Source organism: Labrus bergylta, chromosome 2 (assembly GCF_963930695.1).
Source record: "Labrus bergylta chromosome 2, fLabBer1.1, whole genome shotgun sequence".
Taxonomy (NCBI): domain Eukaryota; kingdom Metazoa; phylum Chordata; class Actinopteri; order Labriformes; family Labridae; genus Labrus; species Labrus bergylta.
The window spans coordinates 13,797,505-13,869,593 of NC_089196.1; the positions used below are offsets into that span (position 1 = coordinate 13,797,505).

The 72,089-nt window shown below is 38.8% G+C and overlaps 3 protein-coding genes and 2 long non-coding RNA genes across 9 annotated transcripts; 1 reads left to right on the forward strand and 4 right to left on the reverse strand.

Annotated features, from left to right (window-relative positions):
- Nucleotides 1-9,546: 9,546 nt before the first annotated feature.
- si:dkey-245n4.2 (uncharacterized) lies at nt 9,547-17,972 on the reverse strand. 5 transcript variants are annotated; one of them, XM_065965325.1, is made up of 6 exons: nt 17,538-17,972; nt 15,758-16,161; nt 15,418-15,574; nt 12,921-13,037; nt 12,547-12,637; nt 9,547-11,498 (listed from the first exon to the last, which is right to left on the reverse strand). In XM_065965325.1, the coding sequence occupies exons 1-6, from the start codon at nt 17,746-17,748 to the stop codon at nt 11,297-11,299; spliced, it is 1,182 nt and encodes a 393-aa protein (XP_065821397.1). In that variant the 5' UTR covers nt 17,749-17,972; the 3' UTR covers nt 9,547-11,296. The 5 variants fall into 5 exon arrangements, with proteins under 5 accessions (XP_065821397.1, XP_065821407.1, XP_065821417.1 ...); XM_065965335.1 differs by having other exon boundaries at nt 9,547-11,495; nt 12,921-13,040; nt 17,538-17,970; XM_065965345.1 differs by having other exon boundaries at nt 12,921-13,034; nt 17,538-17,969.
- Nucleotides 17,973-20,287: 2,315 nt separating this feature from the next.
- LOC110002089 (arrestin domain-containing protein 3) lies at nt 20,288-24,909 on the reverse strand. The gene is made up of 6 exons (XM_020657736.3): nt 24,360-24,909; nt 23,657-23,714; nt 23,436-23,577; nt 22,253-22,328; nt 21,299-21,555; nt 20,288-21,092 (listed from the first exon to the last, which is right to left on the reverse strand). The coding sequence occupies exons 1-6, from the start codon at nt 24,610-24,612 to the stop codon at nt 20,568-20,570; spliced, it is 1,311 nt and encodes a 436-aa protein (XP_020513392.1). The 5' UTR covers nt 24,613-24,909; the 3' UTR covers nt 20,288-20,567.
- Nucleotides 24,910-25,062: 153 nt separating this feature from the next.
- On the reverse strand, nt 25,063-30,191 carry LOC110002080 (arrestin domain-containing protein 3). The gene is made up of 6 exons (XM_020657724.3): nt 29,766-30,191; nt 29,010-29,067; nt 28,712-28,859; nt 27,596-27,692; nt 27,044-27,300; nt 25,063-26,872 (listed from the first exon to the last, which is right to left on the reverse strand). Exons 1-6 carry the CDS (start codon nt 30,019-30,021, stop codon nt 26,168-26,170), a joined length of 1,521 nt encoding a protein of 506 aa, XP_020513380.1. The 5' UTR covers nt 30,022-30,191; the 3' UTR covers nt 25,063-26,167.
- A 4,091-nt stretch (nt 30,192-34,282) lies between these two features.
- LOC110002451 (uncharacterized) lies at nt 34,283-37,853 on the forward strand. Its single transcript, XR_002278846.3, has 4 exons — nt 34,283-35,023; nt 35,451-35,510; nt 35,602-35,653; nt 37,477-37,853. It is a non-coding gene; the product is annotated as an uncharacterized lncRNA (long non-coding RNA).
- Nucleotides 37,854-38,091: 238 nt separating this feature from the next.
- On the reverse strand, nt 38,092-40,619 carry LOC110002458 (uncharacterized). The gene is made up of 2 exons (XR_010668985.1): nt 39,068-40,619; nt 38,092-38,448 (listed from the first exon to the last, which is right to left on the reverse strand). It is a non-coding gene; the product is annotated as an uncharacterized lncRNA (long non-coding RNA).
- Between the last annotated feature and the right edge of the window lie 31,470 nt (nt 40,620-72,089).

Sequence of the window (72,089 nt, forward strand, 5' to 3'; positions counted from 1 at the left end):
TGGAAAGGATAACTGACTGAGGTTCCCACTGAAAACTCACATGACCTTGTAACAGACAGGATTATATAATATAATCTTTGTAATTTGATGACAAGTGGAGACTTAAAAGTCATTTGTATTGAAACCAAATCAAAGTGCCTTGAAGAGCATTTGTAAACGTGAATTTTAGACATTATGTCAAGAAGTGATCACACAACTTGGCCATAAACAGAGGAATATGTGTACCTTGCGGTTGTTTTTACAAGGAAATTGTAAAGAAATATGACCAAGGTACCTCTTATGCTGTTAAATTGAAAGTTCTTCTAAGCTCTATGGAGCTTAATGTCACCTTTTTTTGGCACACATCTGCCCTGTTTTGATTTACTCTCACTTCTTTCATAAGTGCCATTTTCAGCCTCAGAATGCAGCTGTTTTCAGCTTTCAAACAACTACCAGACACAAACAATAATGAATTTGATATAGTGGGGCATTTATTATGAGAACAGTTCAATCATTTACGCGGGAGTTTGAGACCAAAGTCCAGAGCTTAAAGATGAAGATGGAGTGGATGTTTGACTTGAATTTGCCAGTAAGCAAATACCTTTTTTCCAAATGAATGATTATGGTGCTCTGAATCTGTTGTTTGTTGAAAACTTTGCCAAAAAATATATATTTGTTGACAACTTCTTTTGACTGCCAAGTGGCTCAAAATGACAATCATTGACTGCAGATTTAACCCTCATGCATAATTATGGACATTTTTGTCCATTTGGGCAAATGTTTCCTCTTTATCAGGCCATCATTTTGGCTGTGTTAGTGCATATGGCACACATTTTTGTAAGAAAGTCTATTTTGGAAGACATTTTGGAATGCAATTATTATTTTTTCAATATATCAATAGAACTCTGTGAAACATGTTTACTACCCTCTTAAGTCAATAAGGACATCCAAAAAACTGCTATAAAAATAGAATAGATTGATATTTGTCTACATACATCTCTTCAACAACTTCAGCGCTGCTCAAAACTACCAAACATTCAGTTATTTTTAGGAATTTAACCCTTTAAATGCCAGTTTGATTACTTGATACCACTGTTGTTATCTATGAAAAAAAAAAAATCAGTCTTGGATATGTCAAAGAGTAGCCAAAATATTCACTTTGATGCATTATTAGTTTTTGTGTAGCATCAGATTTAAAATGTAGTACCCTGTTTGGTCATTGGAGTACAAAAATGTCCATTTCCAAAAATGCTATAAAAATAGAACAGATTAATATTTTTTCCTACTTTTTTTGCGTAAATCTCTTAAATAACTCCCGCCCTGCTCAAAACTATCAAATATTGAATAATTATCAGGAATTTAACCCTTTAAATGCCAGAATCATGTATCAAACTGGCAAACTGATGCCTGAGGGATAAGATACATTTCACTGATTTAAGCCAACCTACTGGAATGCAGTGTTAATAATCTAAAATTATTTAAAGAAAGAAAATGGAATGTAAGGAAATATAAGATATTGGGCCTTGTAGGTGTACGTTTGACAGACAGCAGCTGGCAGGCTGCCTTCAAATTAACAAACAAGACACAAGGTAAACATTCTTATGTCGACATTGTTGACAACAATGTCACTGGCAGACAGCATGTTGTTAGTGGTAAGGGAGAGTAAGGACAACAGCTATGGAGGAAGGAAGCTGTAGATATACAGCTGTAGGCTTGTTAAATGAGTTAACATTCTATCTAATGCACCAAAAGTTATCAAATGAAGGTATTCATTGTTTATCTAAATGTGACATATTTCTGTTGGGTATGCTAACATAAAATGATGGTAACAAAATAAAAAAGACTTATTGTCTCCCTAGAATTAAGGGTTTTTATATATCCAAAAATATAGACATACTTTGCAAGCTTATCAGCCTTTATTTAGAGTATACAATTACTGCAGATAATGGAGTGAAAACAAGCATGTTCGAGCCATTTTTACATACGTAAGTGTAGTATATCTTTTGTGTGTTTCTAAGTAGAAGAGGTCAAGTGTGCATTCTTCGCTCAGACAACGGTACCAATTTTGTTGGTGCGGGAGAGAGAGAGAGTTGCGGGAAAAAAGGTGTGAAGTGGATATTTAACACACCTGCTGCATCCCACCACGGAGGTGTTTGGGAACGTCAAATAAGAAAGCTCTAAGTTTCTTGTTAAAACAACAAGTACTGGAAGACGAAAGACTGCATACACTCCTGTGTGAAGCTGTATGCATCGTCAATGACAGGCCTATTACAACAATCTCAAACGACCCAAATGATCTGGAGGCGTTGCCCCCGAACCATTTACTACAGATGAAGACAGAGCCAAACATTCCACCAGGTGTCTTCTCAAAGGATGACCTCTATGTGCGACGCCGCTGGAGACAAATTCAGTGTATGGTGGATTTGTTCTGGCCAAGGTGGACACAGGAGTACCTGCCTCTCCTGCAAGAAAGACACAAATGGAACACAACAAGAAGGAACTTCTGGGTGATTGGTAAAATCGTCATGATAATGCCAGACTCGAAAGGAATAGTCCGCAGCGTCCGTGTCCAGATGAAGACAAACACACTTTAGAGACCCATTACCAAGATATGCCTTTTGGAGGAGGCAGTGTGAAGTTCTACAGAGACTGAATACGATAAGTCATTTATTGTTTAAATAGTTGTAAGGTACATCTTGAACTGTAAGAAAAGTTCATGTTTTGTGTTAAATGAGATAGTGGCTCTTGGTGTTCACGTTTGATAATTGATATGCTGTCAGCCTAGTCAATTAGGGGCAGGCTATGTTAGAGCCATTTATACATACGTAAGTGTAGTAAATCTTTTGTGTGTTGCAGTTTTAAGTAGATCATGCCAGTGCCGCATGCTAAATTGAAGGTAATTAAGGCTCCAGTCAACTCTGGCTGCTGATTGGTTAAAGCTCGCAGCATGCTGCCAGTTTTATTAGAAGCTGTGGAGCTACAGTAGCACACTGGTCTTTGACCGTGCTTTACATTTTGTTTTAGTGTAGTTTTGTATATAAAGCTTTCAGTAAAGTATGGAAACGTAGAACATGGACTGGAGTTTTTTATGAAGCACGCGTCACCCATATGTTTTCCAGCTCTGCAGTTTGTGTACGTATTGTTTTGGAATAAGACAGAGCCACACTAACAAAGCATAACCGGCTCTTTAAAAAAAAAAAACTCCTCCAAGCAGCTCTCGCCAGCCACACATCTGGGCATGTGTTTTCTATCTTGAGCTGCATGGCGAGGGGCAGCATGCTGCCTGAGGCTTCAGTGGATTTCTACTATTAGATCAGGTTTGATGTATTATGGCTCTGTAAGATATTGCTTTGGCAAATTTTTGCCTTTTACATTCCTGAAACATCATTGTTACATAGCCTTTAGAAACAAGCCTTGAGTTATCCTTACGTCTTTTCCACATTTATGGAACTCTATTTAACTGCAAAAAATGTGAGTGTGACTTATGTGCACAAACCGATTATAACAACTACATTTCACTTACATAAATATCTGTAAAGAAATCATACCTATTGTTGCCCAAAAAACTGCCAATAAGACTACTATTACACAGCCACAAAAAACACAAAGAAAACTGCTTGTTTGGTCCTTTGGTCATATGGACGGCTTTACAAAAAGAACAAAGATGTGAAAATTCAGATTAACACATGGGCAAGGCACATTAGCTACTAACAATACAGCTTAAATCTGGAAATGTACCTAGATCCCATGGTTGGTTGCAAAAGAAGGCCTCTTCTTCCCAAAAGCAATGTTTTTTTACATTAAAACTGCGCTATACCTTCAATATAGCATCCCATATATCTTCTTCACAGGATCTTCTATTGAGTATACCTGTAAAATCTCCATTATATCCCCTAAGCCAGGTTACTCATGCCAGAGTCTCTTCAAAGCATGTGCCTCTGGATAGATTTCAGCATTGTATAACACACTTATAACAAACACTTTCAACTGGGGGGGTAAAACAAGCTGCTCTTCAATCTTCAGAAAATTTACATGAATACAAAAGGACTGTTTTTTCACGGAAAGAAAAAGGGAAGGAATGGACAAAAGAAAGAAGGAAAGACATTAAAGTACAAGAGGTGAATTGCCTGAAGTTCAAACAACCTTTGTTTTTTGTAAGGCTATTTAATGTATCTCACAGTGGTATGGGGTGTCTGGTCCAGACAGGAACTTAATGGCCTGTTTTGTTTCGCATAGTATTAAACACCTGAGGGAAGAGTCTGCCACATCTGCAGACCATGTGTGATAGCGTGAGCCGTGTTTACTGTGAAGCTGCAGTGAGTCCAAATCAGCAACAGATTCATCAACAACTTCAGCACCTTCACTTTGAAGGCCATCGTTAAGAACAATTCTTGGATAGAGCAGAGCAACACAAACAGACACATTTCTATAAGCCAAGCCACGAACTGCGAGGCAGGGATTCAATCTTTAATACCAACACGAACAATAACACCACAGATACAGATGTCATCATGATATCATTTTGTAACATTTAAAAAAAAATAAAAAAAAATACCAATAAAGCACACTAAATTTGGTAAGACTAATGAATTAATAAGTGTAACTGTTCTTTAAGCTATATAGAATATGAGCCAATTAGGGGAAAGTAAAACTACATTATTATTGGTGGGTTTCATTTGAATTCAGAAGTTGGAAATTCAGAGTTACCGGTCTGATGCGTCAGGAAACCCGGAGCAACTTCAGTAGTCGGAGTTAAAATCCAACATGGATGCTGCACATCAGTAAAGTTTAAGCTGTAACTATTGTGTGTATTAGAAGCTTAGTCCTCTTTTGGTGTAATTATATCAATCAAACTGAAAGTATTGTGCAAGTTTTATCTCTTGTACACATGTTGTCATGGTATTTTCACGAGCAAACTATCATGTGTTGTTGTCGTAAATGGAGCACACCATAAACCCTTACCAAAGCAGCCTTTTTTCGCTATTGTTCCATTCCCTTGTATTTTGTCTTCTTGTAGCATCAAACAACAGTATCTTGAAATTTAGTTGGAAGTTTTTGGCATGGAAACAGTCAAAATATAAATTTAACACACATAACTTGTCTGCCCATAATTCCTGAACAGTGCAGTGAAGATTCAAACATTTCATGCATTCTTTGAACCAACTAGAAAATATTTTTAACACTTTTCCTTCCAACAGCTCTTATCCAATCAAAATCACCACATTAGGTTAACCTCAACACATTATTTGACCAAGGCACCATCATAAGACGCCAACACTGGCAGCCAAAATTATATAGAACAGGAATGTGTCAACCCCAAGCATTCCTGCTTCTCATTCCTCCATAATGCCGTTCTGTTTTTTTATTTATTCCAAACTTATAAGTTTGATTTTATTTTTACATCCAAAGTGGATTCAGTGACAATTTCCTTTCTCGTGTTCTATCAATGACTGCCATGAAGATGACAAACACATGCTCACAAGATGTCAGCAGGTTTCTTCTTCAATCTTTGAATTTAATTGAAGAGTGGTCACAATGTAATACTGAAAAGGAAATAAGAGGAAGCTTATAAATCCAGAGTCCTTTGAACACATCTGTTTATTCTTCCTTTTCTGTCTTTCCTTTTGTCTTTTCCCTTCCATCCAATTTTTTCATACAGAAATATGTCATCTGCACCGCATCACAATGCTAAGGGGTCTGCTTTGTTTCTTGCTGGTTTGTTGGTATTTATATACTTTTCTGCAATACGGTGTGAAGGTCAAGGCGGCTTTCTGAATTCTTCCTCATCTGGTCATGGTCTCGTGTGATATAACTGTGAAGCTGAGGGATGAGCAGGATGATTGTTTACTTCTGCAGTGTTCAGACTGTCAGCAGAACTAAGTACTGGAGACTGTGCAATTCTTCCATGTCTCAAAACAAAAGACAGCAAGAAACATTTCGAGACAAAAACGTGTTTATGGCAACCTTGGGCTTCCTTTCAATACATTGGGTCAATATAAAAGCTTTTTTGGTGCATTTCACATTTTGTAGTAGTCAAAACATGCTTTCTTTTTTATGGTATGTTTTCATAAATGTTGCTTTTTTGTGACAGTGGGCTGTCTCTATTGGTGGGCTGGTTTTTCAGTTAGGGGATAAGCATTGACAATACATTTCTGTTCTATTCTATAACTAAAGATAACAAATCCCTTCTTGACACTTGACAAGAAAAGAACTGAAACATCATACACACTGCATCAGAACAAATGGACTGATCTGATGATTCCACCGTGGAGCTGAAATCAGACATGTGATCGTCCAGGCCACTCACTGAGAATGCTGAGTCAGTCCTCTCACACTCACACACCTCTTATTCATACAGGTGTCACTCCCACTACCCTCTGCCTCACCTGAACGACGACAGGTCTGGGCACATACAGAGCAGCCTTGTATTCTTTGGAAAGTGACACGTTTACAATTGTTTTATTTTTGCACAATACTCATGCACACTAGAATGAAAGAAAATGATGGCAATGAGCTGAAAGGACTTGCAGCTTTTAGGGTGTGTGAGGGTGTCTACGTGACACTAATGAAATAATCATAATTTAGAGAAGTGCTGGAAAACATTGGTAGGGTGATGGCTACTATTTAACCTCTTTGTATTTAAAAGAGACAACAGAAAACACTTAAAATATGGACAATAACCATTGTGTGTGGCAACTTTACTACAAAATACTGGCTAAAGGTCTTTAAGGTATGATGAAACCAGTGTCTAAATAGAAGTGTCTTATACAGGTTTTCAACAATAAAACAGAAATATCAAATTGCTGTGGGAGATAATTGAGTCTAAAAAAGACGAAAATAAAAAAAATAACATGTCTTTATTTTCATCAGGTGTGAGGATGTGGTCTGGAGGAGTGTGGGACAGCATGTCATTTTAAGGGTGCTGTGTGCTGCTCATTAAACTTTGAGGCCTTTCATTATTCTAAACATGAGCAGCAGGGGAGACAGGGTGTCAGTGCCACACTTGTTTTTTTTTCCCCTCTAGAATTACGTACAAAAAATGCCCATTAAACACTTACATAGAACAGGAGCAGAATGGCTGATGCAGATACACTACAGAGACTCTTTCAGTCTTTTCTTTTGAAAGTGTAATGTTTAAACACATATGTTGGGCCTCAGCCATGTGTGCTGGACAAAGGACTCAGGCCAGTATCACAGTTCTCAAGCCCGACAAGAGTTATTTTGGAGGAAACTAAACAAAGGAGTCTTAGCCCAGCACCCCCCCCAACAGAAACTAACAAATAGGTGTGAAAAGTGGGGGGTGTCTGAATTCTCTATCCTCATTGGAGGAGGCCTGAGGTAAACCCACAGGCAGCTCCAGTCTTTAAAGGTCCCATATTATGCTTTTTCTGGTTTTATATGCCCTTTAGTGTGTTTTCCAAGTGTCCTGTGCATGTTTAGGCACATCTATGTGCAAAAATTCAAAGTCCGCGGAAACGCGGCTTCTCCTACGTCCTCCTGTTAGCTGTAGCATTAGCTGCATGTAAGGCTTGGTTCTAGCCCCCCTCGATAAAAATGTGTCAGTGCGGTGTCTTTGTCAGTGTGAGATCACTGATCTAAGCCCATTGGCTCGTTGTGGCAAGCCCTGCAGCTCATGTTGAAATTTCTGAGAAGCAGAGCAACTGACCAATAACGACAGAGCAGATTGGCAGACAAATTTAGAGTAGACTTGGCCCACATGGGGTCTAACAGTGTGGGCTCAACAGAGCGTAGCTGACAGACTCAGAGCGTAGAGGGAGCAAGGAGGAGCAGTACATGAAAACAGACACTTTTTTCGGACTTTAGCTATTGTGAACGTACAAAAGTAGGTACATACATTAAATATACAAACCCCAAAAAGGGCAGAATATGGGCTCTTTAAAAGCAATTGCCAGGCATTGCTTCCTCCTCTTCAAGTGTTGTCTGCTGACACCCGAGGATAAACTCTCCAACAAGATGGACTCCAGCATTCGAGACAAACCCTTTCCTCCACTTCGCTTACATAGGTTAAACTCCAGAGCTGAGGTTGTTCAGTCTAGGTAGCTTTTCACATGCTGAATTCAAACATCAAAGGATTCAGCTGACTACTACCACGGCATATTTTTAGGAGTTTTGGGCGCAATCAGATGCTATCAGGTTCAAGCAAAAAGAAGAGTTTCTTTCCTTTGATTTTTCGTAAGACGTCATTGAACGCAACTGGACAGGAGCGCTGAAGGAAGCCCACTGATCCCTGAATCCACAAGGACACATAAAGAACTCGGCTCCTGCAACCAGAAGACCCTAGAGCAGTTATCTGGTCGAAGATCTGAATCCCGCTTCCCTCCTCCTACATCTGCCACGAAGGAAACCTGCCTGAATCTGTTGATTTAATATTCAACAGAGTGACGATCAAACCAACTTTGCAATGATCACCAGGAGTTACCCCAAGTAAGAGCTTTGGTCTGGGCAGAAATAGTTTCAGAAAAAGTTATGTTTCTTTTCTAACCACTGATTATTATGCATCATTGTTGACGAGACGTCACATTCTGTTTATTATCTGTTGTAAGCTGCTGCATTTGTTTTATTGTGATGAACCGCTGTGTTCGCCAATGTGTGTAATGCTACGCTAGTTTACCTTCAGTCAACGGCTTTCACAAACAGAAAGACCAGCGTACCCGCCGTTGAATCAAAGTCCGGCCACTGGCTTTCTGGTGTTTAAGTAACAGTTACTGAACTCAGATCAGAGAGCTCAAACTATTTCAAAAGGCAGCCACACGGCTTCCTTTGTTATCCACCATTTTGTCACCATGTGACGAAGCCACGCACGAAGCCAACTACACTTTTACACCTCATTCACAAGTTTTGCTTGATAATGTTTGTTTGCTTAGATTAGTTTATGATAGTAATTTGTTTGATTAAGTTTATTGATTTTGGATTGATGTTGCTTTGTTTAAATAAATTCTGTTATAATTTAAGAGACCAGTTGTTTGTGATTACTGGTGTATTTGCATTGTGATATGAGCTGGGTGCGAGGGCTTTGTGTACGGATTTCACGCCTTCAACTTATTATAGTTATTAATTATTAATATTATTAAATAAGTAACTAATTTGAGACTGATTTTAGTGATATTTTGGTTATATTTCCCTGAGTCCAGGGTGGTGCCCCAAGAGTTGATTAAACATAGTTTAATGATATTGTTATTTATATTGTTAATAATTAGATATAATTATTAAAGAGTATAACCAAAAGTTGCCTAAAGTTAAAATGAAAGGACAGATCAAATTAACCTGCTGAACAACCCAAGGCCTATCCCAAACACAATGCAACACGCTTTGGTTTTCTGTTGTAAACACACTCATCCTGCTTTGAAGTTTCGGCGCCACAGGGAAATGCAATTTCCTCTGGAACCCTCATCAACACAACAAATCTGTAATTAAAGCATTTCTACAGACTGGCTGAAGTCATTACTATAAAAGGTGCTTTTGTCAGCAACATTCTTCTTCCCACTCAGAACAACATACGCTTTATATAATAGATCATGTAGTCATAAGAAAAAGCAGTGCAAGGCGTTATGTAAATCTCTTTTATTAGCTGATTCAATGTGAAAAAAATACTTTTGTTAGGAAACTAAAAAATATACCACATATATGCTCTCTACAAGGTTATCATGCAGATTCAAAGAACAGAAAATGTTAAGCTCTAAGAAGCATCATATGACCTGAATTACAAGTCAGAAAAGTGTTTCTAATAATGGACCCCAGTGGATATTGTTAAGTCAAATTCTATACAAAGGTTGTAAATAAACAGTCAAGTTCAAGTCAGTATTATAACCATGATATTCAACATTCTATACTACAGGGCTTTCACACTTGTAGTAGAAAACTCCAGAAAATCTCCTGATAATTGCAGAAGGAGCTGTATGTGTGAACGCTAAGAATCTAATTTTTCGCTGAGACTTCACCCAGAGTGTCTCCTGACAGACCCCTAGTATTTTACCACAGCAAGTCTGAGTGAGCTGATGTGAGCATGCCGCAGGATATTTTCCAGAGAATTTATCTCGAGCCAATGGGAGCGGGGAGTGACGTTTCTACAGTGACTGCTGCACGGTGCAAAGAGCTTATACACACAACCACTACGATCTCCGTGCACGTCATTAAATGGCTGCGTATTTTTTTCTGTTCATCAGTATGTTGTTCTCCGTTGATATCCCCCCCCCCCGCACCCCCCCGCCTGACAGGGATCGTCTACCACTGTGAGATGCATGTGTGAACAGCCAGGTCAGAAAAATATCCAGAGCGCTCCTCCGGAAATTATCTGGATATTTTCAGGAGTGCATATGTGAAAACGGCTATACTGTCAATATCAAAGCAAAGTGCATTTCAAATGTAATACTGTTAGACTGATAACAAAACATACAAAGCTTGGGAAAGATTTCTTTCTTTAAAAAAATATTAACTAAATAGTTATGATCATGCATGTAGGCATAACAGTAAATTCTGTTAAGAAATAAACTTTCCCCAAGTTCACCTAGTTAATACACACACGTTATTATACATATCCTATTACGAAAGGTGTGCTTCTCTGGGGTCAAGGTGTGACGCTTGTCAATTGTGCTTTTGTTATTAATACAGTATGTAAAGAAAGAAGTACAATGTTTAGTGACCATTCAACAACCTGTTAAGAATTACTATGCCGCCTTTCCAATTCCTCGACATCAAGCAACTTAACCTCATTCAACACCACAGCACAAAGTGTCCGACATGAAGGTAGAACACATCTCAGTTGAGGCCTTGGCAAACAAAGATAAGTTTTCCCAAGTATTTATCCAAGTAAAGGCCTAATATATTGGATGCTTTGTTAAGCCCTTAAATGACACTTTGAGTAAGTCAAACACTTTCTGAATGCTTACCCATAATTTTAGAAACCAACAAGCAATCCCTCGAATCTCCAACAGCAGAAGTCAGGACTCAGTATTATTAAAAAACTGAAAGTCCAGCTTTTGCTCGTCTTTTCTTTTCTGGCAGCTTCATGACAGCTTATATCTTCCTGTGGCAGCTAAGCCTCACTGACACGGTTGCGATACTGATCCATGAAATTTCCATTTAATGAAACAGCTTGGTAACACTGATGAAAAGAGTCTGAAACTAAACAAAACATAACCTTATTTTGCCTTTTGTTTTTCACCTTTTCCACTTCCCCACAGACTCTCATTAAAACACATTCAGGAGCGTTTGTGCATGACCCATACACACATACAAACCTACACAAGAGAGCATGCATGTTTGCACAACTTAAAACACATCTAAATTTACAAAACCTTCAGGCCTCGTACAGTGGAGTTACAGTGCCGTCCTTCCACTGAATCAGGATTTCTCCTCGCTGTAAAGTGGGGGTGGAGTGCGGGAGACACATGGCGTGCTCTGTCAGCGGGGCTCTTTCATTGGGCACAGGGGATCGAGGTACACTCATCTCTGGCCGAGGAGTGTATGACTTCAGAACACACACCACCTTCTTCCTTCTGCTGCAGCAAATCAGGAAAAAAAAACAGTGGTGGAAAGTACAATGGTTCACTTTGTACTGTATTTATTGTTAAGGCCAATATTTCTACTCTTCCCATTTTTCTAGTTTCCAGGGCTTTCCACAAGCAACAGCTGTCGGCCAAACAGCTGACTACTCACTCACCGCAAGACACAGCATCAGGCGCATTACAGACGATACATATTGATAATATTCAGCTGAAGATGAGATACTAAACCCTCCCTGAGGCAGGTCAGATAGATGAAGACTGTAGGTAACAGTTTGTATTAAAGTCAATGCTTCCAAAACTATTTAAACTATCTGGAGAGAGTATTAAAAAATACATTTATTTCAACAGTGTATCTACTTAAAATAACTGCTGGGCTACCTACAGCCCACCTGACATCTTTTATTATCCTGAACTTATTTGACAAAGACGCCTGATTCTCATTTGCAATAATTCACTAACTGATAATAATCTAGTAAGCAAACTTAATAGATATAACATGTTATAATACTAGTTTAAATGATAGAATAGAGTCTTTGAAATGTACCAGAAAACAAAGAATTTGGCCTTTTATAAACGATATCTTTCTCTGGGGCAACAAACACCCAAAGCTGGCTTTTATTTCCTGCTGGCTGACTTCTCCGTATGTCTGTGGAAAGCCCTGAGTTTCTATGATTTAGAATGACCTGTCTCCCAACTATTATTTTCATTTGAGTTTAATCATGTTTGGAATATTTTATATTGTGGTTATTGGATGTTGGCCTTCAACATGCAGAGCTTTAGCAGCCTATACAGCAGATCAGCTGCTGCACAAAACAGATTATGTCAACTTGTTGTGTGTTTTCAGTATGCCATTGTTCTATTTACCAATCTACTAAAGTGTATCCAATTTGCAATGATGTAAAATAAACAAATCCTTTTGGAACTTAGCCGGTTTTACCATTTAAATGATCCACTTATACGAAAAATAATATTTGCTAGTTTAGTCAACTAAGGAATATACCTGTTATCTTTTCTAAAGTAAAGTTTGTGTTTATGCACTCACCTATTGGAGTAAACATTGAGGATAAGAATCACAGCCCCAAGGACCAGAGCCAAAGAGCTGAGTACCAACATGGTTATCTTCCAGCCCATGCCTTAAACAAACGAACACAATACAGACCAAGCAACACATCATTCATTAGATCCTTTGACATTGTGACATTTCTGTAAAGACTCTGTTTGTTCAAATAAAAGCCTATTCAAACTCCTTTACACATGTTTCAACACACCAACGATAAACAATGTTCTAAGATTCTTGGTCATCTATCTCCCCCTAGTGGTGGAAACATTATCAGGTTTATGTTCAATAAGGAAGGTTGTTAAGGCCTAACATCGAGGATCTATTCAGTCTTTAATCTATTACAGTTTATAATTTACCATAGTCCATGCTGAAGAAGATCATGGTGGGATCTGCAGGAGATTTGGTGCTCTGGAAAGAAACAGGGTCCTCTTTTGCAGAATGTGTTTCTGTAACCTCAGTGCCTGTTATACCTTCAACTCAAGGACAAGAAAAAAAAAACAAGGCAAATACAGGTCATCTTAAAATGATGATATAAACTAAAAAACATAGGTTGGATTTAGTTTCACTGACTATAAAACCAGGGGAGATAAAAAGCCACACACGCATATATTTTGTGTTTTAGACAGAGCCATTTTTTGAGGAAGGAAGCATTTATCCTGTTTGTCCATCCTCAGTAGTGAAAAGAAAATCAGATCATGCAGGATCCGCCTTGCATGGAGGCAAATTGAATCAGCACTGCCATGACTTGACATGTCACAGCGATGCTGTTTCATACAGTGGCTGGCTTTCTTTCAAGACCAGAAAAATATTGATCAGGCAAAAGAGCACTTAGCTAAATTAGATCCTCAGGGTGCAGCAGGCATGTGGTAATCTAATCTACAGACCGCAGCACAAAACATCTTGGTACTGATATTTTCTTTGCAGCACAAAATTTTTTGAATCATAAAAAAATGTAGAGCCCGAACGAATAATCGGCCAGGTGATAATACCAGACGTTATTAGTATATCACGTGACTATCAGCATCGGCTAATTCTATCTCAGGAATGCTCCGACATTACATGATTTAGTCACCAGTCACATGGCATTTCATTTGAGTTTTATTGTGTGACACCAGCAGTTCTCTCTCAGGCCTCAGAGTGCCATATTACAACAAGCATCATCACTCTCCAGAGTGTCATGCCATGATGCACATATATGCATAGTTACTTTCCAGTTGAGTGACCATATTGTCTTCATTTCATATCTTTTCCACAAGTTTATGATAACTGTATCCGAGACATCAATGCAATAAATGTGTGTGTATCTATATCTAACTATCTCAAAACATTTTCAAGCAAACAAAGGCACATCTCATTATAATAAGATGGAACCCTGAAAGACTCCTTGATGATGCATTCAAAGAAATCACAAGATTTAAACTTTGAGGAATGGCAGCTGAATAGCGATAAAGGAAAAAGGACCAAAATGTGTTGTCTATATTATGGTGTCCATGTTATCTTATTATGTCTTACCATGTTATCATGTTTTATTCCACAATGTCTTTTTAAATACATAACTTGTAGAAGTGAATAATTTTACCAAAATAATAATTTCAGTTTTCCCACTGGCAATGATAATAATAATAATAATTATATATATATATATATATATATATATATATATATATAAAAAAAATCTTAAATAAAAAAGAATTTAATCCTAAAATATTCCCAAATAACTGAAAATAAACATGAATACTGCATAAGCTGGTTGAACCTGAGGAAGTTATAGATCAAACACGTTGCTCACTCACAGTAAGGTCATTTTCAGTGTGCAGCAGATAATTTCTAGTCTATGAATATTGTACTGGCATGACCTGATGCCAAAAGCAAGCCAGAGTGTGGGAAATACATTTAGTTACTAATAAAAAAAAGTGAAGTATTTATATTTATTTATTTATCTGGCTAGCTGTTTACTATAATTTGGGTGGAATATTCTAAAGGTTAGGTCTGTAACAGTATTATTGTACACATACAATCTTCCCCTTTGCTGTCTCCCAATACATGGCTTTTCTAAACATTCATTTGCAAAGTCTAAGGTCACATATTCACTTATAGCATCGCACTGCTTCACTCTGTGCTCATTCAAACTACTGCAGTGTTAAACCAGCAATGGCTTGTACAATGTTGCCACTTGTTTAAACTCACAAAGCAATGCTATAGTATGTTACTTTTATTGACATTATATGACATTTATTCAATTTCAGGATTTTTAATTTTATAATTTTGTGATACCTGACATCACTTCTCTATGGAGCTAGTTACATTTATGGTATTTATGGTCGGTTATCCTGCAGCCACATGTCTGATGTGTCTATGTTTCAGACACTTAACCCCAAGTCGCTCCCGCTGCTTCGGAGGGGGCCTAAAAATGTGTAGGAATGGGATAAGCTAATACTGATGGCCACTTTACATAGTAGCCTCTGCCTTCAGTGTGTGAGTAGGTGTGACCTGTGGTGTTAAAGCACTTTGAGTAGTCAGAAGACTAGAAAAGCGCTATACAAGCGCAGGGCATGGCATTGAGGTGTCAAACATTAGAAATTCAGAACTGACAAAACATTTTGTCGATACATACCATGTCATACATTATTATGCTTCCATTTTTAATCGTAGTTTTATAAAGGCTTAAAAATGCAACATGTCGTGACGTCTAATGGATGTGCTTTTAAAGCAGTTAGGACATAACGTTCCCAGAATGTGTTTGTAACTAAGGGGCTGGTCCTTTGAGCATTTAAATTTGACTTATAATATTAAATATTGATGGAGGACAGCACTCAGTAAATTACTGATAGGGAGTTACGTACAGGTCCTTACCTGGTTCAGCCTCGTGTTGCATATCAGACACAGCACTTGAAGAAATTCCTGGCGCTGACGATTTCTCTTGATGATGGAGAGTTTGGTGGTGGTTAGGTTTGCTCTCTCTCCCATGGCACAATGTCTGGTTGTCAAGAGTCCGCCATCTGCTGCCCTGCTTGGAAAGGAGGTGAACCAAAAGAACATCAAGCACTAGAATACGTACAAACCTACAATTATTAAGTAAAATTACAATAAACTTAGATTTCTTCCCTGATTTTAAGGTTCTTTTAAGTCATCTTATCAAGCTACTATAGAACATTTAATAGGACTTGTTGTTTGATTTCTAAAATATTCATACCTGCTTATGTTCCCTTGAAAGGAAGACCAAAGTAGATTCTTGTGTGGCACTAAGGTGCAGTCCCCGCCCTGTCAGAGTTATGTGTCCTTTCTTGGAACAGGACCATGATTGGCTCCTTGCCTCTCTGTCCATTTCCACCACTGGCACTTCATCTCCAGTCTCCTGTCTTTCAGCATGAACGATGCAGGACTGCAGATGGACACCTTCGTACTGCTCTGCGGGGGCAGTCAAACACTCCCCAGTGCGGTGACTCCTGAGAGCCTGACTCTCTGGGAGCCACCGCCATTCCTGTACGGCTGAATATGGGCTGCAATCACCCAGAGACACTCTACCTCCAAAGCTTCCTTCTTGCACCTGCAGGCATTTCCCCAGCAGCTTGTTCTGGACTTTAAACCCACATGTTTCTGTGGAGAGGACATTTAATTGTTATAGTATAAGCTTGAATCTTATCTCATAACTATAAACCCCTCTTGCTTGTTGGAAGGAATCTGGATTTGTTTTGTTTTTCTTCATTGTGCAAAAGTGAAACCGTACTGTAAGTGCTAGACGATAAAAACATAACAATGCAAACTAAACATAGTAGGAGGAGACCAAAGACAAGAAATACTGCAAAATACTAAGACATCAAATGGTATCTATAACATTAGTCTATTGACTTCAACAAACAAATACATGACAAAACATTACAAAATAATAATACGAAGGATACAAGAAGGAAAAGAAGAGATAGAGAGAGAGAGAGAGAGAGAGAGAGAGAGAGAGAAGGGAAAGGAGAGATGGTCCTTTTTGTGTGGTGGACTTGAGAGGGAGAAGAGAGATCTGAGAAGGGTGTACAGTATGTGTCTGTGAAAGGTGAGGGTTTGTACAATGTTTTTATGTTATGGGGTAAGGGGCTACAACAGGGCGTGTTAAAGGTCAAAGGTCAACTGTTGGTGATTTAAGGCTTGGGTGGCGGGAGTTGCTGATGGTTACCATTTGCAGGACCCAGCCAGTTTAAGGTGTGCACAACTCTGAAAATACTTCAGTTCTTGTGCGGACAAGTTCATGCAGCATATAATGTCACTGATATTTGGTATGCACACTAAATAACTTTCTTAACAAATAAATGATATCCATAGATTATATCTATAAACTGCTTTGACCAACTTCTAATGAGTCTTCGGTGTGTGTAATGTAATGTAGTCTAATACTGGAGTTCAGATGGCATGAAAACAATAGAAAAGACATAGAAAAGAATAACAAGCCAAAATCCATTCAATGGATGATGTGTTGATATTTAATAGCTACTTGGAAAACACGTGTCACTCATTTTAACGAAAGATTTTTTTAGACTATCTTAATAGTAAGCTCCTATACAGCAGAAAACATCTTCATACTGCAAAACTTAAACTTTTTTCTGCAAATGTAAGAAGAACCTAGCTATCTTGGATAAAATCATTAAGTTTTAGCTGTTAGGTTTTACAACTAATGTAAGCTTTAGCTGAAAAACCCACAATACTTAAAAGCGTGTCAAACTCCATGTTTACTGTTCGCTTAAGTTTGTTTTGCTGCTTCTTCACAGAGGACGAAAGTTATGCTAACGCTAGTTTAACACTAGCTAAAGTTTCTGAACCATTTGATTTCAACGTGAACGACATTTATTGGCGTTTTCCTTCTCTTTCAAGTGGTTGTGTAGTGTCCTAATTGTAGCCTGCATCATCATACCTAATGTAAAGTGCATTTACATTTGCTCGCCGAATAGGCACAATTTAACATATAGCCTACTCAATTGCTGTCTTACCTTTGAAAAGAGCGAATAACAGCAGACAGACACACAGCAGACCTCGTCCCATGGCGGTGACGATGACTGGGACAGATAGTTTAAGGTTTCCCGTGACAATGCAGCTGGTATGAAACCCGCAACAGGAGCAAGTGCAAGTGGGCGGGGAGAAGTTTCTGCTACCTCCCTCTGTGCAGCCATCACTTGGATATATAGAGGGAGGGGGGGTCATGCATTCATGAAGTAGGCTGACTCAGTTTGAAGGGACATTCATTGTCTGAATTCACGTTAAAATGCTCTGTTATTGTGAAGGAAGCGAAGCAATAATGCTGTAGGATCACTTGGTTGTTGTGAATGTTCCCACACAACTGGAGTCATTGTGTGCACACCACAGGCATTTTGTTCTGAAAAACAAATTCAATGTGATCATCTTTGCTGAGGTCATTACTGTTTTACATTATTCTGTTCTGTTTCTTTTTAACCCTCTGGAAAATCTGTGAGCCATAGCCTACATTCCATAACATACCTTGTTTACCGCTAAAACAGGCCAGGAAGAGTGTTTACTACCAATGTGCTACAACTGCATGGACTACCAATTAGATTTTAAGAGCATAAATCTGTTATAAGGAGAAAACAGTGTTCCAAGCTGAATAGGATTTCCCAGTCGTTACTGTGAGGAATGGGACAGCTTTTGGGGCCAGCATGGTCACATGATGTTTTTCTCTTAAATGATGCACCAGATAGTATCTTCAAGGCCTAAGTGTGAAAATAAATTGATTCAGTGAAATATTTAAACATTCATCCTCTATTAAACTATTTTTATTTTAAGAACGTTAAATGTCAGATGGTGTAAATGTGTGAACCAGGAAAAGGTTTAGAATAACTTTCCTTTGCAAACATCTGTTGTTTTCACAATAGTCTTTTTGAAGCTTGCACGTAGAAAATGAATAATGAAGTGGATATGAATAATTGGATAAACATCTGTAATGCACCAGGACAAGTTTTAGCCTAATTTAGTGTTGTTTAGGGCTGGTCTGGCAGGCCGTCAACCAACGATCTCGAGGAGCTTAAGAGAGCTCAGGAGCTCCTAGGAAAACAGGTGGTTAGTGACTGAGATTTACAGATACATGCAGTGATATGATGTACTGTATATGCACAGAGAGAGAGAGAGAGAGAGAGAGAGAGAGAGAGAGAGAGAGAGAGAGAGAGAGAGAGGAGCTCAAGGTGCCAGTTCCCCCCCCCGGTAGTCTAAGCCTATTGCAGCATAACTAGGAGCTGGTCTACACCAGCACCAGCCCCAACTATAAGATTTATCAAAAAGGAAAGTTTTTAAGTCTATTCTTAAAAATACAGACTGTGTCTGCCTCCTGTACCCCAGCTGGAAGATAATTCCAGAGGAGAGGAGCCTGATAACTGAAGGCTTTACCTCCAATAGTACATTTAGAGACTGTAGGTACCACGAGCAGGCCTGCATTCTGGGACCGTAATGTTCTTGAAAGGTAGTACAGCACTAGTAGCCTCTTAAGGTAAGATGGTGCCTGGCCATTTAGAGCTTTGTAAGTGAAAAGAAGGATTTTAAATTCTGTTCTAGATCTTATAGGGAGCCAGTGCAGAGAAGCCAACACAAGAGTAATGTGGTCCCTTTGCCTAGTTCTAGTCAGTACACGAGCTGCAGCGTTCTGGACTAGTTCAAGAGTCTTTAGAGACTTACCAGAGCACCCTGACAAAAGAGAATTACAATAATCCAACCTGGAGGTAAATGCATGAACTAGTTTTTATGCATCATTTTGCGACAGGATATGCCTGATCTTAGATATATTATGAAGGTGAAAATAGGCTGTTCTTGAAATTTGCTTTATGTGAGAGCTAAAGGACATATCTTGATCAAATAGAACTCCTAGATTCCTAACAGTGGTGCTAGATGCCAGGCTGATGTCATTAAGGACAGTCATATCGCTCTGAGGTTTTCAGGGCCTAAGTAGCAAAACATTTCTGGTCATCCAGGTCCTAACGTCCTTAAGGCACATTTCTAGTTTACATAACTGACTGGTGCCATCGGGCTTCATTGATACGTAAAGCTGAGTATCATCTGCATAACAATGAAAATAGCGAAGCTATGTCAGCCCGCACCGGCTACAGGTGGCTGACTAACTACTGCTGCATAGTGCATACTGACTCAGTGGTGTGGAGCCGTCTCTCTAACTCTGACACCCTCGCCTCCAACGCTAAAAATAAACTACATTTCTTACATGTAGGCTACCATTGTCACTAAAGGAGGACGAGGAGTAACTTAACATCTGACACGTAGAGCAGGAGAGTGAGAGACAGAAAGAGAAGCCATTGTAAATAAAGCTAAGCCAGGCTAAGAGTAGGTAGCTAAAATAAACAAAACTGTTTAGCAGGTTTGTCGCTACAGAGAAAGAGTGCTTTTCGATTAATTCTGTTTGTCTGGACATACAGTGTGTTAGAAACAACAGTCATCTTAAGTCGTAAGAAACTAGGCATAATGAACTGAACAACACAGTACAGCGGAGAACAGAACAGGAAATGATGCAGTACGCTCACCCGTAGTACGTAGCACATAAACTATCTAGCTAGGATAACTGCGTTAAGAAATGTTCTGGTTTACAGCCACAGATACCTCCAGCCTACAAAGAAAATATGTTCCCTTTCTCTGTGCTTGATTGTGGTGAGGTTAACTGTTTGCCACTATGATCTAGTTTAGGAGAAAGTTAGTAGAATAGATATAAATGAATGCATAAACATATTAATTAAAAGTACAAAGTGAAGTTTTTACTTATCTCAATCATTCATCCTAACAAAACCCTTGAATGAATGATGAACATAGACAGATCACGATGGTATCACAATAGAACTTAAACACTATAAATCTTCAATATTTCCTGTATATGACCCTAAACTATGCAAATGCAAACAACGGTTTAAGCTCTAGCAATGTTAAACATTTAGTTCATTTTCAGTAGCTCCAATGCCCCCTTCAATAGCAGTGTAACATTCTTTAGGTAGCTCAGTTTTTATCATCTGTGCTTTTTAAGTAGGAGGGGGGAAAAGGGACATATAGGTTGGAGGGGTTTCTCCCTGCTGAAACTGAGGCTGAGCAGCAGGGGCTTGGGGCTGCACTGAAGATGTTGGGAAAGCTGCAGGTGGATAACCATAAGGAGGAAGCTGTTGTGGCCACTGATTATTAAAGCCAATTGTTGTGGGGGCAGGTTGTGCGGGATGTGGTGCTGGATATCCATAAGTGCCTGGGCCTGTGGGTGCAGAATAAGGTCCTGGGGGAGGAAAGTTGCTGTAACCTTGTGCACCGACAGCCCCAGCTGGGTAGGGCCCCAGAGTCTGACCAGGCTGAAGTGGAGCACTTGGACCTACAGGTACAGGATAAGGTCCCACAGGGAAGGCTGGAGGAGGGAAGTCACTGTGACCAGGGGCACCAACAGGCCCAGATAGGTAAGGACCCATAGATTCATCGTGCTTACGGGAAGCACATTTAGCAGGAGCAACAACCACAGGAAGCACTACCTCTGGATCAATGGCAAAACGGATGTCCAAATACACCTAGAAAACAGAAACATGTACATCAAAAATGATTTAGTTTAAGCTCCAATTATTGAGTTATGTTCTCTTATATGTTTAAAAATATTTGTAGCATGTGTTGTGTATGACTGTATGTTGTATATCTGTGCCACAATGACACAAACACCTGCTAACAAAAGAGGTTCATTTGTGAGTTGATGTAACACCTTTATCACATTAATCATTACCTGGACATAATATTCATTTGTGATCAATTCACAATTGTTCATGGTGTATACGGCACCAACAGGAACGGTCAGCTTGCAGGAGACAGTTTCGTTTGAGTTGGATGCAATAGTTTCCCCAACCACTTTGCAATGAGTTCGATAACTGTGTTCAGTGGAGACATGGGCACGGTAGACTATTTTCTGTATCAAGCTAAATTTGGGCTTCATTTTCTTGGAGGAGGAATTGCAGACTTTGGCAACAACAGATAAAGTGTCACCTATAAAACAAAACACAACATCTGATTATACAGTTTATTTCTCTGAATTAATGTCATCCTGACACACAATAACATGAATTTAATTAATGACAAAAGCAAATATTGAAAGTATGAGACTACATGTTTAAACTCGTTTGTCCAAAAACGATTACAAAAAAGCTGTAAACACTTGTAATCATCCAATAGTACACTGCATTTGACTTTCTCTGCTGTTTTGTTTGTGTTACAAGCATAGACTGTATAAAACACAGAAGTAATTTCAGTGACGTCATTAGTTTCTGAAAACGATGGAGGTCACCATATTGAAAATGTTATCTGTGAATGAATAAGGAGCACCGCCAACCTAGTTTTTGGCTGGCACACCCCATGCACAGAGACGGCTCCTTTTCCACTTGTCATTCTGCATTCTCTCTCTCCCTGATTTCCAACTCTATCCACTGCCATGTATCTCCAATAAAGGCATAATATAAATGTATTTTAAAAAGTCAATGCGTTATAACAAAGGTTAAACCCCATGTATTGTGTGTTCTAATAAAGAAATGAGCCACTGATATCAAATTTAGATTTTTGTACCAGACAGTAATCAAGTTTGTATTCTGCTGTAAGAATGGGTTCATTAATATTGGACTGTTTGGCATTTCTGCATTGGCTTCATTTTTTAAACACTGCTTGATTACGAGTAAGCTTTATACATTACCTGGACAGCAAATCCTTTTGTCAACAGTAGCAGACATTTGGACCTTTCCTTTTTCCAATGAAGCAGTGACGGGGCACTAAAACATATCAAGAACATATTTTAAACCAATCAAAGGCTTGTATGCCTGTGAGTCAGCTTACTGTTGAACTTTGGATGAATCCTTCCTTGTTTAGGTAATGTCATGGAAATAATTATGCTGATGTGCTGAAACTGTCTGTGACTTTTACAAAGTAACTTTGTAATAACTATTGCTTTCAAACGGAAACCTAACTAAACCGCATTAACTTCCCTTTTACAAGAAAACCTTTGTATGACCTCCTGCCTTTCTCCGAACTGAGAAACAAACACTGTCTCAACTATGTTTAGCATTAAACTCTTCAATCTACCCCACAACAGAGGGTGCTGATACCCACCCCCTCTTCTTGTTGATTCAACAATAAAAGTGTATTTTCTCCTTTTCTCCTTTGAACTTCACTACAGACTGTTCTTACTGTACATTCTGGAGCCATTGTTCCTTCTCTTTGCAAACAGAATTAAACTCAACAAAGACTACTACTTGACCCAAGATCTCTTATTCAAACAGAAATTTCCAGGACAGTAAACGCCCTTTAAATTAAACTATTTTACCTGTCAATCATATCAGTGTATTTACATTACTCTCATTAGTGCCAGTTGTACTCCTTTCAGCAAACGGCACTCTATTTCCTAGTTGTTGCAACACTCAGTTTGTGGTTTCCTCTCAGTTTGTGGTTTCCTCCATTAGGCTGCTCTTTTTATTCTCAGCTGTACTAACTCAGATTTCTCAAGCTCTTATTGTATGTGTCTGCTCTTTCATACTGAGGCATAATACACCCTAGACCTTTGTCTATGGCAGACTTCATGTTGAGAAACATTCTGAATAGAAAAACAAAAAAAATACTTTTACCTTAACCAATATTTCAGTGTATCATTTAGTACTACTTGCACATAGCTCTCCATTTAAATATTTATTTCCCGTTTATTGCATACAGTACTGTTTACATCAGTTAGTCTGATCAATGTACACGTATATCTCTACTGTATTTATTTATATTTTGTATTTTAACTTTTGTAAATTTTTATTTTAACCTTCGTATTTAAATTGACACTGTACTTTTGGTTTAAATTTGAATTTGATTTGATATGAGTAAATATTATGATTAACCTGGGCAATGTTTGCAAAGGAGTTTGACAGAAATTTGAGCTCCTGTTCTTCCACCAAAGGCATCTTCCAGCTCCTGGACATCCTTGCTATTAGGCTGTAGACAACCTTTCCATGAAGGTCCTTGAAGGATGACGGCAGGTCACTGAAAAACAGGACCAGTAAATTATTTACTAGTAAAAGCATTGTATGGTACAGTAAAATGTACTTAAATTGACCTTTACCCCAGTGGTATGTTGAGACTGAATTTATGGCAATGGTCTCCTTTCGGAAGCACAGTGCCTGCAAAAAAAGTGAGAATGTTAAAAATAAATGTCTGACCCTCTCTCACTGGATTCATATAGCTGTTATAATGTGCTCACTAACATCGTGTGTCATTCCTTTAAGTGATTCATTTAATTTTAACCAGCACAAGTTATATGGATTTTTGTGGGTAGCTATTGAGCAGGAAAAAATTAGAATTTGTTTAAGCTTGTGTGCTGGTGAAGAGCCCTGACTTTACCAATAAACCCACACCCATGCAGTAACAAACAAGGAAACAGAAGTCCAAACACAAAACCGTGCCCCACCCAGGACTCAATTTGCAAACCACTGTCAAACCTGCTTCCCAATTCATGTCTTTCTGGGAGATGTACATGTGCAAATTAATTCAAACAAAACACCTAGCCTACACGCACGCTGTAAGCAAGGGACTTTCATGAAAGATTCATTTTTTTATTTTTTTTTATTTGAAGAAATAATGGATTAACAAACAGTTACATAAAAAGCAGGCTGTGCTAAAACAGTTTAATTTGGGAAGAAATGTAACCATTTCACAAATATGTCACGGCCTGCATATGTCCATCAGCCTACCAGTAGGCCTGTAAGCCAATTATTTCAAAATAAGACATTCGTTTTCCAAGCGTTGCACACATTTCCTTGTCTTACCGTCGGAATTCTTTTCAACAATGGATTGTTTAACTTTCAAGTACTCCTTGGTTAAAGATTTTGTACTCCTTCTATCTCCAGTTCCCTCCGTCCAGTGTACGTGCGCGTACCCTTTGACTTTAACACCGAGACTTTTCACTTTGGTGTCTTCGGTCAAAGTGAAAGTTAGCGTGCCCCTGATGGTATCTCCTGAGGTAAATGTTTGCTCTTCATTCAAAGCTTCAAAAGTCAGCTTAAAATTTTTCGGAGACATTTTTGATATAGGCTATCGACCAATCGTGCACTGCAATTCCAACTGCGGCTTTTAGGTTGTCAAAGTGTTGACTGCGTATGGAAAAAGGCACCTGCTTAGCCCTAAAGCGGCTCCGCCCGTAGAGGGAGGGGCAGTGAAACCTGTAATATTGTCCTAATCCCATCATTACAGTACTTATCAGCAACATTCACAAAGGGCAACAGAGGTATACAAATGTTTTGTTTTTTAAACCACACAGATCTAAACTTCAGAGATGAAATAACATAGCCTATTACTCATACACAAATGAACTGGTGTGGTTTTTATTAAGACGGAAGAGATCCAGTGTGTAAAAGCTGAATGGCCACATGAATGAAATTATTTGCTAAGAGTTGGGCAACCTTGTGGAAGTTAAACATACAGCATGATAAGAAGCCATACAAAGTCTTCATGCTCACACTGAAACATTCACAAGATGGCAGGTCTTTATTTTGATCAACAACTCAGAGAAAACAATGGCAATTTGAGAGTGAAACAGATCAGGTTTGAACAGTATATTGTGATAAGTCTCACAAAATAAAAACACTTTAACTTATAGAACACATCTATAGGCTTTCTAGAAATGTAATATTAAAAAGTTCAATACATTTTTAGTGATATGGTAGGCTTCCTGTTCAGATTCTTTCAGCCAAACTGCAAAACCGAAAAGCGAGGTAGAAAGAGTGGGTAGCCTATATAATAAAGATTATATATACCCTGTAAAAAACATTAGGACACTTGAGTTGAACAAGGCACATAAATTACACAACCTTTATCACACAGAGGTCTGAGTAATTGAAGCATTAGTTATCTTAAGCTAACAGGAACCTGAACTAACCAGAAAAACCACAGTCACATGTAATATGTCTATGTTTGTATATAATTGTTGGCATGCTTACTTTAAATATAGCACACAATGTCTGCTTTAATAACACTAGTTTAGTAGACTCAATGGTACTGTTTGCATAACTAGCAACGTGACCACTTTTAAACATACAAGCATAAGGACAACAAAAAGAGAACAGGTTTAAATGAGAAAAACATTGCAAACCTTTTGGTTACGTTTATATATTGTATTTGATTGTTTCTGTAGGTATTGTTGAATTATTTCTTGATTTGTAAAATAAAACAAAAACAACAGGTTAGTCATCTGATTTTGTTTCAACAGTAACTTGTGTTATTAAGAAAGGGGCAGGTATCATGTTTTCTTCCTCCTGCTCCTGATGTTCATGGACAGTTTATAAATAACATGAGAAAATATTTCATAGTGTGTGTTATTGTTTTGAAATCATACACTGAAATGAGCAAATAAATCAAAAATGAAATGAAATGAAATATGGCTTATTTCAACCCATATAATGTTACATGATGAATCTGAGGTATAACTTTGTCATAAACCAATTACTCAATACACAGGGTAAGCGATAATGCCCGATATATTTCAGTCTTTCAAATCAAGAGCTTATGCCATTTAAAAGTTAGTGGTGAGCTCTGAAACATAAAAGTATACAGATTTAGTCATCCAGGCTATGTTCTATTATCTTGCATCAGACTGTTCGGTAGTAGAAGAGGGGAAAAGGAGTGAATATGCTGGAGGAGCATCATCAGACTGAGACAGGAAGTCTGTGTTCATCACTGGCGCAGAGGGCAGCAGGTTGTATGCAGGAGCAGGTGGTGATATGTTATATTGTGGAGCAGGGGAAGGTTGGAGCTCTGGGGCACTCTGGGGTGGGGGTTGGAGCTCTGGGGCACTCTGGGGTGGGGGTTGGAGCTCTGGGGCACTCTGGGGTGGGGGTTGGAGCTCTGGGGCACTTCGGGTTGGGGGAAATGTTGGGGCAGTAGGTGGAGGATGAAGCGAAGATGATGAAGACGAAAATGGATATCCATATGGAGAATCCTGCCGTGGGGGCGTGTTGTTGTAGCCCCAGCTCACATGAACTGGTTGAGCACAGAAGACACTTGGTGGAGCAGCATTCACTGGTGGGTAATTTGGAGGCACATGTGATGGTGAATAACTTTGGACTCCTGGGTATCCATAACCACCTGATTGTGGAGATTGAGGATATGGACCAAAAGGCACTGCATGGGAAGGGGAGTTGATGTTGCTTGGACCCCCATAGGCCCCTGATGGAGTGGGACCTGCATCCACACCAGGCTGAAGGGCAGAAGCTAAGCTAGGAGAACATATGACCAACGGAAACACAATCTCTGGGTCGAAAGCAAAACTGATGTCCAGGTACACCTGAGAGGGAAAAAAAGACAGACTCATTGGCAAAATGCTTTTATTTTAAAGTCGAATAGAAAGAAAACATCTATCAATACTGATGACTCAGCAGTTACTAAAAAACGCTCTGTCAATGAACTGAACTGACTCTGCTTTAAATTTAAGTTACACAGTTGCAATTGTGCATACCTTCAATTCGTACGCCACTGAAATGATATCACAATTGTGGATGGACTGTCCCATATCCCTTGGGAGCTTCATTTCACACCTAACCTCCTTCTGTGTTTGGGCTTTGATGGAGTTGTCGTGCATTTTCAATATAGTGTTGCTTTCATGTTTGGTACTTCCGTTGGCACGGTACACCACATCCTGGATTAAACGGAATTTGGGAGTCATCTCACTTGAAGAAGAATTGTTGATTTTTGCAACAACCATCAAAGTTTCACCTATGAGGAAAACAACACAGTAAGGTGTAATACAAATAGAAGTGGTTTTAAAATATATTCATTTTGTTTATTTCTGTATTCATTGCATAGACAACTGCATTTGTTTAATATGAATATTTCTTAAATCTTAACCTCCCAATTCCCCAAATGTATTGATAATTTATACTTATTTCCAAATCCCAGAAAACAGTCTTAACTCTTTGAAACTCATTTAAGAATCATTTAAATTATTATTTTGTTCTTAACTGTAACCATCTTGCTCATCATCTTAAAATCTGCGGAGGGGTTGTCCTACCTGCAGTGCAAACCCCTTTGTCAATAGTGGCATCCATGTGCACATTTCCTTTAGAGAAAAGACCCATCTCTTTTTTGATTGAACCAACTTGCTGCAACTGGAGTGCAAAAGAAAAACAAAAGGGGGGGGGGGGGGTTACTCTTGATCCACTTCTATTATTACGAGAATGCAGAGCATGTTATGTGAAGTGTCTCAGGGTAATACCCAGGTCCATAGGAGCAACACTGAATAGCTCAATCTGACAGGGGGTGGTGGTGGTGGTGGTGTCTCAGGAGGCAGGACATAATATAAAAAATGACAATGCAGAAATGGCAGTCAAAGCGACAGAGTCTGATGCTTTGATCACAGTTTGTGCCTTTGTATCAATGCCACGTGTAATTGCACGTACAACAGATAACGAATGTATGGTAGAAACATATAAGCTGTACGAAGCAGCTCCACAACATGCACGATGACTGCACAGGATGCTCACCTGTCGCGTGAAGTAAATGTTGTGTCATCATCCCTGCCTGCTCGCTTGTGGTGAATTTTCCTGAATAGTTCCAGCTGTGTTCACACATCAGCTCACCCTTACTTTACAACGCTTTACTTTGAGGGGGGGGGGGCTGGCAGGAAAACTCTGGGTATAGTCAGGGTGAAAGAAATCCTCATTTTGCTTTTACACATGCAGCTCACCAGAATATTTTGTGGAATTTCAGGAGTTTTGTGCATGTTTGAAAACACTAATTATGAGCCCTTTTCATAAGAACTACTTTATAGAAGAAATAACATGTGAAAACGGACAACAGGAAAGTCTCTAACAATTAAAAAACAGTTTTTTACATTTGTGGCGTGCAAATCTAAATCTAAGCAGCAGTTCCCTTAGATATTTAATAGCAGGACAAGCCCAAGTGGCTCTTATGCCATTAGTGATGGACCCAGTAAATGTGCATGCAAGATACAGTAGTTTTAAAGTGGAGGACAGTAGTTTGTAGGGCTTCCCTCATGTCCTCCTTAAAATTGTTCTTGCTTTTTGTTTTTTTTTCAACCCACATCTCGCTGTAAGTGTATTCCTGCTCATGAAGGCGGGATAGTATCTGTCAAATTGTATTCATTATGTTTCAATGATTTGCCTACCATCAGCGACTGAAGGTTTGGAATGGACTTTGAGACAAAATTGATCTCCTTATCGACTGTACGGTCCATCCTCCAACTCCTGGACAGCTTTGTCTGCAGCATGTAGACAATCTTTCCATGATGGCCGCGGAACGATGACGGAAAGCTTCTGTAGTGGGAAAACATGCATAAATTACACATTATCTGAAAAGGATTACATCTATAAACAGCGTTTAACATTATTGTACAGACTGTACAAGAGTAGTCTACTACTGTCTGTTCAAATCAGATGCATTGTGCCATAACAGTCTTCACTCACCCTGGGGGTATGCGAAAGTTGAATTTATAGACATGGATTCCTTGGGGAAGTAAAGTGTCTGGAAGGAAAAGTTTTTTGGTGTTAATGATGACCTTGATCACTGCCATTCAACTGCTTCTATGATGGCAATGAATGCAGTCAATGAAAAAAGCGAAGTATCTTTACTTAAAAGCTGGTCTTTTAACCTGCTCTTTTGTAATATCAAAAAACAAAGACTAAGGTATTTTACCTGCTTTTTGTAAAAGTCTCGAGATAACACTTGTTATGAGTTGACGCAATACAAATAAAGATTGATTGATTGAAGCTGAAAATATTTATTCTTTGTTTTCCTTTACATGCTCCCCTTTCATAAATAACTTGTTTAAAAATGTACTTTGTTCTATTATAGAATAAAAAAAGCAATATACTTTTGTAAAACATTTACACCAGCTGACCCTCCCACACAATTATCAATTCAAGGCTAACTTTACAGAATTCACAATTTCCACTTCCGTTAGGCTGATAGCCCCCACATTATGCACTTTTCTTAAGTTTTGAATGTGGGATTTAACTTGTTTATTATTTTATGGTGTTCTTGAGTTATCGTTTACAGTACTGTAAAATCGCAGACTTGCCTAGTTATGAAATAAATAGAAAAGGAAAACAGCTCAAAGTAACAGCCAGGACGAGAACAATAAAGAGGGCCTACACACTGTTGTGATAGTTTAATCTCAATGGGTTAAGGCATGCAGAACTAACAAGACATGTACCACCTACCCTTGGTTTGCTCCGGAATTAAAAAGTCCTTCAGTTTGAAATATCTCTTGTTTGCAGAGTATGTGTACGTCTTGTCGCCTTGCTTTCGCGTCCATCGCACATTAGCGTCCCCTTTCGCTTTGACAAACAGGCTTTCTACTTTCGTCTCCTTTATTAAGACCAGAGTTATTTTTCCAGCAATAGTGTCTCCTTCCGAAAACGTCTCGTGCTCATTCAGCGCGTCGATATACATGGTTAAGCTTTGAATTGAAGGCATCGTGGTGCAGTGGCGTGAGTAGGTGATAATCTAGACAGTTAGATAGTTTAGCCTATATAAAAACACAATGTGATCGACCCTACAACTCCTTTTCAGATGGCTCCGTTTTATGGTAGACTTCTTTGAGAAGACCCATGGCGTCTGGACTGCTGAGCAGGACACGCCCTATGGAAGTCTGATAAAACCTCTACTGCCATCCAATGTGCAGAGGACAAACTAGGGGGGCTCGATGTAATCTAAGACCACTCTCTACAGCTGCTCGTAGCTATCATGCAAAAAATAATACTACAACAGAGGTCAAGCACAGGAAAAAATAACGCAAAAGTAAACCCTAAACTCTAATGTATACATCTGAGTGTGACCCCAAGTAACCCTATACATGCACGTGATCCCGGAATCTTTTTTTGTTTCTACTTGAAGAAAGTCTTAGGTGCAAACAAGTGTACATACCACTGTATGCAACAGCCACCAACAACAACCCGAAATAGTAATATGTCAGTTTATTGATAGAGGTTGGATATGTAGCTAGTCTATATTGGAAGGAAATTGAATTAAAAGAAATTAAAAGGGATAACAATTTCCACTATAATTATTATTTGGTTGTGAGTGCGCAACAAGTTTTTTTTTTATTTTTTAAACCTGCAAATGTTACCCACGGAATAAGTAGGCCTAGGCCTACAATTTTAGAACTCGAGAAATGGGACTTGAAGGCAGCATTGTTGAGCAAAAATGACAAAACGGAGCAGATAAGTTTGTCAACTGAGTTCAAACCATAGACTGTAAACAGACTGAACTGCCTATTGAATAACGTTTCTGCTAATGCAAAAACAGCATAGGATATTTAAATATCTTATGCCATTTTGAAATAAATAAAATGCAACTCTAGCCTCACATGTGGGTCATGTTTGATAAAAAAAAACATAAAAACTAAGGTAAACAATTTGTTCCTTTTATTGTGAAGGGATCTGTGTATGTGGTGTAATCAGGGTGTAATCTGTTAGTATTACAATGTGCTCTTATTTTGAAGGACACACGTTCGTAACAGGAAGTTGTTGAGTTAACGAGGAGTCTTCAGGGACTGTCATGTGAAAACGGCAATAAAAGGCACATGAATGCTCCATGAACCCGCATGAACTGTCTGTGGGAATCATTTACACGCAACATGACCGTGTATTCCGGAAGTCTTACTTGAAATTAAAAGAAGAAAAAAACAACCACAATAATTATAAGAATTATAAATATTAATTCATATGGCAGTTGGAGTAGGCTAAATTAAATCCAGTACTTACATCCGTCAGATCTTATACTTGTATAACTTGATTTTCATAAAGTTGCAGTTTATTTTCAGTGGCAAATATGAGCTTATTTCAAAAAGTTCCTTTTGTTACTTACTTCTCAAACCTACTTTAGTGTCTTACTCATTTAGGCAATTGCATCAATTTGAAGTGCCAGAGTTTTTAAGTTCACACATAAAAATACATGATAGCGGTCAGAGAATTTCCCTTTGAGTGTTCAGATGGGGGAAAAACAGATGTTGGTCAACTGACCCCCAACTGCGCATGTCAGGCCACGTTCAATGTGGCGGCCCTTTATTTGCCGCGCTCGTGATAGCTTGTCAACTTACATCCTCTCAGGACTCTTGTAAATCCGTAATACTTGGTTATTTTACAACACATGTAAGTTTTTAGTGTGCAGTAACATACAGCCGCAACATCTATTCATTGGTCTGTCGGACAGACAGTGTTATCTCGCTAAAGTTAAAGGATAAGGTTAGCTTAATCTTTCTATAAAACACTATTCTTCCATGTTGTTAATGTGACCTATGTGATAGTCTTCAGTGAATCTCTGGAGCCGCTCATGTGGGTTATAACAGCCATTTATTACATCTGCATTGTAATAAGACAAACAGAGTAGAAAGATGAATCTTCCACGTTACAGCACATACACCTGCCGAGAAGATGGTAAAATGCTAATGTTAGCTAGCGATCTTTTAGCAAACTTTTAAATGGACAAAACATACAAAAACAGAGCTTTAGCTTATCAAAAACATGGTGAAATTATTGTTGAAACTTATCACAATTAACCAAATATAGCCATTGTTGTCGCCAATTTCATGTGTGTTGTGGTTTGTGTGTGTGGTTGGTTGTGTGGACGTTTTTCTGCTGCAAACGTCACCTGCGCACCTGGGCATAGTTGGTAATTACAGCCACAGGTAGGTAGAAAGGGGAGACACAGGTGAATGGGGATAGGGAATTAGTGGAAGTCACACAGTTTTTCAACCATAGGTGTGTGAAGATTTTAGCGCATTTAGACTTTATTTTTGTTTAGTTTCGTCTGATGCAGAATAGGCCTACACCCGTGTTTTTAAGACTGCTGATAAATAAATACTGCAAACATAATTAACGGCGGACATTCCATTTTTTACTCACCATGAGTTAGAAATGACTTAAAATTCCCTCCAGTGGCACTTTTTGTTGTTAGATTGCCACTACATTTTGTTGAAAAACTTGGTTTCAATGGACAGAGCCTTTCGAAGCTGATGACTGGCAGTGCTGCGCTCTGATCCGCTTCAGCTGTATCTACTCAACAAGACGCCGGCAAGTGACAGCCTGTGCAAAAACACCAAAGATTCACGGTAGGATCGATTTAGAATTGTTACAATCTGTGGAAAAGATTGGCCTTTTCATAGACGGGATACAGGAAAATCCTGCTGCAATTCTTAATAAAACTTCAGCTGTTTACAAGAGTAATCAAAATGAGTGACGCGGAAATGAACGCACCTGTCAATCAAAGTGAAACGGAGAAAAGACCGGTTAAACTTACCGTGAAAGCATTGGAGACAAAAATAATGTCAAATCAAAAGAAAAAAAATTACAAGTTAAAGAAACTTCACAAATTAATAAAGGAAGTAGAACAACTGGTGCTTTCAAACAAAACTGTTTCTGAAGTGGAGGCAAAGTATGAAATGACTTTAAAACTGAGTGTTGTAGCAACAGAGCTGCAGAAATCACTAAAATCATTTATACCTGAGGATGAAATGTCAAAACATAATGACTGGTTTGAAACTCAAATGCACAATAATAAATAAATACTTAAAACATAATTAATGGCGGACATTCCATTTTTTACCCACCATGAGTTGGAAATGACTTAAAATTCCCTCCAGTGGCACTTTTTGTTGTTAGATTGCCACTACAGCCATCTTTACTTGTATGTGCATTAATGTCAATTTACATGTAATTTCTCTGAGGCATTAACAGGCAGTTACCTTGCCACCGCTGAGCTGCAGTTTGTTATTTCTGACAGCAGACATTGTTGCGCAATTTAACTGGATTTAATCCAGACCTTATTAACTATGTTACATTAACATAGGTCCAACGAGCATACTTTGATGTAGAAGACTCAAAGATATATTAGCATACTTTTTAAGAAACTACCGGTGTAGTAAGATAGTTAAAAATTCTAAATGGTCTTTTATAAACGGTATGGGTCAATGAACTTCCCTAGTATGTTAACCTGTAAAACTACATTGTAACTAAAAAGTGTGATGGACTCCCACTCAGATTTTAAATTGGAAATCCTCTTTCAAAATGTCGCCGCTTACATATCCTATCACGACATCTAGGCGTCTGGTGTACAACGCTAAAAGGGAACAGAGGCAGCCAAGCGTTTTGTTTTAAGGCCTTTTAAGAAAGTTTAACATGTTCACATGATGTATTTTTGTTGTCTTATTGATAGACAACACAATTTATTAACTTTTTTTTTTTTTGCTGGAATAAAATACAATTTAAATCGTATGGATGATGCATTTGATTGCATCTTGACAAAAAACCCCAAGAACAACAGAGAATGCCAGGGCATAGCCGAAGGACAACACTACCTAATCTTAATGCTTTTGTTCAACATTTTACTTGTATGAAAACTTGTTGCTTTTGAGATTTAGCTAATTCCACTTTTCCATGGTGCAATTTTGATATTGAAAATAATGCACCCCTTATATGTGGCTTGTTGACATGACATGGCATTTTCATAGGTAAGAATGCATATAATTACTATTCACTAATGCAATAATTGGTGAACCATTACTTTGTTGGACTTGAACCTAGAACATGTCCTATAGTGTGACAGTCACCATCATATGTCAATAGATAAATACTGTAACGGATTAGATTTCATGTTTTGTTAGTTAAGCTAACGACTGTTATGGCAGTTACTGAGTTCTCCTTAAAGTCAGTGAATATGTTAGATTTACAGCAGTTCTGAGAGGTTTCAAGCCTGTTAGTTATTTCAAGTGCCTATGACAGTGTCTATGCAGGTTGTTCAAGTGGGTGATTGGTTAAGAGCTTGAGGAAAGGTGGGACTGCGGTGTGTGTGTGCGTGTGCGTGAGCTTAGCCGACGTCTGTTGTGACTATGAGAGAGGCTATAGGTTTGTTATTTTTGCCGTTGGCTATGGCGTACAGTAGCCTGTTTTAAGTTTGGAAATAAACCCCCATGCAAGCTGAATAATGTCTCCTAACTTCATTGAGTAGAACGCTACAATACTTTTATGAATTGGATAAAAAGGGCAGGAACTCGATACATGTCACCAAAAACTATGTCCTCTTGTGTGACATGATATCTTGATTATAAATTAGCCACATTTTTACTAACAACTTAATTAAAGCCCCAATATGTAACTTTTCAACCTTAAAATCTTTGCTTGTAAGCTCATCTCGTGAGAGGTACGTACTGCTTTACGGCACTAGTTTACAAGTCCCTTTTGAGTTAGCAGAGACTGTAAATATTAGGAGTAAGCTCGTCTCTGTACTGCTTGATGCAGGCTAAGAGGAAAAGTACGTTGACGGATGAAGCTAGGAATAAAATAAAGAACAAAGAGAGAGTGACCGAACAAGAGACTGGACATAAGTAAATACTGGAGAGGCTTTTACACGTTGGATTGAGCTTCGGGGAACGGTGGTGCTGTAAGTCAGATACCGAGCTGGCACTGCTGCTGTTGAACTGGTGAGTACTATGCTCATTATAAACGTTGTTTTATTTCTTTGCATCATAGTTATCAGTTGTTTCAACACAAACCCATTCAGTCTATGTCATATAACGACCAGAATGTCAGAATAACGTTACTGTCCCAGATGATGAATTAGCGACACATGTCAGAGTTATTTGGGCAGACTTTGACTGATGCACCGCGAAAAAAGTTATCGACACATTAGCGGGTGGTTGAAAGCAAAGTCAGTGCATGTCTGCTGAAGTTTAGCCCGTAGCATGATAATATAGACAGCATATTGTCCCGGGTTCAGGTTACGATACCTCGGGCTGCTAATTATTTGAGCAGCGCGTATGCAAAGTTTCTCGTGTTGAAACTAACGTTAACTATGCATACTCTGCACAGTTGTATCAACTAGCATAATGACTTCAAACTTTATTCCAGCTTTCTAAAAAGGCGATCAGTATCATCTCCATCAACAAATGCAACCTACAACCGCGACAGGTATGTTTTCATGGATTAACATTATTGAAAAAAATACTGTCATTGAATGGTAAAATGTAATATTCTACTTGTCTTTTGATTGCTGTCCAAGGTGTTCAGCTACTGAATGAGGAAGAGGAGGAGGCTGATGTCTTGTAATCCAGGTGAATTTGACTTGCATCTCAAACACACGAATATATATTTCGCAGATCACCTTCCAGTCATGCAAATGCTTGTATTTGTAATTATTTCCATACAAACATATTTCCACTTTTTTTCAAATCGACAATGGCTGCATGATGCATCAATGCTATTTAGGACCATTACAAAATGTATTTGAAATGGCACACTGCATTTATATTTTGACTCTTTCTATGTCTCCAGCTGATTTTCAAGCTGAGGACTCTGCTCACCTTTATGTTATTTGGTGCAGTATGAAGTGGAAGTGAGAAGTATGTCACTAACAGAGCAGGTTTTTTTTTCTGTCTGCCTTTTCTACCCAACAAGACAACTTCAGATTTGGATAACTTCCAAAAGCACACCCTTATGTATGCAGAGAAGCAGTTTGGTCACAGCCCACCTGTATACAGAACACTGACCTTGCTTGCAGCTACTGATTATAACCACCAGGGGCCTGTTTCTGAAAGAAGGTTCAACAAACCATCAGTCTAACCCTGAGCTCTGAGTTGGTTTACTCTCAGATGGGAAACTCTGAGTTTTCGATTCCAGATCAGCAGATTTGAATTAGTTAAATCAACTCTTAGTAGGTTCACTCGGTGTTCAGCGCGTGCACCACAACGATAAAAAGCCAACATGAATGGAGCCTCGATTCTACGATTCACCATGGCAACAGGTGACAAAAAAGAGATCCTCCTACTTTAACTATTTTGAAATATAGCCTATCTTCATGTGGACATACGGCGAATATGAACAGGTTTTAAGAAGGAAAAAAAGGAACAGCAGCAAAGGAGAGTGGAGTAGAGAAAACAGCTGCTCGCGTTGGCACGTAAGTCTAAAATTAATATTTAAAAAAGTCTATTAATTTAATATTTAATCAGAATTATAATATTGCAGGTCAAAACTGGTGGAATTGTATTTAACCTACAATTTATTTTCATTAAGATGCAACCCAGCAGAAGAAAAGCGACTTTAAAACAGCACAAAATGAAATATAAGAACATAATAGGCTCATATAGATTTAAAGTTAACTTAATTCAGAGTCTATTTTGTGCATTAACTTTATCTCCAACATAGGCTAATGCTGTATTCACACCTATGATTCACACACATAGCCTAGGCTAAATGTCCTCTCACCTTTATCCTGTTTAGTTTATTAATTAATTAGGCCTAAATGAACATCTCCTGACGTTCGGCTCTAATTCCCTGCGGAGTAATGTAACACCTTTTATGAGGCTCGACTAAAAGACGCCATGTTCGATAAAATTGTTTGTTTTATATGCTGTAGTAATGCCTACCTAACATAGGCTATCATATTAAAACAACCTGGATTTTTATTCAGACAAACTGTGAATCTTCACTAACGCGTGTGATACGGACTGAATGAAAGAATGAGGAAATGAAACGGCGTTTCTGGCTCTGAAAGAGGGAGGAGACCGAGAGAAAACCTGCTCCCGACCAGGTTAGGTTCACAGACTCAGTTACCATAGTAACCGACTCAGAGGTAAAGTTACCTCTCCCTCTGGAACGGGCTGGAGTTACCCCTCTTTCTCGGGTTTTAGTGACCTCCCCCTCTGAAACGGATAACCCAGAGTTTCCCTCATTTCAGGGTTAATTGACTCAGAGTTTGCACAAAACCTTCTTTCAGAAACGGGCCCCAGAACCGCCGAATATCATGCTCGAAACTGTGATGGACACAAGACCTAAGTATTTAGTAGTACAGTTGTCTAACGTACAAATGTATTGTTGCTGTTAACTAAACAGTGAAAATATGAAACCACTCTAATGCAAAATAATATTGTTGTCCAAGGTCCTGAAGTTGCTGCAATAAAAATCAAAGAGCTGGAGTGTGAACGCCTTGAAAGAGACAAGACTACACCCATTGATGCAGAACAATTTGAAGATGAACGGGCCTTCCTACTAAACAGAGTCTAGTGCTGATGATCCACAGGCACCACCCACAGCTGAACTTTCCTCACATTTCACTGGAAGAAACTGCTCCTAAACTTTCTGCCTGTCTGTATCTTCAGCTGTGCATCATCAGAGCTCAGGTCCATCATAACAAAGCTCCAGGATAGTGTAGACCCCCCCAAGCAGCTGAATGTGTAAATAAGTGCCCAAATGTGCTTTAGATTGTATTTGTATAGAAAGTCAATGTTTGTCTAATATATAACCATTTTATCTTGATCTCTTTAACTTTTCCTTCTTATTATATTATCATATTTTATTATTACCGTTGTTGTTGTTGTTGTTATGCCCAATGGTGATCGCTTGAATCTTGAAACCTTGATAATGTTTTTGTTATTTGGTAAATATAAATAAGAGAGGACTAAAAATCTGTGGGCAATGCACACAATTACTAATTGTTATAACCATTACCAGTACAGGTCAATTACAGGTAGTAAATGCAATCACAACAATAGAGTAGAAGAAAAGGATATCTGTTTTATTATGTAAACTGGTCAAAACAAAAGACTTCAAGGAACTCAACATACAAAGTCAACTTGAAATGGCACAAAAATACCGAACAAAACCACAACAAGTATGTATGTACAAGTCTGTAAGACACTTTTTTACACAAGGCAACACACCCTGTAGCCAGGATACTGTACTTGTGTAAGCATCTCTGATTTTCCAGACGTAGCAGCTTTGATTCATTACTCTGTTCTCTTCTCCCAAGCAGCCATGCTATCATAACACACACTGTCTATATGCTGCAGGCCTGTGATGCTGCTCCACTCCGGGCTCCTGCTCATCACTGATGGCGAGTTGAAGTTGAATCCTGGAATAAAAGGAGAACCAATGTTGAAAAACAAAAACCTCATACACTTATTACATATACATGGTCGCAGACTAGTAATAATATTGCCCAAACAAGATGGGAAAGAAACTATTAGATAACAGAATGAACATCCTTGCAGATTATGTATGTAGCGTAATTAAATTAAGATGTTATATCTTTATTTGACCTCGGATTAAAAGAAGGGGGCACCACTTCCTGTGAAAGGAAGAAAATAACTTTAATGGTATTAATTAATTAATTAATCTGTCAGTTTCATATCTTGAAAGAAGTAAGTTCTGGAAATGTTAAACAAGAAAACACACAAAGTCCTGAATTTTGTGTAAAATTTAATATAAAAGGGGTAAACAATAATGTATAGATGAAACAGATAAAGAATATGATTATTATGATCAGGATAATGCAATTATAATGTATGGTGATATTATATATTTAGTAGGAGATAAGACGCGGTATTATTTGAATAACTTAATCAGAAAATGGTCAAAAAGAAAAAGTTGATAAAGGAATTTTTGGATTTTATTTGGATTTAAAGGAGGGCTCTGAATAGACACGACTCAAGACTCAATCTTCCAACACCCCCAGCCACCAGCAGTCTTGCTGTGAGATGTGTTCAATTGAACTCCGCCGGCTGGTCCCGCGTTTCAGTCTCTGGCAAGCGGTTCTTTTCAGGCCCAGAGAGGTCCACGGGCCAGATTAGATGCCTTGACAACTTGGTCGGAGTGTGCAGCTGGGATGGAGATTGTACGTCGGTTCAACCGTCGTCTCAGAAGCTTCAAGAGGATCCAACAGGAAAAATATTAAAGAGTCTTTTGATACGTCGATGTCCAATTCAGATTAACCGGGTGGCCATCTTGATGAATCCAAACTAAGGAATTGGCGTTCAAAATTGAAGAGCAAAGACTTTAGAGCAGAAAGTTCAAAAACCTTGCTTGAGCCAAAAAGAACTGATATTTCCAAAAATTGTGCGTGAAAAAGAAAGTTCGGCAGCGAGTCGTCTCTACGGCACAAATTTAAAAGAAGTGATTTGGATGGGCCAAAGTCCGAAGAGAAGCGAGCAAGAGCTGAAGCTCTAAACTTCACAAACCAAAAAAAATAACTAAAACTAAAACTTCTGAGCTCAGTGTGAACTCTTATCAGCTGGATGAGGGAAGAGGGGTCTGCATGCAAAGAGGGGTGCTGCCCACGGGTGACTGCCCACGGGTGACTCCCCACAGGTGACTCCCCAGAGGTGACTCCCATTCTGACCGGAGGACAATTGTTTAAACTTTCTTATTGAGTTTACTCAATAAGATTAAGAATAAGAATCTAAACATATATACGTCACCATATATTCATTTCGATATTATTTCTATCAGATCTATGTTGATTTAGGTTCACGTCATATATTTAGACAAACATTTCTATCAGATTCATGTTGAGATGAAAATCACACCATCTGGGAACATCCTCAGTTCATCCCAGCCTGTAGGTGAACAAAACCATGTTATACAGTCAGCATTCTTAATAAGACATATTAATAAAGTAGGAAAATATTGGTGTCTTTAAATAACACCTTCTATAGCTAATATCAAAGAGTATGCTTTATACCACATCTAAATGTATAATTATGAAGGTTATGTATTCATGGATATTCTAACACTAGATGGCAATAGCGCTCCAGGTCAGGTTCTGTTTCCGCTCTGTTGTTTATTCCAGGTGTTGTAAAAGTTCATAATATCCTGTCTGAGAGGGAGACTTAAATTATTGATCAGTTCCTTTGTTCCTTGGTAAAAGTAAACAACATGTTAATCCACAGTCCTGAGTCCTGCAGGAAGAGTGGTTGTAAAACGTGGCTGCTAATAACGGCTACATGTATAACAGATTTAGACATAACGTGAGGCTGCATCATTTCCGATGTCATCGTTGTCTCACGTTTAGCAGCTTTACCGGGAGCAGAAAGTAAACACAAGTTATGTCTCCGGTTTGCAAACAAGTGGATAAATATATCCATCTTACATTGTCTCCAAAAAGTTTACAAGCTTACAAACTGATAACTAGCATGTATACATATAGCTATTTATCTACAGCCTATAGATATCATGGTAACAGTTGAATACATATACTCATACTAAACATCGGACTGCAGACATCCAGGTTTTATCAAAATCTGGTAATATTACTGTACCTTTTGAGTCGACATGGTTCTTTATCGTCTCACGGCGTCTGTGCCGGCTTCCTCACGCTCTGCTTGTCAACAAATGCATGTTGTTTGACAGTTTTATGACAGTGCAGTTGCAGTCAGAGACCTGCTGTTGGCATCAAAGCGCACCAAAACTGAAAAGTTACATATTGGGGCTTTAAGTTAAAGGATCCTGTTTAAGGCCATGTGTCCAAAGCTCTCTGTGGAGCCCAATATATGCTCATTGTTTCTTTTTGGCTTAAAATTATTCTTATACTTGACTTGTGGGCTAAAACAATTCCTTGAATCACTTGAGTAACTCGATAATAAAAAAAAGAGAGGCTTTGTTTGAATCCGGATTGTTATATGCTAATATGGAATGTTTATATGGCATGCTGCTCTTAAAGTGCATAAATACAATGTATGGTGATGACCAATGCATCCATTATTCAGAACACAGACATTATTACTCTGTGTAAGAAAGTAATCTCTTTTTGAAAATCTTTTTGACTTATTATTTGTTTATACTTATAACGGGGGGAAGGGAGATAGATCTTTTGTGGGCAAGCTACATTGACTTTCAATTAAGAGGTCAGTGCACTGCGCTCATTAGAAACAGTCCATTTGCGCGTTTTAAAAGCAAGAAGACAGGAACTTTCAGAACTATCTTCTGCTTTTTCTATGTTTATTTCTAGGATTTGTTGGTTTCAATGAGAAATGGCTTAAAATTACAGCCATGAATTCAGACAGTGACTCTCTCAGTAGAAGCAATGTCTGTCACTGTGGATGTGACAGAAGAAGGAAAGAATGTAATCCTTGAGAAGTTGTCTAACTTTTACCTGATTAAAGTTGAGTCCCTTTCACCCTGTTGTTCCCCCCTTTGTCCCATCGACAGAGCCCTCTGTCCTGCTGCTGGACAAGGTAACATGATGTGCTTGCAAGCACGTTGTTCAGACTTTTTTGACTGGGGTGGCCCAGCCCTGCCTTATGCAGGGGTGGCATGAAGTCTGTGTGCATATACAAAAAAGCTCATCATTATTATTTAGTTTTTGTTGAAGTTACCGTATATTACATTTGTTTCCTGCCCTTGCTAATTCAATTTGATTGCAGTGAATAGAGTGAGCAGGTGTAAGGGATCCTTTCAACATAGTAAATTATGTACATCTAATGAACTTATTTTATGATATTTACTGAGGCCTAGTAATAAGACAAGATAAGATGTAAATTTGCATTTTTACTGCAGCAAAGGCAAAAATACAGCAAAAACTGAGATTAGCATCTATAAAAACCATGATATGTAAAAATAGGTTAACAAAAAAGTTAAGTACGAGGAATTCCCTTTTTGTCTCTTTTGGCTAGTGTAGTGGTTTTGAATGACGTATACATTTCTGTACAGTTTTAACTTGTCATTCAAAACCCACATGTATTTCCCGTGGTAGCGTGTGAATTCTTCATAAAGGTGCTTTTAAAATGTAAAAAAATAAAATGAAACTGAAGTATATTCAAATGACATACAAATCATAGGACAGTTTTTTTTTGAGTGAACTATTAAAAATAATTTTTCATTCACTATGCAGTGCTCATAGGAGATTGGTTTCTGATATTACAAAAATGTATTCCATGATTTTGTAAAATTTTACTAAAATTCACTGATAGATGCAAAGGTCATCGCAGACCTGGGAAGAGTCATCTTGGGATTGTAGCAAACACAAGCTTTAATCTTTTTTTGTCATTCGGGCTTTAATAAGGGTGGGAAATGGATGCTAAAATTTGTATACTCCATTTAATGATAATTGCTAATACAGATGGCTGACATTCTCATCTTAAAAACTTGTGAGCCACCATGTAATCAAGACATTTAAGTGGGTGAAGAGTTGGACATGTGAGGATTACAGTAATATTGACTACATAACACACCATATGCATTAAGTCTAACTTATCTTCATTGAACAGTAGTATCTGTTTATGGTCTGTTTTTCCAAGTGGTAATGGGATTAAAGTAAATGTGAGTGCTATTTATATTAACACCAAATGTTTCTCCTATTTTCTTGTTAACTGACCGCTAAAAGGGTGTACTATGATGATAAGTATTATGTACAAATTGTATTTAATTAGTTTTATTTTATGGTTTGGGGTTACAATTTGTAAAACACATCTAAAATCAAATACTCCCCAAACCGAGCCCTCTTTTTTTAATGCGGTTCAAGTTTTAAAGGTAATTCAGTAAGTATTGTTGCTTTCATTCAAAGTTGTCCCCAGTTTCTTTGTGAAGTTAATCTCAGTCTTCTGTTGTGCTGTCAACAGAAGGTGCTATGGAGACAGTTACCATGTCAATGTCAATAGTGCAATGAAAGTGTAGTCAGGGGCACAAGAAAACCAGAGGCATCCAATGTGGACTACAACAGAAATATAACAGAGAAATGAAGCGTGAGCTATGATGGCAGGGAAATGAAAAGTTCTTGTCCTTTAACGTCGGCAGAGGTTAGTTCCTTGTAGCTGTATGCTTTTGAGCTTTTACCTTTTTGACTTTTATCATTGTGTATTCTTGGCATGCAGGCGGAGTTACAAACAAAAGTCCACTTTCGCTTACAATAGTGGTGTGCGATAAGACAATTTTACATCGTGAAGGATTAGATTGTGTTGACGATATGCCAAAGCAGAGAGATCGTAGGATCCTACACAGATGCTCCCCCTTTTGCAGCTGAGCGGGGTTCATCGCTGAAAATTATTACGAAAGAGTTAGTCTGTATCATTGAGGTCCGGACCTCGGTTGTTAAAAAATATTTTGAAATGTGCAATCATTGAATTCCATGCATAGATTTTCATGCTTGCTGCTCGAAGTGATGTCAGTCAGCAGCTCCCACCTCTCGTCAGAGTGAGTAACCTTGGTGACTGTCTGTCTATCAACGATGTCCTGCCCCCTCTATGAATACAACTGTTCTTTCAGTAAAACTTACTTTGACCATGTGTCACAGAACAAACACATACTGGATTATGTTTGATTATTTATTTTTGACGGTTGCTTTGTAAGTAAAGTAGTCCAACAGGAGATGTTGGCAGCCTGTTCTGTTAGAAGAAGTAGCCTACAGGAAACACAGAGTTATTCCTATGGAAGATGAATCACTGTCTGTGAGTTTTGGTAGTGGACACATTTTGTCAGTCTGTATCACACTCTCAGTCACATTACTGCTTACGATTCTCATTAATGTAGGAACAACTCTGTGTGGTTTGAACCTCTTAATATAAAACAGAGAAGAAACTGGCTGTTAGGCGGTGCCTGATTACATTTGTCCATTATAGATCTTGGAGCGCCATTTGTAGCTTAACAGCCAATGCAGCATCATTTCACACAGAAACCCCATAAGTGCTGTCCTGCACTTTGAAGATGTTCAACAAATATCTATTATTTGAAAGTCATTTTAGACTTGAAAAATTGTTGAGTTAAACGCAAGGTAAAATTCAGTACTATTAAAAAAGACTTGTTCTTATGCAATTGATCTATTAATAACAAAGACTTATATCACATCCTTCAGTAGAAGCTCATTAATCTATGCCGTGTATGTGGACCTAGCTGGTTAGGTGGTATCTCTGCATTGGAAAAAGGGTGCCTTGGTCAAGTCCAGTCTTTATTAAGATTAATGAACAGCTTGACATTTTTAGTCCTCTGTCTGAATCGATAATTTTAATACTGACGAGGGCCAATGGGAATCTAAGCTTGCAGAACACACATTGTGGCCACAGGGCGCATGTTAAATGTCCAAGTGGTAATCAATATAAAGAAATTAGCTATTGATCTCTTATAGTTTTGTAATAGGTTATCTATTGGTTTGCTCTTTCGAAAAATTCCAATATCAGTCGGATGGAATTGTGTTGGTAATATTGCTGTTGGGTCTTTGGATGCTGCTTGAATGCGTGTGCAGGGTCACATTCTAATTAGCACAGAGGGCAGATTGTAAATAAACATATTGAGGGAAATATTGGTGATCTGTATCGGCTCTACAATTCATAACAAATGAGGCTGGGAACTTCAGGTTGGTTTTATGCTGGCTTAAAGCTGACTGCAAGATTCATATTTTATAAACACATTTTATTTAAATCGCTTCCACTATTTTTTATCATCCTGTTTGTGAGACAACATCTTTAATTTCTTTGAGCTCTTAGCCTACAGTTAAAGTTTTGAAGTAGAGACCCACAGCCCTCGAGTCATACTGCCCACCTCCATTGGTCACCCGTTGACTTTTAATCAGGAGTTTTTCAATCAAACTAACACTCCACTTGGTTTATGTACTCAAAAATATACCACTGTTTTCTTTAAATTCACGATAATGACCTAATGAGGAATCAGGAGTAGTTTGGTTAGCGTCGCTGTACCCCTGCACAGCTTGCAATACACAACGAAAGGGGGCAAATTTTCAGTTGCATCAGGTCGCGCGCAATGTTAGATGGTGGCAGCTGCACATGCTGTAATGATGGCACTTGTGTCATCATTTTATACATGGAACGTAGTAAACTTAGATGAAGAAAAAAAGGTATCTAAAGTGCGTCTTATACACCGGATTTTACATTATGTATTTTTTATGTCTGTGGTGTGACTATAGGTTATTAAAAACTGCTGCTTTATAAATACCTAACCGTACTCATTCAAATCCGGGACTAAAGTTCTTAACCCAAGCTCTAAAAGAGAAAACTATTCATACAAAGTTCTTGTTTTGGAATAAAATTTTAGTTAAAATGATTACCATGCAAATATGTAAGTTTCCACCGCCACTTAAACAGATTTTGCTGTCTTTTTTTCAGGACATGCAGTGTGAGTTTGAGATGGATTTGCTTTGCTGGGGTAGTGGGGAGTTTGGCCAGACTGGACATGGCAGGCCAAAGAACATCAGTCCTGCGGAGGCCCATATGAGAGGGTTCACAGAAGTAAAGTTTGGAAGGGTGAAGTTGATGGCGTGTGGATCCAGTCACTCCATGGTGATTACAGGTACTGGTCCCTTTCTGCAGTTATTTTTGTGTCTTCCATTGCATGTTAGCACTATTTTGGAACGATTTAATGTTTTAGATTTAGATTTTGGTACTAAATTATTTTTAAGTTGGGCTGTCTCTTGTTCTTTCAAAGATTTTTATGTTGAATGCATCTATTGGTCATTTGTCCTGTTTAGTGAAAGAAAACATTGTTTAGCAGGTTAACTTGGCAATTGTTGCCATTCAGGGTACTTTTTTAGTTCACTCATTGTTTACTTTCATTCTTGTAAGTTGGGTAATTTCGGTAAATGCATTTTAACAGACTTTGGAGTAGCAGACATTTTTTTACACTCATAATGTTATATGTGTTGGGTAAATACAAAATGTGACATGAAGTGACGTGTCTTCCTCCCTGCCCATGAGGTTATACTGGCATACTTTTTTGCCAATTCAATAGAAACCCAGATGACAGGAAGGGAGGAAGCTCCTTTAGTACATTAGCGTTCAGTAGTCATAAATCAGTAGCCTAGATAAGTCTTATAGATCACCCCAACACAGGGATCTTATACCTCTGCTATCGTTACAGGGAATAGGTGACATTTTTGATTGATTAAAATGGTGCAGACTAGCTTAGGCTAAATCATGTTAAGTGATGTGACATTGCAGTTACACATATCATATTTCTGTCAAGACAATGATGGTGGAAGGCATTGTCAAGGCATGATATCTGACAATAGCAGACATTTGGGGGGCCAGTGTAGATTTATGGGAAGGTTTTAGTGGTCTGAGGGAGATGAGAGGGAGTAAAAAGTGGTCCTTTTTTTCTGCATTGTCACTTCCAGACTGACTGTAAATTCAACCCCAGTGCTGTTGGGAATTGGAGACATTTACACTTCCTGACAAATTGCCTGTTGTAAAAGTATTTACTGGTCTTGTCCTCCCTTTACTCTTGACCAGCTCGCAAACACACACATTGCTCACTGGCACAGAAATATTTACCAACAGCAAATTTATGTGACACATGTTTATGTGGTGTACCTGAGCTCCAGCCTTCAGCAAGCCATAATGGAGTCACATTCAGAGTGGTGGTCTCCTTTTAATGTTTTTAATAGATCAGATCTTGAGTAGAGCATAATAGTTTTATGTCAGCTTAATTACTTGAGATTTGTGTTTAGCCAGTCCAGAGAAAGACTTTTTTCCCCTCTCAAAAAGTTGGTCAAAGGTTATCATCCTTGTGATAATCATCAACCACATTCAAGCTTTAATTCATCTTTAAATGAAACTGATTAAAGGGCTTGTTCTTATGGCTATTGGTATGAACAGTTTATGTTTGGTTAGGAGTTTCAGATTGTAAGTCTGACAATGAATAATTGTTAGCGTGATTTATGACACATTTTTGAATTATGATAATTTGGCCATGATGGAACTTGTTTTCATAAATGCAACAACATTGATTAGTTAACAATTGTAAGACACACTCTGTCAGTTGTCATTTATTTTTTGGATTGCAAATGTATTTCTCATAAATGGGTAGATTATAACCTTTGAATAAACTCTTCTTCGTCTCTTCTGTTGACATTTTTGTTCATGTTCAGATATTGCTTCAGATTTGACTAAGTATTATAAACTGCTGCCACTGGGGGGCACTCTGAGACTGCCAATGAGAAAGTTTAGCAGAGGAGAGGAGATGGGGTAGGTGGGAGATGGGAGGCCCACACTTACCCCACACTCAGACAGAGCTATAATTTACTAATAGTGTGGAAGCCGCCATTGCTGTTATCTTTTAATAGATTCGTATGGGGGAAAGCAGGTGCCTGTTGTTAATGTGTCCAATTGCCCAAGTTGCCTACAGAATTTAAGGCATCCATCACTGTCGTCGGTGGTGACACCCTGTCGTTCTACTTCACGCAGCGGGCCGGTCGGGCTGGGCTGGTAACAGATGAGGCTTCTCTCTCCTCCAGACGCCCACAGTCACACAGAAACGACCGCCATAGTACTTGTGCATGCACACACATAGCTATAACATATTCTTAGAGGGCAAAATAAACTCAGTCCTATTGTTGTTGGAAATGCATAAAGTTATATGAAGAGCATTGAATAAATATAATAGAAAAAATAACAGGCTTTTGTACTGTATCAAACAATAAAAATCAATTTCAATAAGGGCTACAACATAGAGAAAAAATCATGCCAATGATCTCTGCAATCTTGGCCCCCATAACTTTGAATTCTTCAACTTCCAGCTGCACCCTTGAGCTTAGCTATGGGCACCATGTTGCTTGCAAGTTTGCCCTCCAACCTGAAAAACACCCAGTGCAGCTGTGTTTCTTTAGACCTGGCCTAAGACTTGGAGGGTATACAGAGGGGCCTGCTAATACCTTGTTAAAACTGTTTCAGTTGCTGGGTCTCTGCGAGGTCAGTGTCAGTACTGCTTTAGTTGGAGGCCCTTGATCTGTGGGATTTTCGATGAAGCCAAGGACTCATGTGCAAGCCGTTTGTGACCTATCCTCATTTTTTAGAGGGGCTCTAACTTTGGTGTTAGAGCCCCTCAGTCAGATTCTTTGGTCAGAAATAGTGACTTTGATTTAGGTTTTGATACAAAATTACGGATGATTATTATTGATCTTAAATTACTTTAAGCCTTTATTTCTTTAATTGTCTGACATGAGATGTTTGGCTTAAAGAAAGTATGCTATTTTTAAAAAGGGCAGAGAAGAATCTGAGGAGTAAGATTATCATTTTGTATTTCTCCCTCAATATTTATTTTTGTCCGTCTCTTACATTTAGTTGAATCTTTCTCGGCTTTGGTTTCAAGTGTTAAACAGTGTAAAATGCCTATGACCTAACTTTAAAACCTTCTCATCTGCTCTCTTCTTTTAACATAAAACAGAGTCCTCACTCTCATCGTAATTGTAATCATGTTACTTTTGCACTGTTTTCCAGTGTTTCCCTCTGAAAGATGTTGGTAAGCACCATTTATGAGTAAAGCTCAGTTGCCTTCGTCATTCCTCAGCTGTGAACACGTACCGGTAGTTCCCTCCTTAACCTAAATCAACAAATACAATACATTGCAGGGCTGCGCCGACATGCTGCACCTTAGTAACACAATCTGGAACTTTGAAAGTGTATTATATTAAACCACTTGTCAGTAGAAAATCTTTCAACAAACATTGAGACACGCATAGCCCAGTCTGTTAAATTCAGTCATGTCAATTAAAATAGATTACAGCCAACATAGTGTGTTCTAAATGACTTGGTTTTGAAATCTAATGTCTTTTGGAAAAAAATAAAATTCTCTAAAGTTGGCAGAAGACAAATAGAAACTAGAGATGCACCAATTGTGAAAATTGGGTGATTGTGAAATTCAGAGCTGATACTGATACAATGTTTAAAATAACAATTTTGCAGATACCAATGTTTTTTCATGACTTCTTTTGGTTTAAGACTCCCACAATGCCAACCTTTTCTCTTAATGTTTGACCAAGAAAACAGATCAGAGTTTGTCCAACAGGTGGCTTCCTCTTCCCAATTAAAAACATCTTCTCTAAAGCAGTATTGAGGTGCACTAGTTGCCAGCTTTAAATTGATGTGACACAACAGGTAAACATTGGCTGCTGACATCGGCTCATGCCGATATCGGCTGATACCGATGGTAAACTGAAGCATTGGTGCATCACTAATGGGAACGCAGGCAGAGAGACAGTGTCAAAGGTGTGCACACGAGTCTTCTTTTCAAACCACCAGTCATTGCCAGGCTTTGCCTCGAGGAAAGGGTTCATGCAGACTCGAGTGGCTTCTTCTGAAAATGTATAATTTGCTTTGACTGTCAGGAAACTGTTGTTAATATGGAGACCTATCTTCTTATTTTCGCTTTCTTCCTGTCTTTCTTTCAAGCCATGTGTGCCTGCAGGCGAATTCACCTATACCTATGTATTTTATTGTCTTGTTTAATGTTTGTCAAAGAATGCAATACTCACCATAATTCTAGGAAAGTATTGGCCATCCGCCTGCATGACAACTCCAATATGTCTGCTTTGGACCCAGCACAGAGGGGAGCTTTGGTAATAATTTGCCGTTTAGCTGTGCTGATGTTTTCCTACAATTTCCCAGTTGGAATAGGTGAATAAGTGGAAAGGGGGAGGAGTAGTGGGATAACCTCTGTCCTTGCTTCTCTTTCTAACTCATTGTTTTCTTTCCCCTTTCCTTTTACCCAACCTGGCTCTCTCCTAATTTTCCTGTGCAGATTAAAGGTTTAGGGGTTTCATTCAGTTGCTTTTTAAGGTTGATCGTAAGGACAGTAGTTTTAATGTTGCTTTAATGTTGTCTTAACTCTCTTAGTGAAGTATGAAGGACTTTAAGCATGTATGTCACCATCGTCTTCTTCGTCTGCCTCTGTCCCAAATAAAAGAAGAAAGGTATTGAGAACAAAAGATGGGGGAGAATCTTGCCAATTAGCAGCTAATGAGACAAGCTTGTGAGGATATCCAAATCCTCAACGTGTTAACGTTTACACCCACCCCCCCCCCACCCCCCAAACCTGCACCTCCCCCATATGCCCTTGCACCCAGCCTCTTGTAAGGCTGTGAGGGCACCTCTGAGGCCCTCTGCGTGATTATTCACACATGGCCGTGGCCCTTGTCCTTTAAGCAGCGAGGAGAAGAAGAAAGAAATTCCTTACGTATGGCTAATGCAGAATCTGACACATGGCCAAGGCTTCATAATTTTTTTAATATAATTTTTTACACACATACACACCAACTCTTGCAGATATTCTGTAGATAGACTGATTGATCCAAAGAGGCACTTTGCCCCTTGCAATGCGCTCTCAATTTTCCTTAATAAAGTAAAGCCAGAAATTGGGTGGGAAGGTTGTGGTTGTGGAGGGGGGTAAGGGAAACACATTTGATAAGTGAAAAATAATATGCCAAGAGAAAAACCAGTCATCCCAATTGCCTTTAACATGCTTTTTATCAGAGCTGTCTGTGTTGGAAGTGAAAATAAAATCTGCTTTTGTAATAGAGATCTTTGGACAGCCTTGAATGATTTGCCACTACTCTGTTCCGGCCTCATTTCTCCAGAGTATGTATTGGGAGTGTGTTTGGAAACTCAGTGGGGAAAATCAAATGTGAGTTGGCCTGGAAGTGTTGCAGTAAACAGTGAGAAAAAGCAAACACAGGCCAGATCGGGGAGTATCATGCAGAGTAATTTTTGGACTAAAAAGAGGAATTGTGTAATGGAACACCACAGAGTCCCCTCTCCAACGGGACCTCTAATTGATTCTGTGCTTCATTACGGGCTTTCTCAGGGAGCAATGGACATCTCACTTTTTTTATGAAAACAGAACAATACACATTGAAGGGGATGCCATAGTGATTACTGGGATAAAGTTCTCACTGCATTTGCAAGGAAATTATTAATTTATGGCTGTAGCTTTTTCTTAAATGGTATTCTTTTTTCATGGAGGTAGTGGTTTGTAAACAACCTTAACCCTTACTGATACAATTAAATGAAAAACAGTGAATTGAAAGTGAGAGGTTTAGAGCATGAAATAGTGCAGGGCTCCACTTGATTTGTTATTTGTCGGGGGCAGTACATTTGTGCATGTTAACTAACTGTGCCACTGGACTTGGCCTGCTCGTAATAGGGTTCCAGCGCAAACATTTTCTCTCAGGGATTTCTATTATTAATTCTGTCTGAACACATCCACAAATGAATAATGAAATAAATAATGAAAACGTTATTACTTTTGGCAGCTGGGTCATTTCTCGTTTCCTGCTTTTTCCTCCGCTTGTTTCCTACTAATTAACTTTCCAAGGAGTTGTCCTCCTTTTCATAAAATGAATTTCGGCAGTGTGGTGCACAGTCTAATGCAAAAGCAACAGCCAGAACAATACATAAGTCCTTCACTGGTTGGTCTTCATATAAAGGAAAAAAAAATAATACGAACCCCTTTTTTTTTAAATTGAACACAGCTGGGACATTGTTATTTAGTTTTGGCATAACAGGTTAATTTAGGAAGGTACACAAAATATGCATACACAAATGTATATTACTGACCACTGAACCACAGGACAGCGTATTTGAGGCTTTTCTTTTTACATTAAATTATGAAGAAGAACCTGCCTCCAGCGATATCCTTTTTTTGGGAAATCAAAATCCCTCCCTCCCTTCCCAACTCGACAACCACTCATCTCCCTCCTTTCAGATGCTTGCCCTATGCCCCGTACCATGCTGTTAAAGGCCTGTGTGCTGGGACAGAGGCTTGGCGATAAGTAGCCCTCATTTAATATGGATCTTAAAGAGGGCAATAAACCTCAGCATCAGTAGAAGTCCCCCCTCCCCATTCCTCTGGCATTACTATATAGATGACCCTTCTCTCTCTCCCCTCATTAGAGTCATTGCAAACTCTTCGAACGGCTCCTTCCTTCTCTCTGAGTTTTACTGTTAATTAGTTTGCTTTGTAAGGTTAGACGTTCGGACAGAGCAACTTTGGGAGTGTTTGGCTTCCATCTGTGTGCATACGGCTCTAACTATGTACAGATGGTGTGTGCTTACAGACAGGTTGCTTCTTTTGGGGGGGGGGAAGCACGAGAGACGGTTTTGGTTATTTTAAAAAGATTTATTGCCATTCTCACAGGTTACTGTTTGAGCCGTAATGATGATTGTTAGTCAGCTGTCAAAAAAGGATCATTTAAGGTAAAAGACAGGGGAGAGTATGTATATTCTTTTCATTTCACATTCTCAATGATAAATCATTCAGAAAAAAAACCTGTGAATTCCTGGGAAAGTTGCTTTGTTGAATTTTTAACGGTGTAACATATTGAACCAATTGTGCAGCGGCTACTTCAGAAAAGCTCTCATAATTTGGCCAACTTAAAATACCATTAGCCACTCAGTGAACCAGTGAACCAGGTAAGTAGAGAGAAAAGCAAAAATTGGCAAATAATTGCTTGACATGGTCACAAAATTAGCGAACATAATCAAATAAGTAGCTGACTGAATTATTTATGGCTCTCAGCACATTAACGTCTTATTGAATTTATAGGTTAAAGTTTTATTTTGGGACTTCAATAATTCAAAACAAAGAAAACAAAAAAACCTTCATCAGATCCTTATGAATGTATTTATTCATTACACAATTTGTAGCAGCTTTAAACAGAACATGTCTTTTAATATAACTTAATCAATCCTGTTTTTTCTTGTCCTGAATGCAAGGTGCCTCTTTCCAGTGGGAAACTCGCCCTTGTCACTTGCAGTTCAGTGCTCAATGCTTTCTACTGGGCATTGTGAATGACCCTCCCACAATTAAAGAAGGGTTAGCAAAATTATTGTTGGCCTTCTGCCACATACTTTATGTGACTTAGTGGTGGTCAGAGACAGATTGTGGGCCCAGAGTCCTTAAAACGTGACTTTTCCTACCAGCCCAGTCCTCTGAAATGTTCCCAGTGTAATTCAACCAAACCTAGGATGAAGTGTATAATACTGATATTGACCTTAAACACTGTATGTCTGCTTATTATTATTTATTTTTTGTTCAATAATTGTATCGGTTATAACAGGATCTGATGTTGTGGAAAGGTTTTTGCTCCAAATATGGTTTAATTTTTTTTAAAGTCATAAAAACAACTTTTTAAATCTATGTATGAAAGTCAGCACTTTTGCACAGGAAATGTATGGATCTTTGCATTTTTTTCATTTCATATTTAAAATAAATTACAAATGAAAGTGAGAGGAATACTTGCAACAAGATGTCAGGAGAAATTAAGTGCTTTCACTGAAACTTCACTGTTTTATCAAACACCGTCAAATAAAGGTATATTAACGATGATTATTTGCTGTGCTGACACCTTTTTCATGATGAAATGGAGTGTTGAGGCTAGGCTGAGAGGTATTGCAGTGCAGTGTCAGCGCTTATAGAGACAGAAGAGAATCCGTCATTTCATTAAATTTGCAACACTATTCATTATCATGTATTGACGCTTCATATTTAGTGAGACAGGTCACAAATAACAAATACAGACATTTCTGCTACTCAGTGCTATCCCTGCAAAATTGTTAAAATACTGGAAAATTAGAAATGCATGACAACTTAGATTACAAGATGCAGTGCATCTCTACAGATTTGTTTTTAATGCTCAGCTTGATTGAAACCATAAACCAAACCTTGACGGTGTGTCAGCATGCTGCTTGCAAGTGACTACAAATTAATACATACATTTCACTGTATGAAAAAAATAATTTACCAAATGTACAATACGGTTAAATGAAAGCCAGCTCATTTTGTCTTTCCTCTTAAAAACCTCAAACCCTATGTGAAAGTGAAGAGCATCCTCCTACAAACGTAGATGTTCCTGAGCCAAATATACGAGAGAAAAAAGATTGCTTTGTTCATTTACCCCTGCCCCCCCCCCCCCCCCCCCCTTTTCTCTTTCCCACTCTCCCCAAGGTTCTATTAGGAAATAGATCCCAGGTGTTCGATAAGCCTGTAGTGGACATGACAGCAGTGCAATCAAGTGTATAAATTTAATTGCAGGCTCATTTTGTGCCGTTTATTAGCCGTTTAGGGGCACATCGCTCCACTTGAACCCTGTTATTGCCAGACAGAACAGCTGTTTGGTTCCTTTTTAACTGTTTGTTTCATAGCATAGTTTTGAAAAAGTACAGTTAAATACAAAAGGCTGCCTATGAGAAGTAGGAATAACTCTTCAAAAAGATCGCGTCTGTCTGTGTGTGGTTGCATATGTACTCATGCACTGTTAAAAATCCACTTTTCTATCATTGTAAAATTTAATGAAGAAACAAATTGAATTTAATTGGAAATAAAAAAAAACAATTCAAATATAGTTTTTAAGGTTTTATTTACTGAAAGAATATCACTGTAACAACAATGTGTTTTGCATGCCATTGTTTTATTTGTATAAATAACATTTTGAGAAACAATATTTATTATTATATCAACTATACATGAAACATACTTGATATCTATAAAAGAAGCTTAACATGCACAAAAAACTGAGACACTTAGAGAGTGAGAGTAAATCTGTTTGCACAGCCTGTTTAGCTCTTGCTGAACTGGGTTTTTCTGCCTTCTGTTTTTGCTGCCCAATGGTGCCACGCACTGAGAGGACTGCAGATGTACTAGCTTTAGCTGAAACCTCCTTCTTATAAGACATCCCATTAATAAAGAAGCCTAGAAAAAGCCATGCTAATTGTTGCCATGCATTCGGTCCAGGCATTCCTATAAATCACTCGACTAATTGCAACAAATTGTGGGCTGACATTAAGCTATGATTCCGAACCGGCAAATATTCATCAACATTGCAACTAGCCCCATAAAGCACAGAGCTGGCCGTTTCCCCGGCCACATGTATATCTACCATTTTACTCCCCCATTATTTATGGATGTTTCTTGTCATCAGCATTTAAGTGCTGCATGGTGAGTGAATGAGACACCATCCTGTTTATTAATTAATTCCCCAGATAAAGCCCAAGTAGTGGCACTTGAATGACCAGTCACACCCTTTGTTTTCTGCCTGTCTTATATTTATAATTGTGTAACCTGTCATCACAGAATAATCTTGGAGTGTGGTAAATTCTGGATGACTTGGTTGCATTGGTTCAGTTATTTGCTTTGTCGGTACATTTCTGACAGTTTCATACTTTTTTCAGAAATAACAAGCCATTATCTGCAAGGGATCAGATGTGATGGAAATATGGGAAAAAAAAGAAAGAAAAATGGAACAGTCATTGATTTGTAAAAAATCAAAGTGTTCATGCAAAGTTTATCTCATATTAAAAAAATATGATTTTTCTACTTTTATAACCAGTGCCTGATTGTAATGAGGTGCTACCGCCAGACGGTGGCTGTAGCGCATCTGAAACCTCTTTGCTAACTGCCATTAAATATGAAAAGAAGAAAGCTATAGTGTCAAATGAGAAGAAATTATTCAAGCTTTTATTGTATTCGAATAATTACCAGTGACTTTAGAACAGTAATTTTCTGCCTTCTTCTTTTTTTAAAATCTTTGTATCCAAATATTCATTACTGAGGTAGGTACTTGAAAGGTCTTGATTCCTTGCCAAGCAGTCATATGTTGGAGCATTTAACCTCCCCTGCAATGTTTATTTTATGCAGACAAAAGGCTAGTTAAAGCTCTTTCTCTACGGTCCGACAGGCACCGTAACTGTCACTGCAGATGATCTATTTCACAGCCCAATGCATTACTACCTCTAATGTTTCACTATCCTGCCAATACACCCTGGTACTTTTCAAAACAGCTACTGTTGGTGTCAAAACATTGCTTAATAGGCTGTACCCCAGGTGTGCATCAGCAGCTTAAGATGTCGGAGCCAGAGGTCAACGTCTGATTTGTTATATGAGAATTCACAGGGAATTTTGATGTGGACTGATCAATTTCACACCCTAACATGCACATAAATCAATTCTACATCTAGACAGAACATATGCAATGCTGCAATGTTGTGTGAGTGTATCGCATACACACACACGTGCACAAACAGACTTGTGTGACTTTAATGCAATTAATCATAAATCTCTTTCAGCATTATGTGAGCATGGTTTATCCCCCCCCCCCCCACCCCACCCCCCCTCTTTTCTTACCTCCCCACGATTGCTAAGATCCTAGCTTGCTTGATAGACCACAATAGCCTGCGCCACCGTAGGGAATGTGGGTGAGGGGCTGGAGAGAGAGAAAAAAAACCCTCTTCCTTTTGACACTGTTAAACATTGACGGGCTTATTACCGTGTTCTATGATTCAGCTGGATGTGTTCAAGGATCTTCTTGGCGGTGAAAAAGGTCAGCTGCTCTTAGTTGTGCTCAGCTAGAATACTAATACCGTCCTTATTCAAATGATCAGCTCCAGCGCTTATTAAATTGATGGCCCAGGCGCTCTAATTTAATAGTGTTGCAGTCCAGGAGAGAGACACAGCTGCAGTCACAGGTGAATTAGGTGCTTCTGAGGCAAAGTCCAAGCAGGAGTCCCCTTTGCTTTTGGGATGCATTTTCCCAGCAAATTAGCAGTCAGTGGCAGTTGCACAATTAATTAGCACAAACCAAGAAAAGCTTGTCATTTAATAAGGTGCTTTTTTCTACTCACAACTCAGCCACACATCAAAATATATCCCCCTATCTTGCAATATCTCATTCCTCCCGTTTGTCTTTCTCTTGCTCGGTCTTTACTCCCTCCTCTCTTCCACTCTACTTTACAAAAGCAGAGGGAGGTGATCTATTAGGTGATGTACTTTAATACAATTGAATGTCTGGCTAAATGAAAGCTTTGGGTTGGATATTTCTTTCTGTTTTGTCAGAGTTGTAAAAGGTCCCTCTTGATTGGCTTAACAGAGTAAAGACGTGCCACTTGCTGATAAATTCTTTCCATATATAACTGTGATTGGAAGAAATATTTTAAAGATCTGGATACGCAGACATAAACAACAGTTATTATACTAGCATGGTTGTGTGTGAGAGGCCTGTGTGCTTGTGTATATCTTTAAATATAAGCATGCATTGTTTATTCTTTTAGTGTACAGATGAAACCCATAACACAGCACTTCTCTTTAAATGTAATACATTCTATAAGAGTCTCTTTGAAACAAGTAGTTTGCAATCTTGGCCAAATGTTAACATATACTTCACCTTTTAAATATGTTGATTAGTGCAAAGCAGAGTTTTCTAGGAGTAGTACATTATATTTTTTCAATGTTTCACTATTTTTCATCTTCTTATAAACCCTGTTTCTACAACAGTTATGATGAACGTTGTGGCTGCAACTTTCCCTGTGAAGGTTAGCATTGAGTGAAAAGCTAAATTCAACAATGTTTAAACTTCAACAAAGTATTTTCACTTACCGTAAAGCAATGTCGTCGGACCTGGAAATACAAGTATATGAAACACTTTGCATGAGTAAATTCACATGGTCTATTCATAAAAAAATGTCATTGAATTATACTAAATGGCTTACTCATGCATACGTATAGAATACAGCTCTGAATATATGTGGTCTTGAACCTTAGACTCTCTGTGGTTAGACTATCATGCTGTATTTCATAGAGACATTATGCATATCTTAATGTTTATGGATGACAACAGAAACAGAGAAACATTTTTCAATTGAAACCATTTTATCTGTAGATTAACTCTATCATGTAAGTTTACAGTTTGATGTCGTAAAAAACCCCTGTGTTTGTTCGCCTAATATATTCCTTTCAACATTTCCGTCCACTGTTTAGAATGCAAAGCATTTATTTCTATTTTATTCATCGATTTAAAACCCCTGAGTCGGCCAGAGTTGAATAATAGTTACTTGGTAAAATTACAAATAAAGAAGAGGAAGAAAATACAATTAATTTTCAGTAAACCTTTCTTGGATGTTGATGAGAGGCTTTGCAAGACAGCAACTTTTTTAAACTTTCCTTTTCGATAAAAATTGAAATATAGGGTCTTATTGCAACATTACAACATAATACATGTAAAATTAATCAAATAATTTATAAATAATTCTCAGTTTTTAAATATATCTAAATGTGTGTGTGTTTTTGAGTGAATGATTTAAGTTAGAATGAAAGAGTTTTCTTTTCACATTGTTCTTTGAGTAAGAAAGTGCTTTCATGCATTAAAAATGCAGTTTAATTATGGGACAGATGCATTCCTTTGTGATCTTGGATTATAAATGTTTACCTGAAACAGATGTAATTTTTTAAGACAGCAGTAATATAAAGCAAGTGGCTGGGAACCTGACAGGCATACAGTATATATTCTAAACAGCTTGTACACACATACACGATATCCACTCATAGGCACACATGGTCAGAACTGAAGGCTGAAGGCTGAATGCTGAACATGGAGTCCTGTAGGCCATAAATAAGAGTGGTTGGGCTCTATCAGCGCTGACAGAGGTCTCTTTCCCCATCACACACACACACACACACACACACACACACACACACACACACACACACACACACACACACACACACACACACACACACACACACACACACACACACATGAAGCCTGGCCCGTTGCCTGCTTGTTTCCCCCCTCAACTAATAGACTCTGGTGAAACCAGTCAGCATTGTTGTTCTCAGATTGATGTGACCTTGATGTCGTTTAGTGCAGTGATTTGTTTATTGGCACTTATTTTGATGCATGTGGAAGTGAGCCTTAAAAGCCCTACCACACACAAACATACTACCACACACACACACACACACACACACACACAGAGGGAAAGAGAGATAGAAAGAGAGAGGAAGACAGATAAACATAGAAAAAACAGAGCTGGAAAGATGGAAGGAGAGAAAAAGTGAGGGAGATGGAGTCAAGATATATACTCCCGGGGCAGATTACATAATACATCATTCACAAAGCATTGTTGCCAATACGTCTTTTATACTCCTTAAATTGCACTTGCCATCCCAGGGCCCCCTCTGCGCTTTGACAAACACATCAAAACACACACAAACATATTGTATTCTCTCTCTGTACAGTTTGTGTACAGTTAGTGGAGTCTATCACAGGCCTCCTGGGACGCTACTGTGTGTGGAGAGGAGCTGGTGCCGAGGAGTACTGTACAGTATTGATGGAGCTGTGTTTCTGTTAGGCAGTGAAAACAAAGTCTCCCTGATGCACAGTGGAGTGTAGGGGGATCAATAGACGTGGAGCGCTTCATTTCCTCAGGCTTCTACTGAAGAAACACTCACTGATGTGTCAGGGCTGCTGGAGTTGTTGCTTTGACATAGAGGAGACACTGAACCATCAGGTTGCAGTGCATGTGAAGAGGTGGAAACTTGCACACATTGTCTTCTATACATATACATGCCCTATTGTTGGGCATGCACACATAAAATATAGGGGTAAAGGGAAAATGAAGAGTCAGTGTTGTATGTCAAATTGTGCTGCTAAGTTAGAATAACAAGAAACAGGCATGGACTAAAGGGGGAAGGGTTTAACTGACACACAGGATATAACAAGGCGTGAGGTTGAGTGATGGGGAAGGGTCTGGCCACCGCACAGGATGTAACTAGACATTGGACTGTGTGCTCGGGAAAGGTTTGGCTGGCACATTGGATGACACAGGGCCAGAGCCTGGGGCAGCCAGGGAGAGTGGAGAGCCCAGCTGTCACCTCAGTCAGCCCCCTCTCAGGGGGCAACTGTCAATCAGCAGCCTCTCATATCGCTCTGTCATTGAAGCTAATTGCTATTGTCAACCCCAGAGACCTAGAGGATGCTAATGCTAGTGCGATTGCCCTTTTGGAGAGAGAATACTGCCTCCAAACATGAGATAAAAAAGGCAGGAAATTTAGAGAAGCGAATCAAAGGTGGTCCTGGTAGGGCATTAATAAGGCATTAGAAAAATTAAAGGCAGGATCACAAAAAATTACCTCAAACGACATACATCCAGACCGCCACAGCAAAGGCTGGACTATAAGGGAATGCTGCTGAGTGGAATCACTCAACAAAGCATAAATATGCATGCAGTTACACAGTCTCTCATAGATACACATGTATGCACTCACACTCAAGCCGGCATACTTCTACACGCAGCAATAGACCTAATGAAAATAAGATGAATGCTCTCTGAGAGACGGGTGGCTGTGTTATTAATTGCTGTCTGTCCCCTCCTACTGATAATGATGGGCTGTATCCTGGAGAATTTGCAGGGAATAGATTTTATTTGGAGGGATTATTTATTGTCCTTCTTATTGGAGGGGTGGTGTGTTTAGAATAGTGAGGGTTTAAATAATGGCCTATCCGAGATAAGTCCTCATGTTAATTCCTCTTGCGCCTCTTTCTTCCCTGGTGCCTTCTCAACCACGCCAGCCGAGCTATAAAGATTTATCCGCATGAATAGCCAGATTCCTGATAAATATTTCTGCATTAGTTTGCCTTTAAATATAAATTTAAAGGCAAATGGCAGAGGTGTTTTCTGATTTGTTGATTGGTTATAAACAGTTTTCACAGGTGTTTAATCTTCCACCAATTCTATTATTGATATTCTAATCAATCATGACATAATGCCGTTGTGCGGAACGTCTCTGCCCTTTCACCAGTGGACACGCAAATTAAGTGCAATTATTACAATAAAGATTACCATTCTGTCTGCATGTAGAGACAGTTGGCTGAAACAAAAGGACGATGTCAAAAAGAAGACAGCAAAAGAAAAAAAAAAACACCCACGTGGGTGAAGGGGAGGTTCAGTCTGCTTTCTCTCCTCTCTTTTGCTTCTCGTCTCTCACTCTCTCACTGCCTTCATTTGTGGGAGTACAGAGGGACAGCATTATCATAAAATAACACTGCCCCCCCCCCCCCCCCCCCCCCCCCCCCACCTCCATCCCTTCACCCTCTCACAACCCATAAATCAGGATGCTGGTGTCATGGCGGCTGGAGGCGTGGTAGCTGTGGTGACATGGAGGATCCTGGTGTGGGTGTGAAATCACTTGACCCCCAGCATTAACCTTTTTGGAGTGAATGGCCGCTGTTCTCCTCAGCAGGCTGGGAACAAAAGAGGCCTGGTATTGATTAAACTCTGCCACGCACTTGATATTAAACACTGGCTTAGACTCCTGTGTTCCCTGAACCCCAATTGCTAAATTCTGCAACTACAAAACATGTGCAGAAAGAATATCTGAAAATACACGCTGCCTCTGCCAGTCATTATGCTTACATGCCTGAATGGACAACTCTCTGCAAACACACACAACCCTATACAGAGACAGTCGGAAAACGTTGAGGGCTGATCATGGCTTTAGGCTGGGGTGCCAAAGGTCACACAGAATGATGGAGAAAGCGAGAGCAGGGAAGGTCGAGGTCTCCGGGGTGATCAGTGTTTTGTCATCTGGAGCGGTGTTTACTTTTTCTCAGCACAGGTTCTCTTCCCTTCATCTCCTCCCCATCTTCCGGATCGATACTCTGCATCCACAAAGGTCTGGCAGAAGGCATGCGTGTATGTGAGTCAGTTGACACTTAGCGAGCTAAAGGCAATAGAGTTTGAATTCTCTGAGGCTGCAGTCGGCGTTCTATCACCTTCTCTCTCACTTTTTCAGACTTTCTGTTGCACAGGATGTATAGAGTGCACATACTGTAGGTGTTTGGCTGCTCACTGTGTAGACTACTTCAGTGACTTCACAAAAGTATATCTGAGTAAACTGCACTATTTCTGCCATTGATTGTAGCTATAAAAGTGCTATAGCATATTGTATATGAAGTCTTTAGGAGGTTAGAACATATTGCAGGTGATAAGTAATACCCTTAATTAAAAAAATAACTAAAAACATTTTTTGCTCTTCAAGTGAGTACAGAGTGAAGAGTAGAGCGTGTTCTGCTTTGATAACCTTTTAGAGAGAAGCTCTTCATTTTCTCTTTTATTCTTTAATCAACTGAAATGCTTTTCATTCAAGTGGCCATTTAATCCAATAAGATAAAAGAGACTCAAACATCACACTGTGCTTGTGCTACAGTTGTGCTGTAAAAAGAAAGTGATTCAGAAATATCAATAAATTAGTCTTTGTCATAACAATAATTTTTATTCTCTAATTTTGATTATTGCTGATGAAAAACATTGAACTACTGAGAGCAAATTACCAGGTTTAAGAGGTTAACAATATCTTTTTTTTTTTACCATTCAAAAGTTTAGGAAAATATACTTAAATAAATTTAAAAATATTAACTGTTTTATTTTTTACTATCTTTTTTAAAAAACTATTTAATTTAATTTCACCTTCACAGTGATATATGATGATTTAAGGAGATGGATCTTTTGCATTGAAGCCACAGAAACATTTCCCGTAATGGTGCACCCGGATTTAAACAATAAAATGTGTTCAGCTCCTCAGACAAGCTTCACTGGCCTTACAGGCGAACTTTCTCTAAGGCTGCCCTTTGATTATAAATGGTCCATCACAGGGCTGTTAGTTCATTTAGAGGCAATGGTAGCTCTGCTCCACACACCTTAACCTCGGAGGCAGGACAGGGTCGCTTTTCACGGGGAATGCCAGCATCTGTTCCAGGAAGTGCCCGTCTCGTTCAGGCCTAATTGTCGTTCCTCTATAAGAGGGCTGGTAAGTGAGAGCAGGAGGGGGGCTGTCACGTTCTCGTCACATCCCAATGGTCCGGTAAATAGAGCGTGTGAGTGTGTAGCCCCCCCCCCCCCCCCCCCCACCCCACCCTGAGTAACTGACGGTCGAATAACCCTCCCCTTCTCTCCTCTCCATCCTGCCCTTCTTTGGGCCCCCTCCTGCCTCCCACCAGTTTCACTTTAGCTTTCTCTCCCCTTATTTATCTCTACTCTGTCATGTTCTTCACACGAGTAGAAAATAATTAATTACTGCACCCAGTGATGATTTATGATATTACTGACATAATTAATGATACACATCAATTTTCCTGCTTAATTGAAGGGGGCTGCAGCGCCTATCCTGGCACTATGAAAGGCCACTGCCCTGTGAATGTGAAAACACCCCTCCACACTGATACATCCCAGCCTCAGGTTACTTTTCTTCCTCTTTAAACACTCGTTCTGCTTCCCTCACCAGCCTCTCATTCATACTCATATGCTATAGTAGCATTGAGGTTTCATCTTCCAGGCCTGTTCAGCAGAGAGCAATAATCCTTGTCCATGCGCTCTAAATAAATGTTAAGAGCCAGACCATTGTTTTCACATGTAGATATGCATTCATACATATCTTTGTCTTGTTATGGTTGTGTGTGTATGTGTGTGTGTATGGACTCCATAATGGCCACTATGAGTGTGTGTAGGTATACAGTGATATATGATTCATGAGGATGCGTGTGAGGCATATGTAATTCCAGCTCTACCCTCAGGACTAGAGACAACAAGGTAGTGCATGAATATTTGATTTGCAGGGAGAAGGTATAGGATCTATGCACAGCATTTTAAACAGACTACCTCGAATATTCCTCTTGGAAATCTATACACTCAGGTTTAGCATAATCAGAATATGTGTTTTTTAATTGTCTGTCGTCTGCACAGTGAATATTCTGAAAACTTAATAACAGGGCTGTATAATATAGTCCATAGACTGGGGTTATTTAATAGTTTGAAAAAGCAGTTATATGTACTTTTTGTTACTTTGGGACTTATTAACGTCTACGCCTTAAAACATGTTGCAAATTATTTGTATGATTTAGTGTTTACAAATGCCGGGCTCTTCTTTATTGATATAGTTATGAACCTTTTTGACAAAAGGAAAGAAAACCAAGATGACCCAGTCAGCTTTAGTGTAAAAGAGAAAATCCGTATTTAAAGTTTCTGTGTGTGTGTGTGTGTGTGTGGGGTGTGTGTGTGTGTGTGTGTGTGTGTGTGTGTGTGTGTGTGTGTGTGTGTGTGTGTGTGTGTGTGTGTGTGTGTGTGTGTGTGTGTGTGTGTGTGTGTGTGTGTGTGTGTGTGTGTGTGTGTGTGTGTGTGTGTGTGATGTGTGTGTGTGTGATGTGTATGTGTGGTTGTAAGTCAGAGAGAGTGACAGAGCCCTCCTACCGACCTCAAGTACAGTGAACTCCCTTTGAGAGCCTCCCGGTGGCTCCACCAGCCTCCAGCTAAATGTGTGATCAGGTACTTTCAAAAACTGCCTGACGGTGTCAACACGCAGAATGTGGACAGGGGGTGCGCGGGGAGTTGCGGATTCGGATTAGTCTCCATAGCAACGGCGAAGTATCCCTGTTTGTAGACAGACAAATTCTGCTACATGTGAAAATGATTGGCAGGTCTATTCCTCCACAGCTGACCCATAGAAATTAGCAAGTAAGTGTTATAATACCCAGCTGCATTGACGGGGTCTCCGTACTTTTAAAAGTCCTCTTGTAAGTGCTTCTCGGTGGCATTTGCATAAGAAACATGGCATGCTTATTGGAGAGGCTTTGGGGTTGTTGTGGGGTGCTTTCACATCTTTAGCTTGACGGCTTCTTTGTGATCCCGGGATTGAGGGGAGGGAGGGTTGCCAGATGAGAATAACTTAATTTCCAAAGCTCGCAAGATGAGAAAGAAGAGTTGAGGGTAGAAGTTCATGATGCAGTTTCACTCAGCCAAAAGTAGAGGAAATTAAGTATGAGCGTTTGATTTGTAAACATTTAAGTGACAGACAGGAACGGTTTTCAATAGGGAAAGGAAAAAGTATGTGTGCAAAATGGTTATGATAAAAAAAAAAGAAAAACGTCAAAACGCACCAAGATTTGTTGGGAATACTGATTTTTTGTTTTATTGATAACTTTAAGATTACAGGCAAAAACTTGTGTCTCCATAATATCAAACCTTTTCATTAAAAAGTCTTGGTTTTTACTGTCATTGGTGCCTGTAGTTTTAAACTTGTGGCCATGGAGCTTTGGTTCTGCAAAGAAAAAACAAAACACTCTGTATGTTACTGTCACAGCACCGGCTGTAGTTAGAATCTATTGATATACTGGGAGAAGAAGAGTATTTATCTCCCAAAGCCAATACACACAAAAATGAACACAATCATGAAGTTGATTAAAAGGTTTGATTTTAAGTGATGAAAAATAAATATCTTCTATGTGTTTAAATACGTGATGCCAGCAGGAGTGGATGTTTTTGAAAAGGGATTTGAATCTTATGAAATACTTATTTTTGTAAGAAAAAATAATTATTCCACTGCTTCTTCCTTGCTTGTTATTGGCCATTTGATTATTATTTTACATATTGTATTTTAAGTGATTACCTTAAGTTTATTAAAAATAGTTTGAAGATAAAAAAATATATTTAAATCCATTGTCCTTGTTGAAATGCATCTTGCGGGTTAAATCCACATTTTGAACATGAGCTACCACTGTGATATAAAGTTTATTTCCTTCCAGCCAGTATGGATTGGACATATTTTCAATCAATGTTGATCTAATCAAGAGGCCATATAATTAACACTAGGGGGCACCAGTGTTCCACACAATATTGTATTTCCATTGTAGGGACTCCTCTAGTAAGGAAATGATGCTCTGATAAATGATGTTCTTTTTGGCACAACATTGCATGTTCACAAGTAAAGGGAATACAGAGTTACCTTACAAATATTTCAATTAATTTTGACGAGTCTTTTAGAATAATTCAGAAACAATCTGACATACTCAACAAATGCACAGTGGCATCACAGCAACTTAGAAACAATCTTTTCAGTGAGAATGACTGGTGGAGAAGACAAGGTCAAGGTAGACACAAAGAATCACTAATGAAAACAATCACCTGCTGTCAGTGCTTAATACACTTCATTTTCTTCATCAACTACAGAGAAATCAAAGTGAACAATCAGCCAATCAAATTAAACTTCTGTGGAGAAAAAGGATTTCTTTCATTTCATGTGAAATTCACAAGTCAGCTAGAATAAAAATTAGATGATGATGAAACAGCATGTCAAAACACTTTTACAAGTATTTAATTATTTTATTCAGAGTGTTATTAATTAAATATATTTTTTAACAAAGTTATTCGACTTCACTTTATTTAGTTAAACCTTCCTAATGATTCGTAAAATAATTACATTTCTGCTGACATGACAATAGTCCACGAAATAATAGTCAAAATAAGTCTTTTTGATTTGTCAGCTTTGATTCCTTGATTAACCTTGACATCTAAGATTGTCTTTAAATAAACTTACTAAACAAATAAACATTTAACCAATCAAAGTGAACAATTATTGTAAATTATACACCTTGGTTTTAGTTTTTATCTTTCCCTCAGACTAAATTAAACAGCTAAAAAAAAAAAAACAGCAGCAGTTTTCTGTATTTTTATTGAATAAATAATACGTTTATAAAATGTCAGGTTAACAGTGAGAACATGGACAACCACAGATTGGACTCGAGTATTTAGCACAAATATATATATATATTTTTTTTTATTAATTATAATAAAGTTGTAAGATTTAAAAAAGTAAAAAAGCATATCTTTACTATCAGTTTTAGATGTGCTATAACAGATTTAAGTGTTTATATACTTTATTTCTTTGATTTTCTTTTGATTTTCTCAGAGTTGTTTGTTGTTGTCACAGAAGAAAAAATTTATACTAATTATGACTGTTGGTTCCTGATCAGTCAAGGGTGATATCGACTAAAAATGTAACATTTGCAAACTTATGAACTTTAAAAAAAAAAGATGAATATGGTATGAATGCTTAAAACTGTTTTAACAGCACTAAGTTTAGAGTGCGGTTCCTTCAATCAGTGTTTAACATTTCAAATCTCAAAAAGTGTTTTTCATTAAAGATTAAACCTTCTTTTTTTAATGTAAAAAAATGATTTACTACTCATACCCCTTTATATTTAATCTTTATAGTGTTGTGTTGTTTTTCTCTTGACTCATCCGTCTCTCTGCACTGCACTGCACACACACACACACACACACACACACACACACACACACACACACACACACACACACACACACAAACATGAACTAATGCGCACACCTCAAGCTCGCTGAGTAATCATTGTTCTGTGGCGTCGGTCAGCATGTTGTCACCTGTATCCCATTAGGAACATTCTCACCTCAGCACCCGTCACACACACACTTACGCACCCACACACACAAAGACTCATACATGCAAACACACGTGCAAACACACGCTCAAACACTCTTTATTGTCCTCCTATGTAAAAAACAGAACAAAAAAATTCTAAACCTTAAATATTGCATTTTTTCGGATTTATGGTTAAGAGTTGCACCAGTGTTTTTCTTTCTTCTTCACCTTTTCTAGGTAAGACTTGAGTCATTCCGGTACAACATATCTATGTGTTTCTGCTTTTGTACAATGTTCCTCATTGACAATAAATGGAGGTAGTATTGTGAGGAGAAGAATTCAGTTCAGACAAGACATCTGCTAGAGTGAGGTTCCCTCAGGGGCTCGGGTCATGGGGCATCATAAGCCCCACCCTTAACCGCAAATGCCCACACCCACTGGATTCTGATTGGTTCAGGGAGAGAGGCCTGAGAGGCCAGGCCTTAATTGGCTTTCCCTCACAACCCCTTGAACAGGGGACTTAGAGTAATAGGGGAATATGCAGACCAAATAAGTTATGAAAGTAGCATGATTATGAAATCAGTATTGACTTGATTATGTGGTGTCCTTGGATGTGAATTAAGATGATCAGGGTTTATTTTGCCAAGTGGTCATTCTTTATATTTTATCTTATGAAATAATATGATTTGCTGATGGATATTATAAAAACCACGGTCACAGGTGTTGATAACTGTTTGAATTGGACGAAAAATAAACACTAGGCATTTTGTGAAGGAAGAAATGAAAATATGAATGTTTATGAAACGGAGAATTCTCTCTTTCAGTGTTTTGATTTCCCGGTAAGGCTGTTTTAAAAGTTCCAAAATAATTAAAAAGTGAGAAAATTGTTCTAGAGGAAAAGATGATTATCAATATAATTTTCATATTTGTGTTTAATTTAAATTTTCAAAGTGGGGATGATGTTAATTTTTGAATTTTCACATTTGAGTAATTTAAATTTAATTTCCCCTGCACAGCCTTTTCTTGCTGTTTTTGTATAGATGATTATGAATCAGAGATCAGGGACTTATTTCTTATACGTTTACATGTGGCTGTGTTTTGTGTATGTTTGTGTATGTGTTATTCCTTGGTTGTGTTAGAATATTCAGTTCTTCATGTGTATGTGCTTACTTGTACGTGTGAACACACTTCCACATCCACAATGCTGCAGCCCTGCCCATGACATTATTGGATATTGAGCGGGCACCCTGTCCCCATCATCTGGTTGTGACACCCGCTTTGTGGGACGTGGCAGCTCCCTTAGAAACAGGCAGAGTTCCAATCATCTACATGCCATAACCTTACGGCCGCCTTTGTCCACACCTCCGCCAAGATTCATTTGTGTCGCCCCAGCAGGTCTGACCGCTGAACAATTCCCGGGCGGAGCAGCAGGGAAATACATTTCACTGATTAAAGATATCTGTTGACTGCTCTACATGCTGTCAGCACACTGTTAGTGTTCCCCCACCCCCTGCAACCCCTCCCCTCTCCCACTTACCTCATGTATGTCATCCTCTAGACTCTCCCCCCCCCTTAACTCTCTCCACTTTATTCAACTCTCATACCCACCCTTGTATGCTTTAATTTCACAATGGCAGTATGGATAATCTTCTGAAGTTTAATGAACACCCTGCATATTATAGTTTATTTTGTATTTTATTTTATTTCACCCTCTAACATCGTTTGGTTTAATACCAGATGTGAGATTTACTTCTCTGGATCAAAGCTTTTGTTAAATTGAAGCAAAGTTTATAGCAAAGGGACACTTAAAAAATAGCAAATCAGCAGCAGTAAAACAAAACTTTGTGCTGAAAAAGGCAGACATCCTGCAGAAACATTGTCACTAACGTTGGAGTTGCAGTGTCAAGCGAGGCGATGTGTATGCATTATCAGTGTGTCTCATCTCGGTGCAAGTGTGGCCTGACCTTGGGCTTTTTGCAGTGCTCCCGCTGCAGCATCCCAGCCAGCTGTAAAATAAAATGGAGGACGGCATGCACACAGTAAATCAGAAAGAGCTGGGTTACTGTGCTCTGTATGTGTATCAGAGTCCCACACTGCAGTAAAAGGGCCTTGCAACAAAAGGATACGAAAGGGTGAGCAGTCCTGTGGGAGAGATATGGGACATTTCCTGACCCTCTCCCCCTCCTGGATCAAATATAAGAGTTGACAAGGTACAAACCAGGTACTTAGTGTTTTCTGTTCTCTTCATATCTCTGCTTATTTTCCTTTCTTTCTTTCATTCTTGGTTATCTGCTCTAATCACATACTCTACCTCACAAAGCACTGCATTTAAGCAAGACAAAGGTAGAACTGTATAGCTGCACATGTAGCACTAATCCAGACCAGCAGGGGACAGTGTTACTTGACATGTAAATGGAGGTGCTTGAACAAATATGTATGCACAATTAATGAAACAAACAGTCTTCTTTGTTCCCTTATTTGTTGTTGACTTTGTTCACATGCAAGTTTTAGCCTATTTCACAGCATTAGTTTGACTGAACTGCCCTGCCTACGTTGGCAGAATCACACACATACAGAGCGACCTATAACTTCAAATGACTTGATTGTTCTACTTTCTTCACAAGGTACCGCAGTATATGGGTCACATGTTTTGGAGGGTGGAGATGGAGGGGGTGTGGGAATTGGCACATCTTTTTTTGAGTATTTTGCCCATTTCCGTTTTCAGGAGTCACCTCCAAACCCTAATTAACAGGGAGAGCCATCAAATCAAACTTTAGCAATCCCAAAGGTGCTGTCGACAGGCAACTGGCACAGACTTTCCCAATGCCACTCTCTCCTGCCACCTTTTGCTCACTAACTCAGTTTGCAAGTGTTTGTAAAGAGGGGATTGGGGGCAAAGTACACTGACAATAACAAATCCTGCTTTCATCATGCTGGGCAAAGATCTGGAGGGATCAAACATTTGATAAACTGAACATTCATATGTTTGTTAGTCTCTGCTTTACAGTACCTATGTATGCTGTAGCAAAACTGTGTTTTCTTGCAGTGATTGTTGTCTTGCATTCAAGTGCGTTTGTATGCACAGTTACGGATGTCGGAGGCGACAAAGTGAACGTTAGGTGTCAGTGGAGGTGAGGGACTGTGCAATATGGAGAGCAGCAGAGTGGCGCTCCGTATGACACCAGTCCTGTAGACAAGGGTTAAGCAGCGAATGGGGAATAGTCCTGAGGTAATAGCGTGGGGGCGGAGAGTTGATGAAGGGTGAACAAAGGTTATACAGTGTTTCACAGACACGACACCCTGATATGCTTTGTTGGCTCATTTGATAGAGCATGTGAGTGAAGGAGTGCGCCCTCAGGGGAAATTTAATAGCAGTCAACATCAGCCTTTTTACCCCATGAAAGTAAAAAATAGAGTAAATATACAAGGCTGTTAGAGCAGAATTATTCAACAATGTACTGCTTTAGTTCAGGATGTGTACGTGTATCACTGAGCACCAGCCTGGTCCTCAGTAAAACCAAGAGGACCAGGCTGTTTGTTGCCTTTATTTCAGTTATCATTCAGCCTGTCTGAATAAGAGAGCCTATGTAAATAAAGTGACTCCAGGGTCCCTCCTGGTTGCCCATCCACTCTTCTTTCTTTTAGCTGCATATCTGATATTTAGCTACAGAGTCACATTATGCAATCTTCTCTCTAAAAACCAAAGGCTGCCTCCTCCTCCTCCTCACACCACCGTCCTCAGAGGTGAATTATTACCATGCGTGTAGCACTACTTTGAAAACCAGACAGGAGCTGATGGGCTCTGAACTTAAAATTTCAGTGTCAGAAGCTCAATGGCATCTAGTAAAGGGTAGCAGGAGAACACTTGACCTTCCATTAATTGTCTCCCATGCATAACCACTTGTTAATTACTGGAAGAGCCAAAATGGCTTCCAAAGCTAGTTTGTAAAAGGTCACTTACCACCGGGTAATGAACAGTCTCAGCGGCTCTCAAGTTTGCTGGTCGGCTGGTGTAGTAGAGCGTCACAGGCTAAAGATGTATGATGTTCTAATGTAAACGGCGCCTTTGAGTGAGAGGAAGAAGAGGCTGGTACGGTGTGTTTCAAGTTTTCTTTGAACATTGAGAGGATTGTCTGCCAGTTAAAGGAAGAGTCATTGGCTTGAATATAAATTCCCTGCAGACAGCCAATTCAACATTCATGCCAAATACCATCACGTTTAAATGGAGTGAATGTAAGCCTATAGAGGGCCCAGATGCCAATTAATAACCTTGTGGTTTATAACTTTATTACGCACGCACACACACCTGCACCCATTCCTAACCTCATTAGCCTCTGTCCCCATTCTCTTTATCTTTTGCACCCTTGTCTGCATAAGGAGAATATATACATTCTTTGTGTGACAGTAGTATCAGGCAGGGTCATCTTTCTTGCCTCTTCCACACAGTATAACGATAAGGACTTGTGTTATTTTAAAGAACCTGCTCAAAGAGAGGAGCGATAATACTGCGATAAAGTGATTAAACAGAAAAGGCTTTATATGATGCACATTAACGGTTTTGTCCCCTTTCATGTCTCAGGAATGATTACCATTAGGTATTTCTCCTGCTCTTTATTGCAGCTTATGAAAGCACCTAAATGGCAGCTTGGCAACTGGGTTTGAACTTTCGAGGCTTCTTTATGCATTTTAAGATTATTCTTAAATGTTTTTTCCAAAAGGGTTTTTTCAGTCAGCGGTTTTGTTCTGCATCTTGATAGAATTTTATTTTTTTTATTTTCACTTTCTTGTGGATCTATTAGTCACATGAGTATTGCACAGTTGTGAATACATTGAAATTACAGTGTGAACCCCAGCACAAAGGTCTGATCCCATATTGTGCTAACTCTCCAACTGATCCAAATCATGCCTGTCTTGACTTTATATTGGGTTTATACAAAGATGCCTTGCATGGCCACACATTAGATTGTTTGTTAGGAAAATGTGCTGGCTTCAACCTTGCAG

Excerpts from the sequence above, each read along its gene's own strand:
- LOC110002080 (XM_020657724.3), bottom strand. The coding sequence starts at position 30,021 with ATGCCTTCAATTCAAAGCTTAACCATGTATATCGACGCGCTGAATGAG. Across the intron at positions 29,068-29,765 it reads AATTCCGGAGCAAACCAAGG|ACACTTTACTTCCCCAAGGA; the intron begins GTAGGTGGTACA and ends TTTTCCTTCCAG. Across the intron at positions 28,860-29,009 it reads AACTTTCGCATACCCCCAGG|AAGCTTTCCGTCATCGTTCC; the intron begins GTGAGTGAAGAC and ends TTCCCACTACAG.
- LOC110002089 (XM_020657736.3), bottom strand. The coding sequence starts at position 24,612 with ATGTCTCCGAAAAATTTTAAGCTGACTTTTGAAGCTTTGAATGAAGAG. Across the intron at positions 23,715-24,359 it reads TGTTGAAAAGAATTCCGACG|GCACTGTGCTTCCGAAAGGA; the intron begins GTAAGACAAGGA and ends CTTTTTTTGCAG. Across the intron at positions 22,329-23,435 it reads CCTTTGCAAACATTGCCCAG|TGCCCCGTCACTGCTTCATT; the intron begins GTTAATCATAAT and ends GATATGTTTTAG.
- si:dkey-245n4.2 (XM_065965317.1), bottom strand. The coding sequence starts at position 17,748 with ATGACCCCCCCTCCCTCTATATATCCAAGTGATGGCTGCACAGAGGGA. Across the intron at positions 16,162-17,537 it reads GTTATTCGCTCTTTTCAAAG|AAACATGTGGGTTTAAAGTC; the intron begins GTAAGACAGCAA and ends TCCTCTCCACAG. Across the intron at positions 12,638-12,920 it reads CTTCTTCAGCATGGACTATG|GCATGGGCTGGAAGATAACC; the intron begins GTAAATTATAAA and ends CGTTTGTTTAAG.